Source organism: Pholis gunnellus (genome assembly GCF_910591455.1).
Source record: "Pholis gunnellus genome assembly, chromosome: 23".
Lineage (NCBI taxonomy): Eukaryota > Metazoa > Chordata > Actinopteri > Perciformes > Pholidae > Pholis > Pholis gunnellus.
The window spans coordinates 7,027,230-7,099,318 of record NC_136550.1 but is presented as its reverse complement, the minus strand read 5'-3'; the positions used below and the strand labels follow the sequence as shown (position 1 = coordinate 7,099,318).

The following is a 72,089-nucleotide window of genomic DNA, read 5'->3' as shown; positions in this document are numbered from 1 at the left end:
GTTAAAAATAGTGATTTAAGACTGGAACATAAAAAATTGACACTTTCTTGAAAGAATATGAGGATTATATTCGTTGCATATTATATATGTGTAACATGTCCCTGTTACCATGGGGTTCTTAAGGCACAATGACGCCACACAGTCAGGAAGCGGATCGTAATCTCTTTTATTTATTTCACCGCTCACGCTGGTCTCGGCCAGGCGCTCTGCCGCCGTGGGTTCCAGCGCCCAGCTCTGAGCGATCCTCCTTGTCAGCTTTCTCGCTCTCAGCGTCGCTCGGCCCGCCTGTGTGTCAGTCTCTCGCCTCCGTCCCTACTGATCGTTTAAAAGGGGACAGATACCATTACTAATTGTCCCCAGCTGAGGCTGATTAGTCCTCTCCCCAGCCCCGTTCCCTGAACCACTCCCTCCCCACACTCAGTCCCCTCTGCAGGTGAGCCCAACCACGCCCACGCCACCACAATAGGCAAATTCTTTTCTTGCATTTTGAAATGTCACTAGAAATATTTTTGTTGTTTGTAATAACGTATACTGTCACTGGTGAAATGCTTTTTCACACGACAAAAGAAGGGAGTGTGCCATGATACTGTGCCAGGAAACATAACAGATTAACAGCTGACAGCTCCTACGACAGCAGCACCTATGTTACGCCCAGCTCATGGGCCGCAACAAAAGAAAACGCACACTAGGTTTATCAATAACAATCTTCAATTTATTAAAGTAGGTCAAAGTAACAAAGAAACAACAGGTTGGTGAAAATGGACTGAAACTGTCGTCTGGGCAGGCGGGGTTAAATACAGCAGGATCACTGGCCATGAGATCCGAATTAGGGTGATGACCCCTCAGCTCCACCCAGCCAAGGACTTACAAACACAAAAGCACATACACACAGTACCAGGGAAGCAGGTCCAAGGCAACAGGCCTCTGAGGCCATCACGCCAAGAAAAAGCAACCAAACACCCTCAGTGACTACAGACAAGAGGCTTTGACTTCACATGTCATTAAGCAACTGGAGAGGCAGGTCCTGAAGCACCTCCATTCATTAGTCGAGCCAAAGCTGGACCCTCTGCTGTTTGCATACCAGCCCTGTCTTGCCATTCATTTTCATAAAATTGCCAATATTTGAAATCTACATAGTCGAATCCTCAACTCAAAAGATCTATAAAAAGGAATTCAGTGATGAAAAAACAGCATAAAACGTACTATTGGTGGCCTGCCTCCCGCTACTTAATTGCATGCTGAAATGAATGCTGTGATACTTTTGTTGTCAAATTCACACAAGTAACCAACCAATGCATCCTCTGTTCAATGGGCGTGTGACAAACACTTCAGAGAATTTTAACTGTTCTTGGCAGAGAGCGAACTTGAGTATCGGGACATTACTTTGGTTACAAAAGATGACGTTTAAAAAAGGACACAAGAACACCAGTACAGAAAAGAATGCAGATAGATAGAGTATGCCTTCCAAACTTTTCATTTTTACTTTTAGTGCAGCTGCTCTTACAAAGTACGTACGGTTGCGCAGTATGCATTCAATTTGGACATCTAACTTCCTGATAACATTCCACCTCTTTCTCAAATATCCACTGTGCAGAGGATTGTAGTTCAAAATAACTAGAAAAGCATCCCGATTTGCAGACTAAATTCAGTTGCAAAATGCCAAAAATATCACAACATCCTACGTACTGCATTTGAAATACTAATTATTGGGACATACTGAATCTTTTTCTGGCATAGTAACTGGAACGCACAGTGAGACATTTGAATTGCAATGTCTGTCATCAAAAGCAACATATTATATTTGTGTGTGTATGAAGACTGACATCTAAGACTACTGTCTAATTTATATATTCTACATATATATATATTTTTATATATAATAAATGAATCAAGAAAAGCTAATAAGATAACAAATAATAATAATTAATGATAATCGGTAGATGCAGCCCTATCGATCAATATTCTGAATAGCAATGAAATGTCAACATCTTATAAATGAGCCACTGTTCGACCTTACCTGAGACTCCACGGCTCCAACTGCTCTTCCTTCAGCCTGCTGTCCTGATAAACTATTTGATGATGTTTCCTGCAGGTAATACGAAGATAAGTTGATGTATGATAGAGACACAGTAAACCTACTGACACTTTCATGGTATCTTAATAGCTCTACAAATTACAGTATACATTACTGCAGCTGTTACTAACTTAACCATGAAAATGCTCAGCAACATTATTATTTATTTTTCAACTAATTTTCCCTGTGACATCAGAGCTCCACTGAGACCCTTCAGCTTCACCTGGCTGTGTTGGCGTCAACAGCTGCTGCAACCAGGAAATGTATATTTTGTTACACTTTGGTTCCTCTTTAAAATGTCTACAATATCAACTGAAGATGGTTGATGTTAAAATGTCACGTTTGAGCAACGAACACAAACTAGCTAGCACATTAGCCTACACCTGAAATGTAAACATAATATCAAATGAGTGATGCTGGTTATATCCAGCAAACATATATTTTTAGGCTCATGAATTAAAAAATACCAACCGGTTCTTCTAATTTCATCTGACAGATGCTAAGGTTACCTTGATTTGGTGTTTCAGCTAATCAAAAATGTGTAGTAGGCTACCAGCCACAGCTTGGGGTTGCCAGATCCTCGGGTCTGATATCCCCCACATGTCTCTCCTTCACTCTTTATCAAAATAGCCTACTTTTGCACAAAACACTCAAAGCTGGCAATTTGGCATAATGCTATTTTACTGCTTAATGACATTTCTTTTTAAATATTGGTTAAATATTTAGTCTCACAATTGACTAAGGGACCTTATGGCCTGTACCCAAATCTACACCACTGTTTTGCAGAGTTTTTCTCTATTTAAAGGGTATTGATCAAATCAAAGTACTGATCTTTTAAACTTAATGCTATTAAGTAAAATTATTGATAAAAAATGAATTGGACATTTTCTGTCACGGCTCTGCTGTGACTCCAGCCCTTTTCTTGTGTTTCCCTGTGTTCGTTGTGTCTCCCCTCTGTTCTCTCTCTCTGTGTGTGTGTGTGTGTGTGTGTGTGTGTGTGTGTGTACGTGGCGGGGGCGCACCTCTCCGCACCTTCCTGCAATCAGATCATCAAGCTCATGTAGTTCAAGTACCCCGACTTTCTTCCCACTCATCGGCAGATTGTTTCGTCATCTCAGTGATATCTAGAACCTTGGCCGCTCTGTGTCTTTTTCCGCTTCGAGTTTTTGTTCTGCTTGCTATTTTTGAATTTAACATTAACATCTTTTTCCTGTGTCTAAAGATCTCCATACCTACGTCGCAGGCCAGCCACCACTCACGCCGCCTCTCCTCCCTACCTGCAATCTTCTCCTGCTCTACAAGTCACCAGCCCGTTCCTCAGCCAGCCTGTCCTCCAGCTATCACCTGCCTCCCTTTTCCCCGCCAACCATTACCTATTAAAACCCATTCCTTCACCTACTCTGCCGTCTCTGTGTCAACTCTTGGGTCCAGTATAACCAACCGTGTCCTAAATCATTTATTCAATTCAATGAAATTTAAATGTAACTGAGGGGTGACCTGTGAAATCATCAAATAAACAGCTGAGGTAAACTCACAAAACATTACAAAAATCCACAGCCGAATGCAACACTTTATCTATTTCCAGTGTTTCACTCTGCTCTTAGTGCTCTCTCTAACAAACTAAGTATTTTCACATTACTGACAGATTTTACCTCAGATGTCAGAAGGTAAGAAAAAAAGTGGGAAAAAAGAGTGATTTAACACAAAGTATATTTAACAACAGGCCAAAGTATTATTTAAAAAAATAGGTCTATATCTTATTAGCAGATTGAACTCCCAACACAACATACCTAATGCATCAGGTATAACTTGTCTTGTGACTATAATAAGTACTGTTTGCTGTATCATTGCTGTTGTTAGGCGTCTGCCTATTAGGTGTATGATTATTGTCTTTAGTCTGAATTAGGAATAACTTCACTGACAGTAAATTTTATGTGACTGAGGAGCAAACCTGCATTATATAACAGTTTTGACTCTATTCTATTCAAATGGATTTGCATTAATTAAAAAACATATCAACAGGTGATAGAGTGACACAGGCTACACAAGCAGTAGCTCTCCCATCACGTGTGAGGCCATGTTGCATGATGAGTTAAATACCCTTTATGCTAACTTTGACCTCCTCAACATAAGTCGTCTGTGAAGCCTGCCTCCAGACGGCCTGCTATTTTCAGTATCCACAGCAGTTGTGAGAGAAACCCCGATGAGAGTAATTATGAGTAAAGCTGCTGGGCATGACAACATTCCTGGTTTTGTACTTAGAACATGTGCCAACCAGCTAACTGATGTATTGACACATCACTGTCACAGGAGAGTGTTCCCAAATGACTATTACCTGTGTCACTTAACCTCATTGTGATGAAGTGCTTTGAGAAACCGGTTGAACCGCATATCAAAAACAATATCCTTGCCAGCCTGATTCCTCAGTAGTTTGTCCTCAACCCTTCCAAGTAATCTGAAAGATTTATACAAATCCTCCCAGAATAGACGCCTAGTGCGTAAGAGGAGAATTATCCCAACGTCTTTGAATTGTTAACTCAATGGCCTGTGAATAACAAATTAATTTAACATTTACGGCATGTCAAGTTCAATATCGCCAGACATCTTAGGCTAGTTTGTTTTTTCTAGATTTCTCTTTTAACTGGCTCGACGGCACTCTTAAAACACTGGCACAAAAGCTGTTGTCATGGCAACACATATCTGTCAACTTAAAATTACGTTGCATTTAGGCAGATACATTGATCTCTAGTGATAGGTGAGCGAAAATTGAACCTCAACCCACAACCCAAATTAGTGTGGAGAGGAGGCAATGTCAGACTGAAGATGGAAACAGAGGGCAACGAGTTGACAATTCTGTTTGACATCAGGCGTGGAAGAACGAGCAACATTTCATCGTTTTATGATGCCTCTCAAGAGAATTAATAGTTGACAAAACACACTTTGTAGACTTAGTCGGAGCCTAGCAATAGCCTCCAGTGCAGACAAATGAAGCCAACAAGGAAGAGCCAAAAACTGCAGTTCCTCGAATGACCATTTCAGGCTGGCTTTAAAAAAGGGAGTCAATCTCCATAGACCCCCATGTTAAAATGTCCAACTTTACGGCAGAAATAAACATGTTCACAGCCTGGTACTTAAAAATATTTTGTTTTCTATAACTAATTTCCCTGTTCATGACAACTGTACATGATGTTAATTATATTAACTCCCCTGTTTTAAATATATTAAACCTTGAAGTTAGACATAATTGAGGCCGTGGTTGCTTTGAGTGACAGGTGGGTACAGTCTCAGGTCGCTCACCACCAGCTGTCTGCTCTGCTGCGTCACCTGGGCCAAACACCCATTTTTACCCATTTTTGACCTAGCCAATAGCCGTAGCCTCCCACTTTGGGCTATTAAAAAAAACTATGGGCGACGTCACAAAGACTTGCCGCTTTATTAATGTTCAGAATGTTAAATACAGCTCATTTAAAAAAAAAATACAGAAATTACTATGAAGAAAGAACAGACCCACACAATGTTACTATTTTCTATCCTTTATTTATGCAGTGGTCCTCATGATTTATGATTACCTAATTTAAAATGTGTGTCCTCAAAACTACGGTCAAATTATAAATAAGAGTAATTGGTTGAAATAAACCTCTTCCATTAATTAGTGGATCGTGTTCAGGAGGAAGTTTAATCTTTTTTGAGGAGTTTTAGTCAGCACCATCAGAGTTGGAGCAAACACTGTAAGCTACTTACTGCTGGCAACAGCTAGTAAGCTCACTGACTCATAATGTGCAAGTTTCAATTAGCAAATATAATCAACTTCAGTTTACTTGTTTTTACCAAAAGCATATGCTGAAATAGTTCAATTATATTGATATTTAAGGTGGAAAAAAGAACAAGTACATATTTATAATTTGTTAAAAATAGTGATTTAAGACTGGAACATATAAAAAATTGACACTTTCTTGAAAGAATATGAGGAAATAAACATGAAATGCTTTCCTTATGATTTGTCAATATATATATATATATATATTACTGCTTTGTACTTTAACTGTATTGTATCATGTATTCACATATTTACTCTGATAATTTCAAACATAATATACAATATTCATTAAGTATGTTTTAATGTGCTTTTCGTCCCTTGTACTTCTTCCTGCTCCATTACTGTGTCACTAGTATCTATATTTATATTTTTGTTCTACTGTCACGCTGGAAAAACTTCTTTCAACAATGTCATAGGTGGAATGCACCAGTAATTCACAGGACAAAAGAAGGGAGTGTACCATGATACTGAGCCAAAACACTGACAGATTGACAGCTGCAATTCAGAATACAGTTTGTTTTCTTTTGATGGCAGGGACTAATGAAAGACTTCTATGAGTTACGTCATTAGCCTTTATTCCGTTTCAATATAAAGGCCTTAATAGATGTGGACAGTCACAGAAGGAGAAAGGTTTTCAATATCACAGATGTGAACTGGACTGAATTATAAGACACTGAAATAGTTAAAACATTGAAAGCAGAAAGAGAGGGGGAATTGATTACTTTTCATCTTATTTCTCATCCTTTTGGGTAAGTACATTCTTAAATCTGTTGATAATACTGTCCGGACATTGGTCCATACAAACTAAAAGAGAGTTTGTTGCTAGAGTGGATCGTGCGTTCAGGAGGCAATTCAATCTTTTTTTGTGACCTTGTGGTCAGCACCATGAGACCTTGAGCAAACATTGTACTAGTGCTACCTACAGTAGTTAGGAAGCTGATTGATCCATATTGAGCAAGTGCCAATTTAAGCAAAAGCTTCAATAAACTTAAATAAATATATTTTACTTTGGTTCATCCACCAATCCATTTCATGCCGCTTATCCAGGTCGAGGTTGCATTAATTTAATTAATTATATCGCTAAGAATCAATTTTCTATCGTGCTGAGAAGTACAGAAAAATGTGATACAATAAATTATTTTACGCTGCACTCTCCCAACTGGTTTTCTATCATACTTTAGCCAGTAAATCAAGAAGCAGGTATTAACAACAATATGCCACAATTAGTCATTTCAAAAACTCTACAGTAATGTACAGTCGACTTTTGTCTACTTATTGACATTGAGGTTGGAAGAAATATAAATATATATATATATATATATATATATTCACAATTTATTTCATACTTCATGACACTTTTAGTATCTAAAGTAAATATTAGAAAATAAAAATGAGATGCTTTTCTTTTTATGTGTCCTAATAATATCATTGTTTTGTACTTTTGTATATTTACTCAGATAACATACATACATATATACAACATTTATTCAACATGTTTGTTTGTGCAAAAACATTTTCTTGCATTTCTTCCCGCTCCACATCACTAGAAATGTATATTCAAGTGTTTGTCCTCACGTAAATTCACACTGGTGGAACTCCTTTCAACGTTTAGGTGGAATGTTCCCCAACAAAAGAATGGAGGATGCCATTATACTGAAATTATTTATCCTGAAATTAGGATTTGTACCTTGCTATGGTGCAAGATCTACGATTTATATTTTTAGTTTTTATTCTGTTAAAAAATAAAGACCTTAATAAATGTAGACCGTCACATAACATTTAATGTTTGCGATATTACAGATACCAATATGTTAATTCCAATTTTAAGAAATGTTCAGGAAACATTTCTGTTTCAGGAGGGAGTTCAATCTTTTTTTGTGGTGTTTCAGTCAGCACCATCAGACCAGGAGCAAACATGGTTGCTACTGATACATTATATAGGAAGCTCATAATCACTTTTGTTTCAATCTGAATGATGCATCATTTTCACATATTAAAAGTTATAACATGTAATATTTTTAAGCTAACAACATTTTTGTAATACTTTGTGATATCCAGCTTCAACGGTTTGTCTTTGGCTGATATCCTAGTTTTTACCCCAATTAAAAGTGTTATTTCAAAGATGTTTCCTCCATCTCCATTATCATGGTTGGTGTAACCTTTCTTTTGGCAGTGTGTTAAAATGCACTGTTTTAGGTACGAACACATCAGCATCCTGCACTTTAAATCCGAAGAGTACTACTAACTCATAAGACTTATTGGTAGAGCTGATAAAAAATAAGTATAGATCTTTATCAAACATGTGATACAGTATTGGTTCGTGTAGCAATCTCTTTTAGTACTTCTCAATCATGGAATCAGAGGTCAGGTTCAGATAGTAGCACACCTGGTCTAATAGAGCTTCAGTGCATTGCTCTAAGACATTTCAGCCTGATTGATGCTTATAAACAGTAGCACAGATTGGTGCACCTGCCTGTTCAAGTACTCTGCCTTTTGAGGTACTGCAAGTAGACATGTATATTCCATTAGCTCTAACCTGGATAAGATCTTTTGAAGAATAGACACAAGAAATTGAGTATGGAATATGAGAAGCAATTTGTCGGTGACGTGTGAAGAAACAGGTGGAATTTTTCAGGCAGGGTTCAATTTTAGCAATAAATTCTGAAAACCTGACATGTTTTATTTTTGCCTTTGTATTGCTTTGACTTTGGGAGACTGAAATTATGTCTTGTAAAGGGAACTTGGCCATTTGCCAAAAAAATTGTCAGCCACTATTCTGAGTGACTTGAATTCGTAAAATGTTTGGTAACCTAGTTAAATATCATCTGTTCAAATACAAACACGAGGGGGAGGATGTATACAGATACATTTGTATTGCTGCTGATATTGCTTGATCTATTTAGAAAGTAATGATTGTAATAAGTAATACTGTAATGAGTCATAACTGTAGAGCAAAACCTTTTGACGTGCTTTGTCTGAAAAAACTGTATTGTTTGATTTTATAGATTCAGAGGAAAACAAGATGGGTGTCGTACGGATAGTATCGATTTTCGTGATTCTGATAGGTAAGTTGTTTGACGTTAAATCCATTGCTTTTAAAGGTTAATGATTAATTAAAGTAAAACATTTGTAGTAAACCAAAAACAAATAATTTAAGGTGGAGTTCTTGCTGACATCTCATCAAATGTTTCTATTTTACATTTTTTTAAATTTTGTCACGGCACCTGCAACAGCCATACCTACGAAAGCACAAAATACGATTGCAACCCCGACACCAACCGCACCTACAACAGCTGAACCTACAACAGTAGCACCTACGACTGCAGCAAGTACAACGGCCGCAGCTACGACTGCATCACCTACAACAACAGCTGCACCTACGACTGCAGCAACTACAACGGCCGCACCTACGACTGCAGTAACTACAACAGCCGCACCTACGACTGCAGCAACTACAACAGCCGCACCTACAACTGCAGCAACGACAACAGCCGCACCGACGACTGCAGAAACTACAACAGTCGCAGCTACGACTACAGCAACAACAACAACCGCACCTACGACTGCAGCAACTACAACAACAGCTGCACCTACAACAGCCGCACCTACGACTGCAGCAACTACAACAGTCGCAGCTACGACTACAGCAACTACAACAGCCGCACCTACGACTGCAGCAACTACAACAGCCGCAGCTACGACTGCAGCAACTACAACAGCCGCACCTACGACTGCAGTAACTACAACAGCAGCACCTACTACTGCAGCAACTACAACAGCCGCACTTACGACTGCAGTAACTACACCAGCCGCACCTACGACAGCAGCAACTACAACAGCTGCACCTACGACTGCAGCAACTACAACGGTCGCAACTACGACTGCAGCAACTACAACAGCCGCACCTACGACAGCAGCAACTACAACAGCCGCAGCTACGACTGCATCACCTACAACAACAGCCGCACCTACGACTGCAGCACCTACAACAGCCGCACCTATGACTGCAGCAACTACAACAGCCGCAGCTACGACAGCAGCAACTACAACAGTCACAGCTACGACTGCAGCAACTACAACAGCCGTACCTACGACTGCAGCAACTACAACAGCCGCACCTACGACTGCAGCAACTACAACAGCCGCACCTACGTCTGCAGAAACTACAACAGTCGCAACTACGACTGCAGCAACTACAACAGCCGCACCTACGACAGCAGCAACTACAACAGTCGCAGTTACGACTGCAGCAACTACAACAGCCGCACCTACGTCTGCAGAAACTACTACAGTCGCAACTACAACTGCAACCACTACAACAACATCTGCACCTACGACTGCAGCAACGACAACAGCCTCACCTACGACTGCAGCAACTACAACAGCCGCACCAACGACTGCAGCAACTACAACAGCCGCACCTACGACTGCAGCAACTACAACAGCCGCACCTACGACTGCAGCAACAACAACGGCCGCACCTACGACTGCAGCAACTACAACGGCCGCACCTACGACTGCAGCAACTACAACAGCCGCACCTACGACTGCAGCAACTACAACAGCCGCACTTACGTCTGCAGCAATTACAACAGTCGCACCTACGACTGCAGCAACTACAACAGCCGCATCTACGACTGCAGCAACTACAACAGCCGCACCTACAACTGCAGCAACAACAACAGCCTCACCTACGACTGCAGCAACTACAACATCTGCACCTACGACTGCAGCAACTACAACAGCCGCACATACAACTGCAGCAACAACAACAGCCTCACCGACGACTGCAGCAACTACAACATCTGCACCTACGACTGCAGCAACTACAACTGCCGCACCTACAACTGCAGCAACAACAACAGCCTCACCTACGACTGCAGCAACTACAACATCTGCACCAACGACTGCAGCAACTACAACAGCCGCACCTACGACTGCAGCAACTACAACAGCCGCACCTACGACTGCAGCAACGACAACAGCCTCACCAACGACTGCAGCAACTACAACAGCCGCACCTATGACTGCAGCAACTACAACAACATCTGCAACTACGACTGCAGCAACTACAACAGCCGCACCTACAACTGCAGCAACTACAACAGCCGCACCTACGACTGCAGTAACTACAACAGCAGCACCTACTACTGCAGCAACTACAACAGCCGCACCTACGACTGCAGTAACTACAACAGCCGCACCTACGACAGCAGAAACTACAACAGCTGCACCTACGACTGCAGCAACTACAACGGTCGCAACTACGACTGCAGCAACTACAACAGCCGCAGCTACGACTGCATCACCTACAACAACAGCTGCACCTACGACTGCAGCAACTACAACAGCCGCACCTACGACTGCAGCAACTACAACAGCCGCAGCTACGACAGCAGCAACTACAACAGTCACAGCTACGACTGCAGCAACTACAACAGCCGTACCTACGACAGCAGCAACTACAACAGTCGCAGTTACGACTGCAGCAACTACAACAGCCGCACCTACGTTTGCAGAAACTACAACAGTCGCAACTACGACTGCAACCACTACAACAACATCTGCACCTACGACTGCAGCAACGACAACAGCCTCACCTACGACTGCAGCAACTACAACAGCCGCACCAACGACTGCAGCAACTACAACAGCCGCACCTACGACTGCAGCAACTACAACAGCCGCACCTACGACTGCAGCAACTACAACAGCCGCACCTACGACTGCAGCCACTACAACAGCCGCACCTACGACTGCAGCAACTACAACAGCCGCACCTACGACTGCAGCAACTACAACAGCCGCACCTACGTCTGCAGCAACTACAACAGCCGCACCTACGACTGCAGCAACTACAACAGCCGCATCTACGACTGCAGCAACTACAACAGCCGCACCTACAACTGCAGCAACAACAACAGCCTCACCTACGACTGCAGCAACTACAACATCTGCACCTACGACTGCAGCAACTACAACAGCCGCACTTACAACTGCAGCAACAACAACAGCCTCACCTACGACTGCAGCAACTACAACATCTGCACCAACGACTGCAGCAACTACAACAGCCGCACCTACGACTGCAGCAACTACAACAGCCGCACCTACGACTGCAGCAACGACAACAGCCTCACCTACGACTGCAGCAACTACAACAGCCGCACCTACGACTGCAGCAACTACAACAACATCTGCAACTACGACTGCAGCAACTACAACAGCCGCACCTACAACTGCAGCAACTACAACAGCCGCATCTACGACTGCAGCAACTACAACATCTGCACCTACGACTGCAGCAACTACAACAGCCGCACATACAACTGCAGAAACAACAACAGCCTCACCTACGACTGCAGCAACTACAACATCTGCACCAACAACTGCAGCAACTACAACAGCCGCACCTACGACTGCAGCAACTACAACAGCCGCACCTACGACTGCAGCAACGACAACAGCCTCACCTACGACTGCAGCAACTACAACAGCCGCACCTATGACTGCAGCAACTACAACAACATCTGCAACTACGACTGCAGCAACTACAACAGCCGCACCTACAACTGCAGCAACAACATCAGCCTCACCTACGACTGCAGCAACTACAACAGCCGCACCTACGACTGCAGTAACTACAACAGCAGCACCTACTACTGCAGCAACTACAACAGCCACACCTACGACTGCAGTAACTACAACAGCCGCACCTACGACAGCAGCAACTACAACAGCTGCACCTACGACTGCAGCAACTACAACGGTCGCAACTACGACTGCAGCAACTACAACAGCCGCACCTACGATTGCAGCAACTACAACAGCCGCACCTACGACTGCATTAACTACAACAGCCGCACCTACGACTGCAGCAACAACAACAGCCTCACCTACGACTGCAGCAACTACAACATCTGCACCAACGACTGCAGCAACTACAACAGCCGCACCTACGACTGCAGCAACTACAACAGCCGTACCTACGACAGCAGCAACTACAACAGTCGCAGTTACGACTGCAGCAACTACAACAGCCGCACCTACGTCTGCAGAAACTACAACAGTCGCAACTACGACTGCAACCACTACAACAACATCTGCACCTACGACTGCAGCAACGACAACAGCCTCACCTACGACTGCAGCAACTACAACAGCCGCACCAACGACTGCAGCAACTACAACAGCCGCACCTACGACTGCAGCAACTACAACAGCCGCACCTACGACTGCAGCAACAACAACAGCCGCACCTACGACTGCAGCAACTACAACAGCCGCACCTACGACTGCAGCAACTACAACAGCCGCACCTACGACTGCAGCAACTACAACAGCCGCACCTACGACTGCAGCAACTACAACAGCCGCACCTACGACTGCAGCAACTACAACAGCCGCACCTACGTCTGCAGCAGCTACAACAGCCGCACCTACGACTGCAGCAACTACAACAGCCGCACCTACGTCTGCAGCAACTACAACAGCCGCACCTACGACTGCAGCAACTACAACAGCCGCATCTACGACTGCAGCAACTACAACAGCCGCACCTACAACTGCAGCAACAACAACAGCCTCACCTACGACTGCAGCAACTACAACATCTGCACCTACGACTGCAGCAACTACAACAGCCGCACTTACAACTGCAGCAACTACAACAGCCGCACCAACGACTGCAGCAACTACAACAGCCGCACCTACGACTGCAGCAACTACAACAGCCGCACCTACGACTGCAGCAACTACAACAGCCGCACCTACGACTGCAGCAACTACAACAGCCGCACCTACGACTACAGCAACTACAACAGCCGCACTTACGACTGCAGCAACAACAACAGCCGCACCTACGACTGCAGCAACTACAACAGCCGCACCTACAACTGCAGCATCTACAACAGCCGCAGCTACGACTGCAGCAACTACAACAACATCTGCACCTACGACTGCAGCAACAACAACAGCCTCACCTACGACTGCAGCAACTACAACATCTGCACCAACGACTGCAGCAACTACAACAGCCGCACCTACGACTGCAGCAACTACAACAGCCGCACCTACGACTGCAGCAATGACAACAGCCTCACCTACGACTGCAGCAACTACAACAGCCGCACCTATGACTGCAGCAACTACAACAACATCTGCAACTACGACTGCAGCAACTACAACAGCCGCACCTACGACTGCAGCAACAACAACAGCCTCACCTACGACTGCAGTAACTACAACAGCCGCACCTACGACTGCAGCAACTACAACAGCCGCACCTACAACTGCAGCATCTACAACAGCCGCAGCTACGACTGCAGCAACTACAACAGCCGCACCTACGACTGCAGCAACTACAACAGCCGCACCCACGACTGCAGAAACTACAACAGTCGCAACTACGACTGCAACCACTACAACAACATCTGCACCTACGACTGCAGCAACTACAACAGCCGCAGCTACGACTGCAGCAACTACAACAGCCACACCTACAACAGTAGCATCTATGACTGCAGCAACTACAACAACAGCCGCAACTACAACAGCCGCACCGACAACAGCCGCACCTACAACAGCCGCACCTACAACAGCCGCACCTACAACAGCCACACCTACAACAGCCACACCTACAACAGTTGCACCTACAACAGCAGCCGCACCTACAACAGCTGCACCGACAACAGCTGCACCTACAACAGTAGCATCTATGACTGCAGCAACTACAACAACAGCCGCACCTACAACAGCTGCACCGACAACAGCCGCACCTACAACAGCCGCACCTACAACACCTACAACAGCCGCACCTACAACAGCCACACCTACAACAGCCACACCTACAACAGCAGTACAAACAACAGCGGCACCTACGACTCCTGCACCTACAACAACAGACGCACCAACAACAGCTACACCGACAACAACAGCAGCTACAACAGCCGCACCTACAACAGCCGCACCTACAACAGCCGCACCTACAACAGCCACACCTACAACAGTTGCACCTACAACAGCAGTACCAACAACAGTGGCACCTACGACTCCTGCACCTACAACTATAGCACCTACAACTATAGCACCTACAACTATAGCACCTACAACAGCCGCACCTACAACAGTTGCACCTACAACAGCAGTACCTACAACAACAGCCGCACCTACAACAGCTGCACCGACAACAGCCGCACCTACAACAGCCGCACCTACAACAGTTGCACCTACAACAGCAGTACAAACAACAGCGGCACCTACGACTCCTGCACCTACAACAACAGACGCACCAACAACAGCTACACCGACAACAACAGCAGCTACAACAGCCGCACCTACAACAGCCGCACCTACAACAGCCGCACCTACAACAGCCACACCTACAACAGTTGCACCTACAACAGCAGTACCAACAACAGTGGCACCTACGACTCCTGCACCTACAACTATAGCACCTACAACTATAGCACCTACAACAGCCGCACCTACAACAGTTGCACCTACAACAGCAGTACCAACAACAGTGGCACCAACGACTCCTGCACCTACAACAGCCGCACTTACAACAGCCGAACCTACAACAGTTGCACCTACAACAGTAGCACCTACAACAGTAGCATCTATGACTGCAGCAACTACAACAGCCGCAGCTACGACTGCAGCACCTACAACAGCAGTACCTACTACTCTAGCACCGACAACAACAGCCGCACCTACAACAGCCGCACCGACAACAGCCGCACCTACAACAGCCGCACCTACAACAGCCGCACCTACAACAGCTGCACCTACAACAGCAGTACCAACAACAGCAGCACCTACGACTGCAGCACCTACAACAGCAGCACCTACAACAACAGCCGCACCTACAACAGTTGCACCTACAACAGTTGCACCTACAACAGTAGCACCTACAACAGTAGCACCTACGACTGCAGCAACTACAACAGCCGCAGCTACGACTGCAGCACCTACAACAGCAGCACCTACAACAAAAGCCGCACCTACAACAGCTGCACCTACAACAGCCGCACCTACAACAGCCGCACCTACAACAGCCGCACCTACAACAGTTGCACCTACAACAGCAATACCAACAACAGCGGCACCTACGACTCCTGCACCTACAACAATAGCACCTACAACAGCCGCACCTACAACAGTTGAACCTACAACAGTTGCACCTACAACAGCAGTACCTACGACTGCAGCACCTACAACAGCAGCACCTACAACAACAGCCGCACCTACAACAGCTGCACCGACAACAGCCGCACCTACAACAGCCGCACCTACAAAAGCAGTACCAACAACAGCAGCACCTACGACTGCAGCACCTACAACAGCAGCACCTACAACAACAGCCGCACCTACAACAGCTGCACCGACAACAGCCGCACCTACAACAGCCACACCTACAACAGCTGCACCTACCACAGTAGCACCTACCGCTGCATCAACTACAACAGTTGGACCTACAACAGCCGCACCTACAACAGCCGCACCTACAACAGCTGCACCGACAACAGCAGCACCTACAACAACAGCCGCACCTACAACAGCTGCACCGACAACAGCCGCACTTACAACAGCCGCACCTACAACAGCCGCACCTACAACAGCAGTACCAACAACAGCAGCACCTACGACTGCAGCACCTACAACAGCAGCACCTACAACAGCCGCACCTACAACAGCTGCACCGACAACAGCCGCACCTACAACATCCACACCTACAACAGCTGCACCTACCACAGTAGCACCTACCGCTGCATCAACTACAACAGTTGCACCTACAACAGCAGTACCAACAACAGCGGCACCTACGACTCCTGCACCTACAACTATAGCACCTACAACAGCCGCACCTACAACAGCCGCACCTACAACAGCCGCACCTACAACAGCTGCACCGACAACAGCCGCACTTACAACAGCCGCACCTACAACAGCCGCACCTACAACAGCCGCACATACAACAGCAGCACCTACAACTGCAGCACTTACAACAGCAGCACCTACAACAACAGCCGCACCTACAACAGCTGCACCGACAACAGCCACACCTACAACAGCCGCACCTACAACAGCAGTACCAACAACAGCAGCACCTACGACTGCAGCACCTACAACAGCAGCACCTACAACAACAGCCGCACCTACAACAGCTGCACCGACAACAGCCGCACCTACAACAGCCGCACCTACAACAGCTGCACCTACCACAGTAGCACCTACCGCTGCATCAACTACAACATTTGCACCTACAACAGCAGTACCAACAACAGCGGCACCTACGACTCCTGCACCTACAACTATAGCACCTACAACAGCCGCACCTACAACAGCCGCACCTACAACAGCTGCACCGACAACAGCAGCACCTACAACAACAGCCGCACCTACAACAGCTGCACCGACAACAGCCGCACTTACAACAGCCGCACCTACAACAGCCGCACCTACAACAGCAGCACCTACGACTGTAGCACCTACAACAGCAGCACCTACAACTGTAGCACTCTCAATAACTCGTGTGACTTTCAGATCTGTGACTTCCACATTTACACCTGATTTGGAGAATAAATCATCTGAACTTTTCAAAGAACGAGAAAAAAAGATAAAGACAAAGGTGAGTCACACACTTTAAATAAAACCTGCTGGTTCAACTACTGAATTATTTCATCACAGAGCTCAAGCACCCAATCAATGGACTGAAAACTTACTAGAGATATCCTTGACATAACAAAATCACGTATTGAAATTTCCAGAAGGAATTAATGAAGGAGACATTAAACCTCTTGGACCCGAGCGAGCCCAAAAGTTCTCTGTTCGGTTCCGAGGCTTGGTTCTGAATGTCGTAGAATGGACTTTTCATGGAGAAATAAATAAAAGAAATAATATTTTTTTCTTTTATTCTTTCGAAAAAAGTCTCCTTAACTTCATAGTGTAAACCATTTTACACACTGCAAACACCATTATAAACTATTCTACTAACTAACTAAAAAGATCCGCCACAATATCATGTATTTGACGCCACAGACGGCGAGCCAACAACTCAGAGAATGATTCGAAAACCGGGGCCATAGCGTCTCCCCGAGCATATCATGCAGCTCAGAGCACTAGCACTTCACACAGATTTCAGCCATACCATCCAAACTTCTCTCCGTGAAAGCGTTCAGGAGTTACAGCCAACAAGCCACAGAAAGAACAACTCCCACACTGCCAAATATTTGAACTGTATCATACCGTGAGTCGGTTTTCAGGGTGAAACGGTGAAATCCCAAATTATTCCGTATGAGTAATGTGTTCGTCTGCTAAGTGAGTACGTCTAGAACTTAAAATGGCAATTCTCCATTCATCTGAGCCAAAATGGTGATCAAAATGGTGGTCAAAATGGTGGTCAAAATACTGGCGGCGAATCATACGGGGGCTTGGGGCTTGGGGGCTGACTGCGGCATGGTTTTGGAGTTTTATTGGCTGAAAATTCTGTCAATCACTTCATGGAACACATGGGTGTGTTCCAAATAAGCACCCGGTTCTAACGAGTGGTCACATGACAAGATCCGCCTGGCACAACCTGATCAAGGGCTCCAGACAAACAGACAGAGACGAGGAAAATGCATGGAGGAGAGATATGAGAGGTCAAAATGGGTCAAAATGATGCCAAAATGATGCCAAACAGCTCTTTTATGATAGATTGTACAATATGGGTGACAAACAAAGTGAAATATAGTGAAATATATAGTTTCATATATACAGTATATAAAAGTACAATGGAACAGCTGCAAATCCTGGTTCGAAAATGAGAATTTGGCATGTTTTTGTTTAGATAAACACCTATAACTGGGGTTTGCTTCACTTTATTTACACCAAATCTTTTTGTGAGGCACCTGCACCCTTTGTGCTATGAATTGGGAATGTTTTTAGGCTAGCCAGGGCCTCATTTAATAAATTGCAGTGCTCTTTCTTCAGGCAAACCTGGCAATTTCCCCTGTTTGCTGTGTTCAGTCTCCAGCTACTATTAACCAGTAACATGTACACAATATTTACTTATCTCATCAAATCTTCCAATCCCTAGTGTTATTCAAGCATCAACATTTTTAAAATAGACCTTGTAGTTACAGAATGGTAGTCTCTTTTGTATTGGTTACAATTTTCGAGAAGAGGCCTAAAAAAAGCCTTAGGGTTCAAGAGGTTTTAAGGGGAACAACAAACTGAATGGCCCTCCGCTCACTCCTCCCGGAAAGTGCGAGCCGGTGATTGCAAAACCACACCTCATATTACTGCAGACTCATTAGCGTGTCGGAAAACTACATGACCTCAACCAAACATAAAAACAGTCTCTGTAGAGCCAGTATTTGATTTGTCCTTTCTGGGCTACTGTATAAACACTGTTGCAACACGGCAAACTCCGTGGGGAGAGGATTTATTCCCTATATAGGCATGAAGGGCTCATTCTAAGCCAACAAAAACAAATTCTTAGTTAGATTATTAGTGTCAGCTAATTTTAGACGAAACTCATTAAACATAGTTCCTCACGTTTTACTTCATTTCTACTGATAGATCCCCCGAAAACCTACACACTGGTCGTTTAAATACAACTTTATTTCTGTTTCTGCAGCTTGATCCTGTGTTCAAAAGAAGGTTCCCTTCCTCCTTTCACTCCTGGAAAGTGTTGGGATTCAGGTATTATGTTGAGAGATACAGTTTTACAATTGTTACATTTCAGGGTAAGTGGCTAACACATCAAACTCAATTTTTTGTTTCTCCTTCTGCAGACAAGGATCAGTCATCAACGATTGTGAAGTTTCCTTTAACATGACATCTACTCCAAATGACACTGAGATTGAACAAGCAATGCTCGAAGCGGCTCAAAACACCACCGATTTTGACATTGAAACCAACTCAATCAATGTGAATGACTCATGTAAGCAATAATGAGTGCTACTTGATCAAAAATGTCAAAAGTTGCACAAATGTTTGGCAAAATAATGATTTGTTTCACTGCCTCACCGACAACAGCAACATCTACGACTGCCGCACCTACAACAGTTGCACCTACAGCAGCAGCACCTACAACTGCAGCAACTCCAACAGCCGCAGCTACGACTGCAGCACCTACGACTGTAGCACCTACAATAGCATCACCTACTACAACAGCCGCACCTACGACTGCAGCAACGACAACAGCCGCACCTACGACTGCAGCAACTACAACAGCCGCACCTACGACTGCAGCAACAACAACAGCCGCACCTACGCCTGCAGCAACTACAACATCCGCACCTACGACTGCAGCAACTACAACAGCCGCACCTACGATTGCAGCAACTACAACAGCCGCACCTACGACTGCAGCAACGACAACAGCCGCACCTACGACTGCAGCAACTACAACAGCCGCACCTACAACTGCAGCAACAACAGCCTCACCTACGACTGCAGCAACTACAACATCTGCACCTACGACTGCAGCAACTACAACTGCCGCACCTACGATTGCAGCAACAACAACAGCCGCACCTACGACTGCAGCAACTACAACAGCCGCACCTACGACTGCAGCAACAACAACAGCCGCACCTACGACTGCATCAACTACAACAGCCGCAGCTACGACTGCAGCAACTACAACAACATCTGCACCTACGACTGCAGCAACTACAACAGCCGCACCTACGACTGCAGCAACTACAACAGCCGCACCTACGACTGCAGCAACTACAACAGCCGCACCTACGACTGCAGCAACTACAACAGCCGCACCTACAACTGCAGCAACTACAACAGCCGCACCTACAACTGCAGCAACAACAACAACATCTGCACCTACGACTGCAGTAACTACAACAGCCGCACCTACGACTGCAGCAACTACAACAGCCGCACCTACGACTGCAGCAACTACAACAGCCGCACCTACGACTGCAGCAACGACAACAGCCTCACCTACGACTGCAGCAACGACAACAGCCGCACCTACGACTGCAGCAACTACAACATCCGCACCTACGACTGCAGCAACTACAACAGCCGCACCTACGACTGCAGCAACTACAACAGCCGCACCTACGACTGCAGCCACTACAACAGCCGCACCTACGACTGAAGCAACTACAACAGCCGCACCTACGACTGCAGCAACTACAACAGCTGCACCTACGACTGCAGCAACTACAACAGCCGCACCTACGACTGCAGCAACTACAACAGCCGCACCTACGACTGCAGCAACTACAACAGCCGCACCTACGACTGCAGCAACTACAACAGCCGCACCTACGACTGCAGCAATGACAACAGCCTCACCTACGACTGCAGCAACTACAACAGCCGCACCTACGACTGCAGCCACTACAACAGCCGCACCTACGACTGAAGCAACTACAACAGCCACACCTACGACTGCAGCAACTACAACAGCCGCACCTACGACTGCAGCAACTACAACAGCCGCACCTACGACTGCAGCAACTACAACAGCCGCATCTACGACTGCAGCAACTACAACAGCCGCACCTACAACTGTAGCAACAACAACAGCCTCACCTACGACTGCAGCAACTACAACATCTGCACCTACGACTGCAGCAACTACAACAGCCGCACCTACAACTGCAGCAACAACAGCCTCACCTACGACTGCAGCAACGACAACAGCCGCACCTACGACTGCAGCAACAACAACAGCCGCACCTACGCCTGCAGCAACTACAACATCCGCACCTACGACTGCAGCAACTACAACAGCCGCACCTACGATTGCAGCAACTACAACAGCCGCACCTACGACTGCAGCAACGACAACAGCCGCACCTACGACTGCAGCAACTACAACAGCCGCATCTACGACTGCAGCAACTACAACAGCCGCACCTACAACTGTAGCAACAACAACAGCCTCACCTACGACTGCAGCAACTACAACAGCCGCACCTACAACTGCAGCAACAACAGCCTCACCTACGACTGCAGCAACTACAACATCCGCACCTACGACTGCAGCAACTACAACTGCCGCACCTACGACTGCAGCAACAACAACAGCCGCACCTACGACTGCAGCAACTACAACAGCCGCACCTACGACTGCAGCAACAACAACAGCCGCACCTACGACTGCATCAACTACAACAGCCGCAGCTACGACTGCAGCAACTACAACAACATCTGCACCTACGACTGCAGCAACTACAACAGCCGCACCTACGACTGCAGCAACTACAACAGCCGCACCTACGACTGCAGCAACTACAACAGCCGCACCTACGACTGCAGCAACTACAACAGCCGCACCTACAACTGCAGCAACTACAACAGCCGCACCAACAACTGCAGCAACAACAACAACATCTGCACCTACGACTGCAGCAACTACAACAGCCGCACCTACGACTGCAGCAACTACAACAGCCGCACCTACGACTGCAGCAACTACAACAGCCGCACCTACGACTGCAGCAACGACAACAGCCTCACCTACGACTGCAGCAACAACAACAGCCGCACCTACGACTGCAGCAACTACAACATCCGCACCTACGACTGCAGCAACTACAACAGCCGCACCTACGACTGCATCAACTCCAACAGCCGCAGCTACGACTGCAGCACCTACGACTGTAGCACCTACAATAGCATCACCTACTACAACAGCCGCACCAACGACTGCAGCAACGACAACAGCCGCACCTACGACTGCAGCAACTACAACAGCCGCACCAACGACTGCAGCAACAACAACAGCCGCACCTACGCCTGCAGCAACTACAACATCCGCACCTACGACTGCAGCAACTACAACAGCCGCACCTACGATTGCAGCAACTACAACAGCCGCACCTACGACTGCAGCAACGACAACAGCCGCACCTACGACTGCAGCAACTACAACAGCCGCATCTACGACTGCAGCAACTACAACAGCCGCACCTACAACTGTAGCAACAACAACAGCCTCACCTACGACTGCAGCAACTACAACAGCCGCACCTACAACTGCAGCAACAACAGCCTCACCTACGACTGCAGCAACTACAACATCTGCACCTACGACTGCAGCAACTACAACTGCCGCACCTACGATTGCAGCAACAACAACAGCCGCACCTACGACTGCAGCAACTACAACAGCCGCACCTACGACTGCAGCAACAACAACAGCCGCACCTACGACTGCATCAACTACAACAGCCGCAGCTACGACTGCAGCAACTACAACAACATCTGCACCTACGACTGCAGCAACTACAACAGCCGCACCTACGACTGCAGCAACTACAACAGCCGCACCTACGACTGCAGCAACTACAACAGCCGCACCTACGACTGCAGCAACTACAACAGCCGCACCTACAACTGCAGCAACTACAACAGCCGCACCTACAACTGCAGCAACAACAACAACATCTGCACCTACGACTGCAGCAACTACAACAGCCGCACCTACGACTGCAGCAACTACAACAGCCGCACCTACGACTGCAGCAACTACAACAGCCGCACCTACGACTGCAGCAACGACAACAGCCTCACCTACGACTGCAGCAACGACAACAGCCGCACCTACGACTGCAGCAACTACTACATCCGCACCTACGACTGCAGCAACTACAACAGCCGCACCTACGACTGCAGCAACTACAACAGCCGCACCTACGACTGCAGCCACTACAACAGCCGCACCTACGACTGAAGCAACTACAACAGCCGCACCTACGACTGCAGCAACTACAACAGCCGCACCTACGACTGCAGCAACTACAACAGCCGCACCTACGACTGCAGCAACTACAACAGCCGCACCTACGACTGCAGCAACTACAACAGCCGCACCTACGACTGCAGCAACTACAACAGCCGCACCTACAACTGCAGCAATGACAACAGCCTCACCTACGACTGCAGCAACTACAACAGCCGCACCTACGACTGCAGCCACTACAACAGCCGCACCTATGACTGAAGCAACTACAACAGCCGCACCTACGACTGCAGCAACTACAACAGCCGCACCTACGACTGAAGCAACTACAACAGCTGCACCTACGACTGCAGCAACTACAACAGCCGCATCTACGACTGCAGCAACTACAACAGCCGCACCTACGACTGTAGCAACAACAACAGCCTCACCTACGACTGCAGCAACTACAACATCTGCACCTACGACTGCAGCAACTACAACAGCCGCACCTACAACTGCAGCAACAACAGCCTCACCTACGACTGCAGCAATGACAACAGCCGCACCTACGACTGCAGCAACTACAACAGCCGCACCTACGACTGCAGCAACAACAACAGCCGCACCTACGCCTGCAGCAACTACAACATCCGCACCTACGACTGCAGCAACTACAACAGCCGCACCTACGATTGCAGCAACTACAACAGCCGCACCTACGACTGCAGCAACGACAACAGCCGCACCTACGACTGCAGCAACTACAACAGCCGCATCTACGACTGCAGCAACTACAACAGCCGCACCTACAACTGTAGCAACAACAACAGCCTCACCTACGACTGCAGCAACTACAACAGCCGCACCTACAACTGCAGCAACAACAGCCTCACCTACCACTGCGGCAACTACAACATCCGCACCTACGACTGCAGCAACTACAACTGCCGCACCTACGACTGCAGCAACAACAACAGCCGCACCTACGACTGCAGCAACTACAACAGCCGCACCTACGACTGCAGCAACAACAACAGCCGCACCTACGACTGCATCAACTACAACAGCCGCAGCTACGACTGCAGCAACTACAACAACATCTGCACCTACGACTGCAGCAACTACAACAGCCGCACCTACGACTGCAGCAACTACAACAGCCGCACCAACAACTGCAGCAACTACAACAGCCGCACCTACGACTGCAGCAACTACAACAGCCGCACCTACAACTGCAGCAACTACAACAGCCGCACCTACAACTGCAGCAACAACATCTGCACCTACGACTGCAGTAACTACAACAGCCGCACCTATGACTGCAGCAACTACAACAGCCGCACCTACGACTGCAGCAACTACAACAGCCGCACCTACAACTGCAGCAACAACAGCCTCACCTACGACTGCAGCAACGACAACAGCCGCACCTACGACTGCAGCAACTACAACAGCCGCACCTACGACTGCAGCAACAACAACAGCCGCACCTACGCCTGCAGCAACTACAACATCCGCACCTACGACTGCAGCAACTACAACAGCCGCACCTACGATTGCAGCAACTACAACAGCCGCACCTACGACTGCAGCAACGACAACAGCCGCACCTACGACTGCAGCAACTACAACAGCCGCATCTACGACTGCAGCAACTACAACAGCCGCACCTACAACTGTAGCAACAACAACAGCCTCACCTACGACTGCAGCAACTACAACAGCCGCACCTACAACTGCAGCAACTACAACAGCCGCACCAACAACTGCAGCAACAACAACAACATCTGCACCTACGACTGCAGCAACTACAACAGCCGCACCTACGACTGCAGCAACTACAACAGCCGCACCTACGACTGCAGCAACTACAACAGCCGCACCTACGACTGCAGCAACGACAACAGCCTCACCTACGACTGCAGCAACAACAACAGCCGCACCTACGACTGCAGCAACTACAACAACATCTGCACCTACGACTGCAGCAACTACAACAGCCGCACCTACGACTGCAGCAACTACAACAGCCGCACCTACAACTGCAGCAACAACAGCCTCACCTACGACTGCAGCAACTACAACATCTGCACCTACGACTGCAGCAACTACAACTGCCGCACCTACGATTGCAGCAACAACAACAGCCGCACCTACGACTGCAGCAACTACAACAGCCGCACCTACGACTGCAGCAACAACAACAGCCGCACCTACGACTGCATCAACTACAACAGCCGCAGCTACGACTGCAGCAACTACAACAACATCTGCACCTACGACTGCAGCAACTACAACAGCCGCACCTACGACTGCAGCAACTACAACAGCCGCACCTACGACTGCAGCAACTACAACAGCCGCACCTACGACTGCAGCAACTACAACAGCCGCACCTACAACTGCAGCAACTACAACAGCCGCACCTACAACTGCAGCAACAACAACAACATCTGCACCTACGACTGCAGTAACTACAACAGCCGCACCTACGACTGCAGCAACTACAACAGCCGCACCTACGACTGCAGCAACTACAACAGCCGCACCTACGACTGCAGCAACGACAACAGCCTCACCTACGACTGCAGCAACGACAACAGCCGCACCTACGACTGCAGCAACTACTACATCCGCACCTACGACTGCAGCAACTACAACAGCCGCACCTACGACTGCAGCAACTACAACAGCCGCACCTACGACTGCAGCCACTACAACAGCCGCACCTACGACTGAAGCAACTACAACAGCCGCACCTACGACTGCAGCAACTACAACAGCCGCACCTACGACTGCAGCAACTACAACAGCCGCACCTACGACTGCAGCAACTACAACAGCCGCACCTACGACTGCAGCAACTACAACAGCCGCACCTACGACTGCAGCAACTACAACAGCCGCACCTACAACTGCAGCAATGACAACAGCCTCACCTACGACTGCAGCAACTACAACAGCCGCACCTACGACTGCAGCCACTACAACAGCCGCACCTATGACTGAAGCAACTACAACAGCCGCACCTACGACTGCAGCAACTACAACAGCCGCACCTACGACTGCAGCAACTACAACAGCCGCACCTACGACTGCAGCAACTACAACAGCCGCATCTACGACTGCAGCAACTACAACAGCCGCACCTACGACTGTAGCAACAACAACAGCCTCACCTACGACTGCAGCAACTACAACATCTGCACCTACGACTGCAGCAACTACAACAGCCGCACCTACAACTGCAGCAACAACAGCCTCACCTACGACTGCAGCAATGACAACAGCCGCACCTACGACTGCAGCAACTACAACAGCCGCACCTACGACTGCAGCAACAACAACAGCCGCACCTACGCCTGCAGCAACTACAACATCCGCACCTACGACTGCAGCAACTACAACAGCCGCACCTACGACTGCAGCAACTACAACAGCCGCACCTACGACTGCAGCAACGACAACAGCCGCACCTACGACTGCAGCAACTACAACAGCCGCATCTACGACTGCAGCAACTACAACAGCCGCACCTACAACTGTAGCAACAACAACAGCCTCACCTACGACTGCAGCAACTACAACAGCCGCACCTACAACTGCAGCAACAACAGCCTCACCTACGACTGCAGCAACTACAACATCCGCACCTACGACTGCAGCAACTACAACTGCCGCACCTACGACTGCAGCAACAACAACAGCCGCACCTACGACTGCAGCAACTACAACAGCCGCACCTACGACTGCAGCAACAACAACAGCCGCACCTACGACTGCATCAACTACAACAGCCGCAGCTACGACTGCAGCAACTACAACAACAGCCGCACCTACGACTGCAGCAACGACAACAGCCTCACCTACGACTGCAGAAACTACAACAGCCGCACCTACAACTGCAGCAACAACAACAGCCTCACCTACGACTGCAGTAACTACAACAGCAGCACCTACGACTGCAGCAACTACAACAGCCGCACCTACGACTGCATCAACTACAACAGCCGCACCTACGACTGCAGCAACTACAACAGCTGCACCTACGACTGCAGCAACGACAACAGCCTCACCTACGACTGCAGCAACTACAACAGCCACACCAACGACTGCAGCAACTACAACAGCCGCAGCTACGACTGCAGCAACTACAACAGCCGCACCTACGACTGCAGCAACAACAACAGCCGCATCTACGACTGCAGCAACTACAACAGCCGCACCTACAACTGTAGCAACAACAACAGCCTCACCTACGACTGCAGCAACTACAACATCTGCACCTACGACTGCAGCAACTACAACAGCCGCACCTACAACTGCAGCAACTACAACAGCCGCACCTACAACTGTAGCAACAACAACAGCCTCACCTACGACTGCAGCAACTACAACATCTGCACCTACGACTGCAGTAACTACAATAGCCGCACCTACAACTGCAGCAACAACAGCCTCACCTACGACTGCAGCAACTACAACATCTGCACCTACGACTGCAGCAACTACAACAGCCGCACCTACGACTGCAGCAACTACAATAGCCGCACCTACAACTGCAGCAACAACAGCCTCACCTACGACTGCAGCAACTACAACATCTGCACCTACGACTGCAGCAACTACAACAGCCGCACCTACGACTGCAGCAACGACAACAGCATCACTTACGACTGCAGCAACTACAACAGCCGCACCAACGACAGCAGCAACTACAACATCTGCACCTACGACTGCAGCAACGACAACAGTATCACTTACGACTGCAGCAACAACAACAGCCGCACCTACGACTGCAGCAACTACAACAGCCGCACCTACGACTGCAGCAACAACAACAGCCGCACCTACGACTGCATCAACTACAACAGCCGCAGCTACGACTGCAGCAACTACAACAACATCTGCACATACGACTGCAGCAACTACAACAGCCGCACCTACGACTGCAGCAACTACAACAGCCGCACCTACGACTGCAGCAACTACAACAGCCTCACCTACGACTGCAGCAACTACAACAGCCGCACCTACAACTGCAGCAACTACAACAGCCGCACCAACAACTGCAGCAACAACAACAACATCTGCACCTACGACTGCAGCAACTACAACAGCCACACCTACGACTGCAGCAACTACAACAGCCGCACCTACGACTGCAGCAACTACAACAGCCGCACCTACGACTGCAGCAACGACAACAGCCTCACCTACGACTGCAGCAACAACAACAGCCGCACCTACGACTGCAGCAACTACAACATCCGCACCTACGACTGCAGCAACTACAACAGCCGCACCTACGACTGCATCAACTCCAACAGCCGCAGCTACGACTGCAGCACCTACGACTGTAGCACCTACAATAGCATCACCTACTACAACAGCCGCACCTACGACTGCAGCAACTACAACAGCCGCACCTACGACTGCAGCAACTACAACAGCCGCACCTACGACTGCAGCAACAACAACAGCCGCACCTACGACTGCAGCAACGACAACAGCCTCACCTACGACTGCAGAAACTACAACAGCCGCACCTACAACTGCAGCAACAACAACAGCCTCACCTACGACTGCAGTAACTACAACAGCAGCACCTACGACTGCAGCAACTACAACAGCCGCACCTACGACTGCATCAACTACAACAGCCGCACCTACGACTGCAGCAACTACAACAGCTGCACCTACGACTGCAGCAACGACAACAGCCTCACCTACGACTGCAGCAACTACAACAGCCACACCAACGACTGCAGCAACTACAACAGCCGCAGCTACGACTGCAGCAACTACAACAGCCGCACCTACGACTGCAGCAACAACAACAGCCGCATCTACGACTGCAGCAACTACAACAGCCGCACCTACAACTGTAGCAACAACAACAGCCTCACCTACGACTGCAGCAACTACAACATCTGCACCTACGACTGCAGCAACTACAACAGCCGCACCTACAACTGCAGCAACTACAACAGCCGCACCTACAACTGTAGCAACAACAACAGCCTCACCTACGACTGCAGCAACTACAACATCTGCACCTACGACTGCAGTAACTACAATAGCCGCACCTACAACTGCAGCAACAACAGCCTCACCTACGACTGCAGCAACTACAACATCTGCACCTACGACTGCAGCAACTACAACAGCCGCACCTACGACTGCAGCAACTACAATAGCCGCACCTACAACTGCAGCAACAACAGCCTCACCTACGACTGCAGCAACTACAACATCTGCACCTACGACTGCAGCAACTACAACAGCCGCACCTACGACTGCAGCAACGACAACAGCATCACTTACGACTGCAGCAACTACAACAGCCGCACCAACGACAGCAGCAACTACAACATCTGCACCTACGACTGCAGCAACGACAACAGTATCACTTACGACTGCAGCAACTATAACAGCCGCACCAACGACAGCAGCAACTACAACAGCCGCACCTACGACTGCAGCAACTACAACAGCCGCACCTACGACTGCAGCAACTACAACAGCCGCACCTACGACTGCAGCAACTACAACAGCCGCACCTACAACTGTAGCAACAACAACAGCCTCACCTACGACTGCAGCAACTACAACATCTGCACCTACGACTGCAGCAACTACAACAGCCGCACCTACGACTGCAGCAACTACAACAGCCGCACCTACGACTGCAGCAACTACAACAGCCGCACCTACGACTGCAGCAACGACAACAGCCTCACCTACGACTGCAGCAACAACAACAGCCGCACCTACGACTGCAGCAACTACAACAGCCTCACCTACGACTGCAGTAACTACAACAGCAGCACCTACGACTGCAGCAACTACAACAGCCGCACCTACGACTGCAGCAACAACAACAGCCTCACCTACGACTGCAGTAACTACAACAGCAGCACCTACGACTGCAGCAACTACAACAGCCGCACCTACGACTGCAGCAACTACAACAACCGCACCTATGACTGCAGCAACTACAACAGCCGCACCTACAACTGCAGCAACAACAGCCTCACCTACGACTGCAGCAACTACAACATCTGCACCTACGACTGCAGCAACTACAACAGCCGCACTTACGACTGCAGCAACAACAACAGCCGCACCTACGACTGCAGCAACTACAACAGCCACACCTACGACTGCAGCAACTACAACAGCCGCACCTACGACTGCAGCAACTACAACAGCCGCACCTACGACTATAGCAACTACAACAGCCGCACCTACGACTGCAGCAACTACAACAGCCGCACCAACGACTGCAGCAACTACAACAGCCGCACCTACGACTGCAGCAACTACAACAGCCGCACCTACGACTGCAGCAACGACAACAGCCTCACCTACGACTGCAGCAACTACAACAGCCGCACCTACGACTGCAGCAACTACAACAACATCTGCACCAACGACTGCAGCAACTACAACAGCCGCAGCTACGACTGCAGCAACTACAACGGCCGCACCTACGACTGCAGCAACAACAACAGCCGCATCTACGACTGCAGCAACTACAACAGCCGCACCTACAACTGTAGCAACAACAAAAGCCTCACCTACGACTGCAGCAACTACAACATCTGCACCTACGACTGCAGCAACTACAACAGCCGCACCTACAACTGCAGCAACAACAGCCTCACCTACGACTGCAGCAACTACAACATCTGCACCTACGACTGCAGCAACTACAACAGCCGCACCTACGACTGCAGCAACGACAACAGCATCACTTACGACTGCAGCAACTACAACAGCCGCACCAACGACAGCAGCAACTACAACATCTGCACCTACGACTGCAGCAACTACAACAGCCGCAGCTACGACTGCAGCAACGACAACAGCATCACTTACGTCTGCAGCAACTATAACAGCCGCACCAACGACAGCAGCAACTACAACAACAGCCGCACCTACGACTGCAGCAACTACAACAGCCGCACCTACGACTTCAGCAACTACAACAGCCGCACCTACGACTGCAGCAACTACAACAGCCGCACCTACAACTGTAGCAACAACAACAGCCTCACCTACGACTGCAGCAACTACAACATCTGCACCTACGACTGCAGCAACTACAACAGCCGCACCTACGACTGCAGCAACTACAACAGCCGCACCTACGACTGCAGCAACTACAACAGCCGCACCTACGACTGCAGCAACGACAACAGCCTCACCTACGACTGCAGCAACGACAACAGTCGCACCTACGACTGCAGCAACTACAACAGCCTCACCTACAACTGCAGTAACTACAACAGCAGCACCTACGACTGCAGCAACTACAACAGCCGCACCTACGACTGCAGCAACTACAACAACCGCACCTACGACTGCAGCAACTACAACAGCCGCACCTACAACTGCAGCAACAACAGCCTCACCTACGACTGCAGCAACTACAACATCTGCACCTACGACTGAAGCAACTACAACAGCCGCACCTACGACTGCAGCAACAACAACAGCCGCACCTACGACTGCAGCAACTACAACAGCCGCACCTACGACTGCAGCAACTACAACAGCCGCACCTACGACTGCAGCAACTACAACAGCTGCACCTACGACTGCAGCAACTACAACAGCCGCACCTACGACTGCAGCAACAACAACAGCCGCACCAACGACTGCAGCAACTACAACAGCCGCACCTACGACTGCAGCAACTACAACATCCGCACCTACGACTGCAGCAACGACAACAGCCTCACCTACGACTGCAGCAACTACAACAGCCGCACCTACGACTGCAGCAACTACAACAACATCTGCACCTACGACTGCAGAAACTACAACAGCCTCACCTACGACTGCAGCAACTACAACATCTGCACCTACGACTGCAGCAACTACAACAGCCGCACCTACGACTGCAGCAACTACAACAGCCGCACCTACGACTGCAGCAACTACAACAGCCGCACCTACGACTGCAGCAACGACAACAGCCTCACCTACGACTGCAGCAACGACAACAGCCGCACCTACGACTGCAGCAACTACAACAGCCTCACCTACGACTGCAGTAACTACAACAGCAGCACCTACGACTGCAGCAACTACAACATCCGCACCTACGACTGCAGCAACAACAACAGCCTCACCTACGACTGCAGTAACTACAACAGCAGCACCTACGACTGCAGCAACTACAACAGCCGCACCTACGACTGCAGCAACTACAACAACCGCACCTACGACTGCAGCAACTACAACAGCCGCACCTACAACTGCAGCAACAACAGCCTCACCTACGACTGCAGCAACTACAACATCTGCACCTACGACTGAAGCAACTACAACAGCCGCACCTACGACTGCAGCAACAACAACAGCCGCACCTACGACTGCAGCAACTACAACAGCCGCACCTACGACTGCAGCAACTACAACAGCCGCACCTACGACTGCAGCAACTACAACAGCTGCACCTACGACTGCAGCAACTACAACAGCCGCACCTACGACTGCAGCAACAACAACAGCCGCACCAACAACTGCAGCAACTACAACAGCCGCACCTACGACTGCAGCAACTACAACAGCCGCACCTACGACTGCAGCAACGACAACAGCCTCACCTACGACTGCAGCAACTACAACAGCCGCACCTACGACTGCAGCAACTACAACAACATCTGCACCTACGACTGCAGAAACTACAACAGCCGCACCTACAACTGCAGCAACAACAACAGCCTCACCTACGACTGCAGTAACTACAACAGCAGCACCTACGACTGCAGCAACTACAACAGCCGCACCTACGACTGCAGCAACTACAACAGCTGCACCTACGACTGCAGCAACGACAACAGCCTCACCTACGACTGCAGCAACTACAACAGCCGCACCTACGACTGCAGCAACTACAACAGCCGCACCTACAACTGCAGCAACTACAACAACCGCACCAACAACTGCAGCAACTACAACAGCCGCACCTACGACTGCAGCAACTACAACAGCCGCACCTACAACTGCAGCAACTACAACAGCCGCACCTACGACTGCAGCAACTACAACAGCTGCACCTACGACTGCAGCAACGACAACAGCCTCACCTACGACTGCAGCAACTACAACAGCCGCACCTACGACTGCAGCAACTACAACAGCCGCACCTACGACTGCAGCAACTACAACAACCGCACCTACGACTGCAGCAACTACAACAACATCTGCACCTACGACTGCAGAAACTACAACAGCCGCACCTACAACTGCAGCAACAACAACAGCCTCACCTAAGACTGCAGTAACTACAACAGCAGCACCTACGACTGCAGCAACTACAACAGCCGCACCTACGACTGCAGCAACTACAACAACCGCACCTACGACTGCAGCAACTACAACAGCTGCACCTACGACTGCAGCAACTACAACAGCCGCACCTACAACTGCAGCAACAACAACAGCGTCACCTACGACTGCAGCAACTACAACATCTGCACCTACGACTGCAGCAACTACAACAGCCGCACCTACGACTGCAGCAACTACAACAGCCGCACCTACGACTGCAGCAACTACAACAGCCGCACCTACCACTGCAGCAACTACAACAGCTGCACCTACGACTGAAGCAACGACAACAGCCTCACCTACGACTGCAGCAACTACAACAACATCTGCACCTACGACTGCAGAAACTACAACAGCCTCACCTACGACTGCAGCAACTACAACATCTGCACCTACGACTGCAGCAACTACAACAGCCGCACCTACGACTGCAGCAACTACAACAGCTGCACCTACGACTGAAGCAACGACAACAGCCTCACCTACGACTGCAGCAACTACAACAGCCGCACCCACGACTGCAGCAACTACAACAGCCGCACCTACGACTGCAGCAACTACAACAGCCGCACCTACGACTGCAGCAACTACAACAGCCGCACCTACGACTGCAGCAACTACAACAGCCGCACCTACGACTGCAGCAACTACAACAACCGCACCTACGACTGCAGCAACTACAACAGCCGCACCTACAACTGCAGCAACAACAGCCTCACCTACGACTGCAGCAACTACAACATCTGCACCTACGACTGAAGCAACTACAACAGCCGCACCTACGACTGCAGCAACAACAACAGCCGCACCTACGACTGCAGCAACTACAACAGCCGCACCTACGACTGCAGCAACTACAACAGCCGCACCTACGACTGCAGCAACTACAACAGCTGCACCTACGACTGCAGCAACTACAACAGCCGCACCTACGACTGCAGCAACAACAACAGCCGCACCAACAACTGCAGCAACTACAACAGCCGCACCTACGACTGCAGCAACTACAACAGCCGCACCTACGACTGCAGCAACGACAACAGCCTCACCTACGACTGCAGCAACTACAACAGCCGCACCTACGACTGCAGCAACTACAACAACATCTGCACCTACGACTGCAGAAACTACAACAGCCGCACCTACAACTGCAGCAACAACAACAGCCTCACCTACGACTGCAGTAACTACAACAGCAGCACCTACGACTGCAGCAACTACAACAGCCGCACCTACGACTGCAGCAACTACAACAGCTGCACCTACGACTGCAGCAACGACAACAGCCTCACCTACGACTGCAGCAACTACAACAGCCGCACCTACGACTGCAGCAACTACAACAGCCGCACCTACAACTGCAGCAACTACAACAACCGCACCAACAACTGCAGCAACTACAACAGCCGCACCTACGACTGCAGCAACTACAACAGCCGCACCTACAACTGCAGCAACTACAACAGCCGCACCTACGACTGCAGCAACTACAACAGCTGCACCTACGACTGCAGCAACGACAACAGCCTCACCTACGACTGCAGCAACTACAACAGCCGCACCTATGACTGCAGCAACTACAACAGCCGCACCTACGACTGCAGCAACTACAACAACCGCACCTACGACTGCAGCAACTACAACAACATCTGCACCTACGACTGCAGAAACTACAACAGCCGCACCTACAACTGCAGCAACAACAACAGCCTCACCTAAGACTGCAGTAACTACAACAGCAGCACCTACGACTGCAGCAACTACAACAGCCGCACCTACAACTGCAGCAACTACAACAACCGCACCTACGACTGCAGCAACTACAACAGCTGCACCTACGACTGCAGCAACTACAACAGCCGCACCTACAACTGCAGCAACAACAACAGCGTCACCTACGACTGCAGCAACTACAACATCTGCACCTACGACTGCAGCAACTACAACAGCCGCACCTACGACTGCAGCAACTACAACAACCGCACCTACGACTGCAGCAACGACAACAGCCGCACCTACGACTGCATCAACTACAACAGCCGCAGCTACGACTGCAGCAACTACAACAACATCTGCACCTATGACTGCAGCAACTACAACAGCCGCACCTACGACTGCAGCAACTACAACAGCCGCACCTACGACTGCAGCAACTACAACAGCCGCACCTACAACTGCAGCATCTACAACAGCCGCAGCTACGACTGCAGCAACTACAACAACATCTGCACCTACGACTGCAGCAACTACAACAGCTGCACCTACGACTGCAGCAACGACAACAGCCTCACCTACGACTGCAGCAACAACAACAGCCGCACCAACGACTGCAGCAACTACAACAGCCGCACCTACGACTGCAGCAACTACAACAGCCGCACCTACAACTGCAGCAACACCAACAGCCGCACCTACGACTGCAGAAACTACAACAGCCGCACCTACGACTGCAGCAACTACAACAGCCGCACCTACCACTGCAGCAACTACAACAGCTGCACCTACGACTGAAGCAACGACAACAGCCTCACCTACGACTGCAGCAACTACAACAGCCGCACCTACGACTGCAGCAACTACAACAGCCGCACCAACGACTGCAGCAACTACAACAGCCGCACCCACGACTGCAGCAACTACAACAGCTGCACCTACGACTGCAGCAACTACAACAGCCGCACCTACGACTGCAGCAACTACAACAGCCGCATCTACGACTGCAGCAACTACAACAGCCGCACCTACGACTGCAGCAACTACAACAGCCGCACCTACGACTGCAGCAACTACAACAGCCGCACCTACAACTGCAGCATCTACAACAGCCGCAGCTACGACTGCAGCAACTACAACAGCCGCACCTACGCCTGCAGCAACTACAACAGCCGCACCTGCGACTGCAGCAACAACAACAGCCGCACCTACGACTGCAGCAACTACAACAGCCGCACCTACAACTGCAGCATCTACAACAGCCGCAGCTATGACTGCAGCAACTACAACAACATCTGCACCTACGACTGCAGCAACTACAACAGCTGCACCTACGACTGCAGCAACGACAACAGCCTCACCTACGACTGCAACAACTACAACAGCTGCACCTACGACTGCAGCAACTACAACAGCCGCACCTACGACTGCAGAAACACCAACAGCCGCACCTACGACTGCAGAAACTACAACAGCCGCACCTACGACTGCAGCAACTACAACAGCCGCACCTACGACTGCAGCAACTACAACAGCCGCACCTACGACTGCAGCATCTGCAACAGCCGCAGCTACGACTGCAGCAACTACAACAGCCGCACCTACACCTGCAGCAACTACAACAGCCCCACCTACGTCTGCAGCAACAACAACAGCCGCACCTACGACTGCAGCAACTACAACAGCCGCACCTACAACTGCAGCATCTACAACAGCCGCAGCTACGACTGCAGCAACTACAACAACATCTGCACCTACAACTGCAGCAACTACAACAGCTGCACCTACAACTGCAGCAACAACAACAGCCTCACCTACGACTGCAGCAACTACAACATCTGCACCTACGACTGCAGCAACTACAACAGCCGCACTTGCGACTGCAGCAACTACAACAGCCGCACTTGCGACTGCAGGAACTACAACAGCCGCACCTACAACTGCAGCAACAACAGCCTCACCTACGACTGCAGTAACTACAACAGCCGCAGCTACGACTCTAGCGCCGACAACAACAGCTGCACCTACGACTGCAGCACCTACAACAGAAGCACCAACAACAGCGGCACCTATAACTGCAGAAAGTACAACAGTCACACCTATAAGTGTACTACACTCAACAAGTCGCGTGACTTTCAGATCTCTGACATCCACATTTACATCTGATTTGAAGAATAAATCATCTCGAGCTTTCAAAAACCGAGCTACAATGATAACGAAACAGGTAAGTCTCACACTTTGAATAAAACCTGCTGGTTCAACTATTGAATTAATAAATCCGAGAGCTCAAGCACCCAATCAAAGGACTGAAAAATTACGAGAGATATCCCTGATATAACAAAATCACGTATTGAAATTTCCAGAAGGAATTAATAAAGGAGACATTAAGGGCAACAACAAACTGAATGGCCCTCCGCTCACTCCTCCCGGAAAGCGCGAGCCGGTGATTGCAAAACCGCAGCTCACATTACTGCAGACTCACTAGCATGTTGGAAAACTACATGACCTCAACCAAACATAAAAGCAGTCTCTGTAGAGCCAGTATTTGATTTGTCCTTTCTGGGCTACTGTATAAACACTGGGTTGCAACACGGCAAACTCCGTGGGGAGGATCCATTCCCTATATAGACATGACGGGCTCATTCTAAGCCAACAAAAACAAACTCTTAGTTGGATTCTTAGTGTCATCTAATTTTAGATGAAACTCATTAAACATAGTTCTGCACGTTTTACTTAATTTCTACTGATAGATCCCCCGAAAAACCTACACACTGGTCATTTAAATCCAACTTTATTTCTGTTTCCACAGCTTTCGCCTTTGTTCAAAAACAGATTCCCTTCCACCTTTGACTCCATGAAAGTGGTGGGATTCAGGTATTATGTTGAGAGATACAGTTTTACAATTGTTACATTTCAGGGTCAGTGGCTAACACATCAAACTAATTTTTTTGTTTCTCCTTCTGCAGACAAGGATCAGTCATCAACGATGTGGATGTTGCCTTTAACATGACATCTACTCCTAGTCAACCTGAGATTACCAAATTATTGATGGATTCAGCTGGAAGCGTCGACGGTTTTGACATTGAAGCCGCCTCAATCACTGTGAATGGCTCATGTAAGCAATAATGAGTGATACTTGATAAAAAATGTCAAAAGTTGCTCAAATGTTTGTCAAACTAATGGTTTGTTGTTTTACTGCAGTAACTACGACTGCAGCACCTACAACAGCCGCAGCTACGACTGCAGCTACGACTGCAGCAACTACAACAGCCGCAGCTACGACTGCATCACTTACAACAGTTGCACCTACAACAGTAGCACCTACGACTAAAGCAACTACAACAGCCGCATCTACGACGGCAGCACCTACAACAGCAGCAGCTACTACTCTAGCCCCTACAACAACAGCTGCACCTACAACAGTAGCACCTACGACTGTATCAACTACAACAGTCGCAGCTACGACTGCAGCAACTACAACGGCCGCACCTACGACTGCAGCAACTACAACAGCCGCAGCTATGACTGCAGCACCTACAAATGCAGCAATTACAACACCTGCGCCTACGACAGCTTCAAGTGGAAGTCATGAGATCAGTCTCATCACCGCATCCTGCCTTGTAGTGTTGTCATGGCTACTTTCAAGCCAACAATAGCATTAGTGCTGATATCCATTTGACTTTACATCAATACATGAAAGCCATCACTGGTATGAAAAATTACTTTGTTGTCAGTCAAAATCTAAAATTCTTGTCGTACAAGTTTTGTACAGCTTTGGATAAACTTACTATCAAATTATTAATTTGGAATAACTCGACACATTAATGAAAGAGGATTAAGTATGTCTGTCTAACGAAACATGTTTCTGTGTGGGAATGTCCAAGATCATGGACCGGATGAAATGACATAGCCAACTTTAAGCACCAGGTCTATTTGAGACATCACTAGAATAATAAGCTAATCAACATAATCGGAAACCTTGGGATGTCATGATTGCACAATTAATAATAAAATTACTTTTGCTTCCGTGCGCACTGAGCTTTAGCAATATTTAACATAATAACAGTTACTAATGCTGTCTTCTTTAGGCTTGTTTGCGGAAAAAATGAAACTAGCCACTCTGGATAACACTTTCACCCTTGTTTGAATGAAATTATATCAAAGGTAATGGTATACATATATGTCAAAATAATGCACTGTCAATTTTCATATTTATAGAAAGTGTATTTATGTAATCATGCTGTATTCTGGGAAATTTATTTTATTTTGTACAATTTCTGTCAAAACATTTACAATGATCACAATACACAATCTTTGAGGAATTGAAATCATCTCTTGTATGATGTTTTGCAATTTTGGTGGGTCAATACAAAATATATCAATGTCATGTTTAATGTAAAAGAACATTGAAGGCAGGATTGGTAATCTTGAGAAACTAGTAAGAGTACGATAGTTTTAAATAATCATCCAGCCGATCAACCCAGCACAATGTCGCCATCCCTTTTCCAATGAAATTAGCAAGCAACACTAGCTCTAAAAGTTGCTACATCTCGCAAGAAAGTCGTCAAGTCGCCACCACTGACAGCCCGTCCCTTCAGGCCTTCCTCAAAAGTCACATCACCAAAATTAGCATTATGAACGCGAACATATAATGAACATAAACAACAAACATGGTGATTGTTAGGACTCTCAGCTGTCAAGCTAGTAGCTTGTGGAAGACTCGGTGACGAGCCATTTATGTAATGGCGCTCACCAAAAAGAAGCATTTTAAAATACAGTTATGTTGAAAAAGACGTAAGGCTACCACAGCAAGCATAAACTTTACAATAAATGTTTTTAGAAACTTGCCATTTACTCATTAAATGCAACATTCTCCTTTTGTTTAAGCTGACAAGGAAAGTGATCAATAATAAGTAATAGACATATATATTATTTACTCCCCGCAAAAACATCACTCAATATTCAATATTTAATTTGATGAAAATAAGTTGGTGAAAGTATAATTTTAATAAGGTACTCTGAGAAAATTCACAAATAAATATATCAGAAACATGGGGAGACATTTTTGAGCATTGTGATGGCCTAAATGAACTGGCGTAATAAACTAACAGTGAATTTTGCAACAAATATATATCGAGTAAACATGTGTTAGAGAGGTTTATACTGTATATTGAATAATCTTGTGACTTCCAAGGAATTACAAAAAGGCATTTGTCATCTGTTCTTCTATTATATTTATCCAAAAGTATTTTGGATGGATACTAAAGATTTTAAAAAAAATCCTACTACACGAGTACATTTACGTAGCTTTAAATCCAACAGGATGGACAAAGAGCTTGGTTTTATTGGTGGAGAAATCCCACAAACGTAAAAATAAATCAACTCTAAGCCTCAAACTTTTGTAATATGGCACCATAATTACATATGCTTTTTGTCATACCCTTTGGACATATCCCTGCTACACTGTTCTGTTAATAAAGAGGGGATGAAATTGTACCCTAGTGTAGCCATATTCATCAACAGAGGGAGCCATCACACCAAATGTGTTTCTCCATGATCTCAATCACCCATGCGTTTTAATGACTATCTTGTCAAGAATTAAAGTTGCCGTGTTTTTTGACATAATGTGAAATGGACCACTCCTTTTCATCATTCATGTTAACCTTTTCAAATAAGTGCATAGAATCCATCCTATAGGATGTGTAAATGCATCTGCTAAATGACTGTAACGTAATGTAATGTAAATGCCTTTAACTCAGCATACCTATGTTCACATGTAGTGGTAAAGCAGGTAAAATACAAAAAAAGCAGTTATTTCAACATGAGGAAAGACGTGTATTCCAGAGTATTTTGTGAAAAGCCCTCCCTTTTGACAGGGGAGTCTAAATAGATGCCAATTTTCTGGCTTTGAAACCTCTCTTCTCTGTTTTTCTCAAATAAATTTTAAATGTTCATCAGAACTCAAGCATTTCCTTTAAAAAAAATATCTGTCACTAACATTTATTTTTGTCTGAGACCCTTTCTGTTTCGGCCCTTTAAATTGTCATCTATTTGTTAAGAGGACTTAACAACTTATAAGCATGAAAGACCATTCAAGAAGAATAATCCACTCAGCCATCTGACTGTACCACGTGAAGCTCTTGTGGCAGGCAGTTACAAACTTTTGAATGGTTGTGTTTACTGCTTGACAGTACGGAAAAAGTGTGATATAATAAAAAATAATTTTAAGGCTGTATCTTCCATATTGTTTTCTCATCACACTTGAAACAGGTAATAAAGTACATTAAAATACATTGTGTGTGTTATTTAAAAGGTCTTAAAAAGTCTTACATTTGATGTGAACACTGAAGAAACCCTGACTGGTTGGACAAAAATTACAGGTTGATAGTGACCATTTATCAAATTTAGTGAATTCATACTGGAACATAGCGATATCATGAACTGACACAGAAGAAAATAAAAAAGTATCATCAAGAGTATTATCCATCATCATTAATTTATAAATATCCCCCGGTTACTCTAAACATCATGTACAATATTTGTTTAATATATTCTTTGTGTACAATTATTTTCTTGCATTTTGATATGTCACTAGAAATATTTTTGTTGTTTGTAATAACATATACTGTCACTGGTGAAATGCTTTTTCACACGACAAAAGAAGGGAGTGTGCCATGATACTGTGCCAGGAAAAATAACAAATTGACAGCTGACAGCTCCTACGACAGCAGCACCTATGTTACGCCCAGCTCGTGGGCCGCAACAAAAGAAGACGCACACTAGGCTTATCAGTAACAATCTTCAATTTATTAAAATAAGTCAAAGTAACAAAGAAACAACAGGTTGGTGAAAATGGACTGAAACTCTGTCGTCTGGGCAGGCGGGGTTAAATACAGCAGGAACACTGGCCATGAGATCCGAATTAGGGTGATGACCCCTCAGCTCCACCCAGCCAAGGACTTACAAACACAAAAGCACATACACACAGTACCAGGGCAGCAGGTCCAAGGCAACAAGCTTCTGAGGCCGTCACACCAAGAAAGAGCAACCAAACACCCTCAGTGACTACAGACAAGAGGCTTTGACTTCACATGTCATTAAGCAACTGGAGAGGCAGGTCCTGAAGCACCTCCACTCATTAGTCGAGCCATAGCTGGACCCTCTGCTGTTTGCACACCAGTCCTGTCTTGCCATTCATTTTCATAAAATTGCCAATATTTGAAATCTACATAGTCGAATCCTCAACTCAAAAGCTCTATAAAAAGGAATTCAGTGATGAAAAAACAGCATAAAACGTACTATTGGTGGCCTGCCTCCCGCTACTTAATTGCATGCTGAAATGAATGCTGTGATACTTTTGTTGTCAAATTCACACAAGTAACCAACCAATGCATCCTCTGTTCAATGGGCATGTGACAAACACCTCAGAGAATTTTAACTGTTCTTGGCAGAGAGCGAACTTGAGTATCGGGACATTACTTTGGTTACAAAAGATGACGTTTAAAAAAGGACACAAGAACACCAGTACAGAAAAGAATGCAGATAGATAGAGTATGCCTTCCAAACTTTTTATTTTTACTTTTAGTGCAGCTGCTCTTACAAAGTACGTACGGTTGCGCAGTATGCATTCAATTTGGACATCTAACTTCCTGATAACATTCCACCTCTTTCTCAAATATCCACTGTGCAGAGGATTGTAGTTCAAAATAACTAGAAAAGCATCCCGATTTGCAGACTAAATTCAGTTGCAAAATGCCAAAAATATCACAACATCCTATGTACTGCATTTGAAATACTAATTATTGGGACATACTGAATCTTTTTCTGGCATAGTAACTGGAACGCACAGTGAGACATTTGAATTGCAATGTCTGTCATCAAAAGCAACATATTATATTTGTGTGTGTATGAAGACTGACATCTAAGACTACTGTCTAATTTATATATACTATATATATATATATATATACATATATTTTTTTTTAATATATAATAAATGAATCAAGAAAAGCTAATAAGATAATAAATAATAATAATTAATGATAATCGGTAGATGCAGCCCTATCGATCAATATTCTGAATAGCAATGAAATGTCAACATCTTATAAATGAGCCACTGTTCGACCTTACCTGAGACTCCACGGCTCCAACTGCTCTTCCTTCAGCCTGCTGTCCTGATAAACTATTTGATGATGTTTCCTGCAGGTAATACGAAGATAAGTTGATGTATGATAGAGACACAGTAAACCTACTGACACTTTCATGGTATCTTAATAGCTCTACAAATTACAGTATACATTACTGCAGCTATTACTAACTTAACCATGAAAATGCTCAGCAACATTATTATTTATTTTTCAACTAATTTTCCCTGTGACATCAGAGCTCCACTGAGACCCTTCAGCTTCACCTGGCTGTGTTGGCGTCAACAGCTGCTGCAACCAGGAAATGTATATTTTGTTACACTTTGGTTCCTCTTTAAAATGTCTACAATATCAACTGAAGATGGTTGATGTTAAAATGTCACGTTTGAGCAACGAACACAAACTAGCTAGCACATTAGCCTACACCTGAAATGTAAACATAATATCAAATGAGTGATGCTAGTTATATCCAGCAAACATATATTTTTAGGCTCATGAATTAAAAAATACCAACCAGTTCTTCTAATTTCATCTGACAGATGCTAAGGTTACCTTGATTTGGTGTTTCAGCTAATCGAAAATGTGTAGTAGGCTACCAGCCACAGCTTGGGGTTGCCAGATCCTCGGGTCTGATATCCCCCACATGTCTCTCCTTCACTCTTTATCAAAATACCCTAGTTTCGCACAAAACACTCAAAGCTGGCAATTTGGCATAACGCTATTTTACTGCTTAATGACATTTCTTTTTAAATATTGGTTAAATATTTAGTCTCACAATTGACTAAGGGACCTTATGGCCTGTACCCAAATGATCTACACCACTGTTTTGAAGAGTTTTTCTCTATTTAAAGGGTATTGATCAAATCAAAGTACTGATCTTTTAAACTTAATGCTATTAAGTAAAATTATTGATAAAAAATGAATTGGACATTTTCTGTCACGGCTCTGCTGTGACTCCAGCCCTTTTCTTGTGTTTCCCTGTGTTCGTTGTGTCTCCCCTCTGTTCTCTGTGTGTGTGTGTGTGTGTGTGTGTGTGTGTGTGTGTGTGTGTGTGTGTGTGTGTGTGTGTGTGTGTGTGCGTGGCGGGGGCGCACCTCTCCGCACCTTCCTGCAATCAGATCATCAAGCTCATGTAGTTCAAGTACCCCGACTTTCTTCCCACTCATCGGCAGATTGTTTCGTCATCTCAGTGATATCTAGAACCTTGGCCGCTCTGTGTCTTTTTCTGCTTCGAGTTTTTGTTCTGCTTGCTATTTTTGAATTTAACATTAACATCTTTTTCCTGTGTCTAAAGATCTCCGTACCTACGTCGCAGGCCAGCCACCACTCACGCCGCCTCTCCTCCCTACCTGCATTCTTCTCCTGCTCTACAAGTCACCAGCCCGTTCCTCAGCCAGCCTGTCCTCCAGCTATCACCTGCCTCCCTTTTCCCCGCCAACCATTACCTATTAAAACCCATTCCTTCACCTACTCTGCCGTCTCTGTGTCAACTCTTGGGTCCAGTATAACCAACCGTGTCCTAAATCATTTATTCAATTCAATGAAATTTAAATGTAACTGAGGGGTGACCTGTGAAATCATCAAATAAACAGCTGAGGCAAACTCACAAAACATTAAAAAAATCCACAGCCAAATGCAACACTTTATCTATTTCCAGTGTTTCACTCTGCTCTTAGTGCTCTCTCTAACAAACTAAGTATTTTCACATTACTGACAGATTTTACCTCAGATGTCAGAAGGTAAGAAAAAAAGTGAGAAAAAAGAGTGATTTAACACAAATTATATTTAACAACAGGCCAAAGTATTATTTAAAAAAATAGGTCTATATCTTATTAGCAGATTGAACTCCCAACACAACATACCTAATGCATCGGGTATAACTTGTCTTGTGACTATAATAAGTACTGTTTGCTGCATCATTGCTGTTGTTAAATGTCTGCCTATTAGGTGTATGATTATTGTCTTTAGTCTGAATTAGGAATAACTTCACTGATAGTAAACTTTATGTGACTGAGGAGCAAACCTACATTATATAACAGTTTTGACTGTTTTCTGAATTCTTATTGTGATGTTTCGGAAAAACGAGACAGAGTTCTGCCATGAATCAACATGTAAGTCACAGGATTGTCAACACTGTTTGTTTTGATCACCAGGAAGTGCAATTCAAAAACAACACAGGGATAAACTATGTAGCCAAAGACGTCACTGAAACTAAAAGGAATGCCTCTTGATAATACATTTTAAAAAATAATAGCAGGACAGATGGTCTCTGCCTATTAATTAAGCTACAGGATATTGTAAGCTCACATTGAAAGAAAAATATAATTTATATGGTTCTAGACACTTGATAATAAACATAAACCAGACAAACCTGGACTTTAACCTAACATCAATGTTCAGCTTTAACCTCCATTGCCAATGTTGAATTCTATTCAAATGGATTTGCATTAATTAAAAAACAAATCAACAGGTGACAGAGTGACACAGGCTACACAAGCAGTAGCTCTCCCGTCACGTGTGAGGCCATGTTGCATGATGAGTTAAATACCCTTCATGCTAACTTTAACCTCCTCAACAAAAAGTCGTCTGTCAACATTCCTGGTTTTGAACTTAGAACATGTGCCAACCAGCTAACTGATGTATTGACACATCACTGTCACAGGAGAGTGTTCACAAATGATTATTACCTGTGTCACTTAACCTCATTGTGATAAAGTGCTTTGAGAAACCGGTTGTACGGCATATCAAAAACAATATCCTTGCCAGCCTGATTCCTCAGTAGTTTGTCCTCAACCCTTCCAAGTAATCTGAAACATTTATACAAATCCTCCCAGAATAGACGCCTGGTGCGTAAGGGGAGAATTATCCCAACGTCTTTGAATTGTTAACTCAATGGCCTGTGAATAACAAATTAATTTAACATTTACGGCATGTCAAGTTCAATATCGCCAGACATCTTAGGCTAGTTTGTTTTTTCTAGATTTCTCTTTTAACTGGCTCGACGGCACTCTTAAAACACTGGCACAAAATCTGTTGTCATGGCAACACATATCTGTCAACTTAAAATTACGTTGCATTTAGGCAGATACATTGATCTCTAGTGATTGGTGAGCGACAATTGAACCTCAACCCACAACCCAAATTAGTGTGGAGAGGAGGCAATGTCAGACTGAAGATGGAAACAGAGGGCAACGAGTTGAGAATTCTGTTTGACATCAGGCGAGGAAGAACGAGCAACATTTCATCGTTTTATGATGCCTCTCAAGAGAATTAATAGTTGACAAAATACACTTTGTAGACTTAGTCGGAGCCAAGCAGTAGCCTCCAGTGCAGACAAATGAAGCCAACAAGGAAGAGCCAAAAACTGCAGTTCCTCGAATGACCATTTCAGGCTGGCTTTAAAAAAGGGAGTCAATCTCCATAGACCCCCATGTTAAAATGTCCAACTATACGGCAGAAATAAACATGTTCACAGCCTGGTACTTAAAATAAAAAAATATTTTGTTTTCTATAACTAATTTCCCTGTTCATGAAAACTGTACATGATGTTAATTATATTAACTCCCCTGTTTTAAATATATTAAACCTTGAAGTTAGACATAATTGAGGCCGTGGTTGCTTTGAGTGACAGGTGGGTACAGTCTCAGGTCGCTCACCACCAGCTGTCTGCTCTGCTGGTCACCCGGGCCAAACCCACTTTTGACCTAGCCAATAGCCGTAGCCTCCCACTTTGGGCTATTAAAAAAAACTATGGGCGACGTCACAAAGACTTGCCGCTTTATTAATGTTCAGAATGTTAAATACAGCTCATTTTAAAAAAAAATACAGAAATTACTATGAAGAAAGAACAGACCCACACAATGTTACTATTTTCTATCCTTTATTTATGCAGTGGTCCTCATGATTTATGATTACCTAATTTAAAATGTGTGTCCTCAAAACTACGGTCAAATTATAAATAAGAGTAATTGGTTGAAATAAACCTCTTCTATTAATTAGTGGATCGTGTTCAGGAGGAAGTTTAATCTTTTTTGAGGAGTTTTAGTCAGCACCATCAGAGTTGGAGCCAACACTGTAAGCTACTTACTGCTGGCAACAGCTAGTAAGCTCACTGACTCATAATGTGCAAGTTTCAATTAGCAAATATAATCAACTTCAGTTTACTTGTTTTTACCAAAAGCATATGCTGAAATAGTTCAATTATATTGATATTTAAGGTGGAAAAAAGAACAAGTACATATTTATAATTTGTTAAAAATAGTGATTTAAGACTGGAACATATAAAAAATTGACACTTTCTTGAAAGAATATGAGGAAATAAACATGAAATGCTTTCCTTATGATTTGTCAATATATATATATATATATTACTGCTTTGTACTTTAACTGTATTGTATCATGTATTCACATATTTACTCTGATAATTTCAAACATAATATACAATATTCATTAAGTATGTTTTAATGTGCTTTTTGTCCCTTGTACTTCTTCCTGCTCCATTACTGTGTCACTAGTATCTATATTTATATTTTTGTTCTACTGTCACGCTGGGAAAACTTCTTTCAACATTGTCATAGGTGGAATGCACCAGTAATTCACAGGACAAAAGAAGGGAGTGTACCATGATACTGAGCCAAAACACTGACAGATTGACAGCTGCAATTGAGAATACAGTTTGTTTTGTTTTGATGGCAGGGACTAATGAAAGACATCTATGAGTTACGTCATTAGCCTTCATTCCGTTTCAATATAAAGGCCTTAATAGATGTGGACTGTCACAGAAGGAGAAAGGTTTTCAATATCACAGATGTGAACTGGACTGAATTATAAGACACTGAAATAGTTTAAAACATTGAAAGCAGAAAGAGAGGGGGAATTGATTACTTTTCATCTTATTTCTCATCCTTTTGGGTAAGTACATTCTTAAATCTGTTGATAATACTGTCCGGACATTGGTCCATACAAACTAAAAGAGAGTTTGTTGCTAGAGTGGATCGTGCGTTCAGGAGGCAATTTAATCTTTTTTTGTGACCTTGTGGTCAGCACCATGAGACCTTGAGCAAACATTGTACTAGTGCTACCTACAGTAGTTAGGAAGCTGATTGATCCATATTGAGCAAGTGCCAATTTAAGCAAAAGCTTAAATAAACTTAAATAAATACATTTTACTTTGGTTCATACACCAATCCATTTTATGCCGCTTATCCAGGTTGAGGTTGCATTAATTTAGTTAATTATATCGCTAAGAATCAATTTTCTATAGTGCTGAGAAGTACAGAAAAATGTGATACAATAAATTATTTTACGCTGCACTCTCCCAACTGGTTTTCTATCATACTTTAAACAGTAAATCAAGAAGCAGGTATTAACAACAATATGCCACAATTAGTCATTTCAAAAACTCTACAGTATTGTACAGTCGACTTATGTCTACTTAGTGACATTGAGGTTGGAAGAAATATATATATATATATATATATATATATATATATATATACGTATATATATATATATATATATATATATATTCACAATTTATTTCATACTTCATATTTCTTACTGGAGCATAATGATGTCACCAAGTGACACTTTTAGTATCTAAAGTAAATATTAGAAAATAAAAATTAGATGCTTTTCTTTTTATGTGTCCTAATAATATCATTGTTTTGTACTTTGATTGTACTATCATCCATTTAGATATTTACTCAGATAACATATACATACATATATACAATATTTATTCAACATGTTTGTGCAAAAACATTTTCTTGCATTTCTTCCCGCTCCACATCACTAGAAATATATATTCAAGTGTTTGTCCTCACGTAAATTCACACTGGTGGAACTCCTTTCAACGTTTAGGTGGAATGTTCCCCAACAAAAGAATGGAGGATGCCATTATACTGAAATTATTTATCCTGAAATTAGGATTTGTACCTTGCTATGGTGCAAGATCTACAATTTATATTTTTAGTTTTTATTCTGTTCCAAAATAAAGACCTTAATAAATGTAGACCGTCACATAACATTTAATGTTTGCGATATTACAGATACCAATATGTTAATTCCAATTTTAAGAAATGTTCAGGAAACATTTCTGTTTCAGGAGGGAGTTTAATCTTTTTTAGTGGTGTTTCAGTCAGCACCATCAGACCAGGAGAAAACATGGTTGCTACTGATACATTATATAGGAAGCTCATAATCACTTTTGTTTCAATCTGAATGATGCATCATTTTCACATATTAAAAGTTATAACATGTAATATTTTTAAACTAACAACATTTTTGTAATACTTTGTGATATCCTGCTTCAACGGTTTGTCTTTGGCTGATATCCTAGTTTTTACCCCAATTAAAAGTGTTATTTCAAAGATGTTTCCTCCATCTCCATTATCATGGTTGGTGTAACCTTTCTTTTGGCAGTGTGTTAAAATGCACTGTTTTAGGTACGAACACATCAGCATCCTGCACTTTAAATCCGAAGAGTACTACTAACTCATAAGACTTATTGGTAGAGCTGATAAAAAATAAGTATAGATCTTTATCAAAAATGTGATACAGTATTGGTTCGTGTAGCAATCTCTTTTAGTACTTCTCAATCGTGGAATCAGAGGTCAGGTTCAGATAGTAGCACACCTGGTCTAATAGAGCTTCAGTGCATTGCTCTAAGACATTTCAGCCTGATTGATGCTTATAAACAGTAGCACAGATTGGTGCACCTGCCTGTTCAAGTACTCTGCCTTTTGAGGTACTGCAAGTAGACATGTATATTCCATTAGCTCTAACCTGGATAAGATCTTTTGAAGAATAGACACAAGAAATTGAGTATGGAATATGAGAAGCAATTTGTCGGTGACGTGTGAAGAAACAGGTGGAATTTTTCAGGCAGGGTTCAGTTTTAGCAATAAATTCTGAAAACCTGACATGTTTTATTTTTGCCTTTGTATTGCTTTGACTTTGGGAGACTGAAATTATGTCTTGTAAAGGGAACTTGGCCATTTGCCAAAAAAATTGTCAGCCACTATTCTGAGTGACTTGAATTCGTAAAATGTTTGGTAACCTAGTTAAATATCATCTGTTCAAATACAAACACGAGGGGGAGGATATATACAGACACATTTGTATTGCTGCTGATATTGCTTGATCTATTTAGAAAGTAATGATTGTAATAAGTAATACTGTAATGAGTCATAACTGTAGAGCAAAACCTTTTGACGTGCTTTGTCTGAAAAAACTGTATTGTTTGATTTTATAGATTCAGAGGAAAACAAGATGGGTGTCGTACGGATAGTATCGATTTTCGTGATTCTGATAGGTAAGTTGTTTGACGTTAAATCCATTGCTTTTAAAGGTTAATGATTAATTAAAGTAAAACATTTGTAGTAAACAAAAAACAAATAATTTAAGGTGGAGTTCTTGCTGACATCTCATCAAATGTTTCTATTTTACTTTTTTTTATTTTGTCACGGCACCTGCAACAGCCATACCTACGAAAGCACAAACTACGATTGCAACACCGACACCAACCGCACCTACAACAGCTGAACCTACAACAGTAGCACCTACGACTGCAGCAAGTACAACGGCCGCAGGTACGACTGCATCACCTACAACAACAGCTGCACCTACGACTGCAGCAACTTCCACGGCCACACCTACGACTGCAGCAACTACAACAACCGCACCTACGACTGCAGCAACTACAACAACAGCTGCACCTACAACAGCCGCACCTACGACTGCAGCAACTACAACAGTCGCAGCTACGACTACAGCAACTACAACAGCCGCACCTACGACTGCAGCAACTACAACAGTCGCACCTACGACTGCAGTAACTACAACAGCCGCACCTACTACTGCAGCAACTACAACAGCCGCACCTACAACTGCAGCAACTACAACAGCCGCACCTACGACTGCAGTAACTATAACAGCCGCACCTACTACTGCAGCAACTACAACAGCCGCACCTACGACTGCAGTAACTACAACAGCCGCACCTACGACTGCAGCAACTACAACGGTCGCACCTACGACTGCAGCAACTACAACAGCCGCACCTACGACAGCAGCAACTACAACAGCCGCAGCTACGACTGCATCACCTACAACAACAGCTGCACCTACGACTGCAGCAACTACAACAGCCGCACCTACGACTGCAGCAACTACAACAGTCGCAGTTACGACTGCAGCAACTACAACAGCCGCACCTACGTCTGAGGAAACTACAACAGTCACAACTACGACTGCAGCAACTACAACAGTCGCAGCTACGACTGCAGCAACTACAACAGCCGTACCTACGACTGCAGCAACTACAACAGCCGCACCTACGACAGCAGCAACTACAACAGTCGCAGTTACGACTGCAGCAACTACAACAGCCGCACCTACGTCTGCAGAAACTACAACAGTCGCAACTACGACTGCAACCACTAAAACAACATCTGCACCTACGACTGCAGCAACGACAACAGCCTCACCTACGACTGCAGCAACTACAACAGCCGCACCAACGACTGCAGCAACTACAACAGCCGCACCTACGACTGCAGCAACTACAACAGCCGCACCTACGACTGCAGCAACAACAACAGCCGCACCTACGACTGCAGCAACTACAACAGCCGCACCTACGACTGCAGCAACTACAACAGCCGCACCTACATCTGCAGCAACTACAACAGCCGCACTTACGACTGCAGCAACTACAACAGCCGCATCTACGACTGCAGCAACTACAACAGCCTCACCTACGACTGCAGCAACTACAACATCTGCACCTACGACTGCAGCAACTACAACAGCCGCACCTACAACTGCAGCAACAACAACAGCCTCACCGACGACTGCAGCAACTACAACATCTGCACCTACGACTGCAGCAACTACAACAGCCGCACCTACAACTGCAGCAACAACAACAGCCTCACCTACGACTGCAGCAACTACAACATCTGCACCAACGACTGCAGCAACTACAACAGCTGCACCTACGACTGCAGCAACGACAACAGCCTCACCTACGACTGCAGCAACTACAACAGCCGCACCTGCGACTGCAGCAACTACAACAACATCTGCAACTACGACTGCAGCAACTACAACAGCCGCACCTACAACTGCAGCAACAACAACAGCCTCACCTACGACTGCAGTAACTACAACAGCCGCACCTACGACTGCAGCAACTACAACAGCCGCACCCACGACTGCAGAAACTACAACAGTCGCAACTACGACTGCAACCACTACAACAACATCTGCACCTACGACTGCAGCAACTACAACAGCCGCACCTACGACTGCAGCAACTACAACAGCCGCACCTACGACTGCATCAACTACAACAGCCGCAGCTACGACTGCAGCAACTACAACAACATCTGCACCTACGATTGCAGCAACTACAACAGCCGCACCTACGACTGCAGCAACTACAACAGCTGCACCTTTGACTACAGCAACTACAACAGCCGCACCTACGACTGCAGCAACTACAACAGTCGCACCTACGACTGCAGTAACTACAACAGCCGCACCTACTACTGCAGCAACTACAACAGCCGCACCTACAACTGCAGCAACTACAACAGCCGCACCTACGACTGCAGTAACTACAACAGCCGCACCTACTACTGCAGCAACTACAACAGCCGCACCTACGACTGCAGTAACTACAACAGCCGCACCTACGACTGCAGCAACTACAACGGTCGCAACTACGACTGCAGCAACTACAACAGCCGCACCTACGACAGCAGCAACTACAACAGTCGCAGTTACGACTGCAGCAACTACAACAGCCGCACCTACGTCTGCAGAAACTACAACAGTCGCAACTACGACTGCAGCAACTACAACAGTCGCAGCTACGACTGCAGCAACTACAACAGCCGTACCTACGACTGCAGCAACTACAACAGCCGCACCTACGACTGCAGCAACAACAACAGCCGCACCTACGACTGCAGCAACTACAACAGCCGCACCTACGACTGCAGCAACTACAACAGCCGCACCTACATCTGCAGCAACTACAACAACCGCACTTACGACTGCAGCAACTACAACAGCCGCATCTACGACTGCAGCAACTACAACAGCCGCACCTACAACTGCAGCAACAACAACAGCCTCACCTACGACTGCAGCAACTACAACATCTGCACCTACGACTGCAGCAACTACAACAGCCGCACCCACGACTGCAGAAACTACAACAGTCGCAACTACGACTGCAACCACTACAACAACATCTGCACCTACAACTGCAGCAACTACATCAGCCGCACCTACGACTGCAGCAACTACAACAGCCGCACCTACGACTGCATCAACTACAACAGCCGCAGCTACGACTGCAGCAACTACAACAACATCTGCACCTACGACTGCAGCAACTACAACAGCCGCACCTACGACTGCAGCAACTACAACAGCCGCACCTACGACTGCAGCGACTACAACAGCCGCACCTATGACTGCAGCAACGACAACAGCCTCACCTACGACTGCAGCAATTACAACAACAGCCGCACCTACAACTGCAGCAACTACAACAGCCGCACCTACGACTGCAGCAACTACAACAGCCGCACCTACGACTGCAGCAACGACAACAGCCTCACCTACGACTGCAGCAACTACAACAGCCGCACCTACGACTGCAGCAGTTACAACAACATCTGCAACTACGACTGCAGAAACTACAACAGCCGCACCTACAACTGCAGCAACAACAACAGCCTCACCTACGACTGAAGTAACTACAACAGCCGCACCTACGACTGCAGCAACTACAACAGCCGCACCCACGACTGCAGAAACTACAACAGTCGCAACTACGACTGCAACCACTACAACATCTGCACCTACGACTGCAGCAACTACAACAGCCACACTTACGCCTGCAGCAACTACAACAGCCGCACCTACGACTGCAGCAACGACAACAGCCGCACCTACGACTGCATCAACTACAACAGCCGCAGCTACGACTGCAGCAACTACAACAGCCGCAGCTACGACTGCAGCAACTACAACAACACCTGCACCTACGACTTCAGCAACTACAACAGCCGCACCTACGACTGCAGCAACTACAACGGACACACCTACGACTGCAGTAACTACAACAGTCGCAGCTACGACTGCAGCAACTACAACAGTCGCAGCTACGACTGCAGCAACTACAACAGTCGCGGCTACGACTGCAGCAACTACAACAGTCGCACCTACGACTGCAGCAACTACAACAGTCGCAGCTACGACTGCAGCAACTACAACAGCCGCATCTACAACTGCAGAAAGTACAACAGTCACACCTACAAGTGTACCACTCTCAACAAGTCGTGTGACTTTCAGATCTCTGAATTCCATATTTACACCTGATTTGATGGATAAATCATCTCCAGCTTTCAAAAACCGAGCTACAATGATAACAAGAGAGGTAAGTCTCACACTTTGAATAAACCTGCTGGTTCAACTACTGAATTAATAAATCAGAGAGCTCAAGCACCCAATCAAAGGACTGAAAAATTACTAGAGATATCCCTGATATAACAAAATCACGTATTGAAATTTCCAGAAGGAATTAATACAGGAGACATTAAGCGGAACAACAAACTGAATGGCCCTCCGCTCACTCCTCCCGGAAAGCGCGAGCCGGTGATTGCAAAACCGCAGCTCACATTACTGCAGACTCACTAGCGTGTTGGAAAACTACATGACCTCAACCAAACATAAAAGCAGTCTCTGTAGAGCCAGTATTTGATTTCTCCTTTCTGGGCTACTGTATAAACACTGGTTTGCAACACGGTAAACTCTGTGGGGAGGATCCATTCCCTATATAGGCATGAATGGCTCATTCTAAGCCAACAAAAACAAATTCTTAGTTGGATTCTTAGTGTCAGCTAATTTTAGATGAAACTCACTAAACATAGTTGTGCACGTTTTACTTCATTTCTACTGATAGATCCCCCGAAAACCTACACACTGGTCGTTTAAATACAACTTTATTTCTGTTTCTGCAGCTTGATCCTGTGTTCAAAAGAAGGTTCCCTTCCTCCTTTCACTCCTTGAAAGTGGTGGAATTCAGGTATTATGTTGAGAGATACAGTTTTACAATTGTTACATTTCAGGGTAAGTGGCTAACACATCAAACTCAATTTTTTGTTTCTCCTTCTGCAGACAAGGATCAGTCATCAACGATGTGGATGTTGCCTTTAACATGACATCTACTCCAATTGACACTGAGATTGAACAAGCAATGATCGAAGCAGCTCAAAACACCACCGGTTTTGACATTGAAACCAACTCAATCAATGTGAATGACTCACGTAAGCAATAATGAGTGCTACTTGATCAAAAATGTCAAAAGTTGCACAAATGTTTGGCAAAATAATGATTTGTTTCACTGCCTCACCGACAACAGCAACATCTACGACTGCCGCAACTACAACAGCCGCCCCTACGACTGCAGCAACTACAACAGCTGCACCGACCACAGTAGCACCTACAACAACAGCCGCACCTACAACAGCTGCACCGACAACAACATCTGCACCTACGACTGCAGCAACTACAACAGCCGCACCTACGACTGCAGCAACAACAACAGCCTCACCTACGACTGCAGTAACTACAACAGCAGCACCTACGACTGCAGCAACTACAACAGCCGCACCCACGACTGCAGAAATTACAACAGTCGCAACTACGACTGCAACCACTACAACAACATCTGCACCTACGACTGCAGAAACTACAACAGCCGCACCTACAACTGCAGCAACAACAACAGCCTCACCTACGACTGCAGCAACTACAACAGCCGCACCTACGACTGCAGCAACTACAACAGCCGCACCTACGACTGCAGCAACAACAACAACCGCACCTACGACTGCAGCAACAACAGCCGCACCTACGACTGCATCAACTACAACAGCCGCAGCTACGACTGCAGCAACTACAACAACATCTGCACCTACGACTGCAGCAACTACAACAGCCGCACCTACAACTGCAGCAACAACAGCCTCACCTACGACTGCAGCAACTACAACTTCTGCACCTACGACTGCAGCAACGACAACTGCCGCACGTACGACTGAAGCAACTACAACAGCCGCACCTACGACTGCAGCAACAACAACAGCCGCACCTACGACTGCAGCAACTACAACAGCCACACCTACGACTGCAGCAACGACAACAGCCGCAGCTACGACTGCAGCAACTACAATAGCCGCAGCTACGACTGCAGCAACTACAACAACATCTGCACCTACGACTGCAGCGACTTCAACAGCCGCAGCTACGACTGCAGCAACAACAGCTGCACCTACGACTGCAGCAACTACAACAGCTGCACCTACGACTGCAGCAACGACAACAGCCTCACCTACGACTGCAGCAACTACAACAGCCGCACCTACGACTGCAGGAACTACAACAGCTGCACCTACGACTGCAGCAACGACAACAGCCTCACCTACGACTGCAGCAACTACAACAGCCGCACCAACGACTGCAGCAACTACAACAGCCGCACCTACGACTGCAGCAACGACAACAACATCTGCACCTACGACTGCAGAAACTACAACAGCCGCACCTACAACTGCAGCAACAACAACAGCCTCACCTACAACTGCAGTAACTACAACAGCCGCACCTACGACTGCAGCAACTACAACAGCCGCACCCACGACTGCAGATACTACAACAGTCGCAACTACGACTGCAACCACCACAACAACATCTGCACCTACAACTGCAGAAACTACAACAGCCGCACCTACCACTGCAGCAACGTCAACAGCCTCACCTACGACTGCAGCAACTACAACAGCCGCACCTACAACTGCAGCATCTACAACAGCCGCAGCTACGACTGCAGCAACTACAACAGCCGCACCTACGACTGCAGCATCTACAACAGCCGCAGCTACGACTGCAGCAACTACAACAGCCGCACCTACGACTGCAGCAACTACAACAGCCGCACCCACGACTGTAGAAACTACAACAGTCGCAACTATGACTGCAACCACTACAACAACATCTGCACCTACGACTGCAGCAACTACAACAGCCGCAGCTACGACTGCAGCAACTACAACAGTCGCAGCTACGACTGCAGCAACGACAACAGCCGCAGCTACGACTGCAGCAACTACAACAGCCGCACCTACGACTGCAGCAACTACAACAGCCACACCTACGACTGCAGCAACGACAACAGCCGCAGCTACGACTGCATCAACTACAACAGCCGCAGCTACGACTGCAGCAACTACAACAACATCTGCACCTACGACTGCAGCGACTACAACAGCCGCACCTACGACTGCAGCAACAACAGCTGCACCTACGACTGCAGCAACTACAACAGCTGCACCTACGACTACAGCAACGACAACAGCCGCACCTACGACTGCAGCAACGACAACAGCCGCACCTACGACTGCATCAACTACAACAGCCGCACCTACGACTGCAGCAACTACAACAGCCGCACCTACGACTGCAGCAACTACAACAGCCGCACCTACGACTGCAACAACTACAACAGCCGCACCTACGACTGCAGCAACTACAACAGCCGCACCTACGACTGCAGCAACTACAACAGCCGCACCTACGACTGCAGCAACAACAACCGCCGCACCTACGACTGCAGCAACTACAACAGCCGCACCCACGACTGCAGCAACTACAACAGCCGCACCTACGACTGCAGCAACTACAACAGCCGCACCCACGACTGCAGCAACTACAACAGCCGCACCTACGACTGCAGCAACAACAACAGCCGCATCTATGACTGCATCAACTACAACAGCCGCAGCTACGACTGCAGCAACTACAACAGCTGCACCTATGACTGCAGCATCTACAACAGCCGCAGCTACGACTGTAGCAACTACAACAGCCGCACCTACGACTGCAGCAACTACAACAGCCGCACCTACGACTGCAGCAACTACAACAGCCGCACCCACGACTGCAGCAACTACAACAGCCGCACCTACGACTGCAGCAACAACAACAGCCGCATCTATGACTGCATCAACTACAACAGCCGCAGCTACGACTGCAGCAACTACAACAGCTGCACCTATGACTGCAGCATCTACAACAGCCGCAGCTACGACTGCAGCAACTACAACAGCCGCAGCTACGACTGCATCAACTACAACAGCCGCACCCACGACTGCAGAAACTACAACAGTCGCAACTACGACTGCAACCACTACAACATCTGCACCTACGACTGCAGCAACTACAACAGCCACACTTACGCCTGCAGCAACTACAACAGCCGCACCTACGACTGCAGCAACTACAACAGCCGCACCCACGATTGCAGAAACTACAACAGCCGCTCCTACGACTGCAGCAACAACAACAGCCGCACCTACGACTGCAGCAACTACAACAGCCACACCTACGAGTGCAGCTACGACTGCAGCAACGACAACAGCCGCACCTACGACTGCATCAACTACAACAGCCGCAGCTACGACTGCAGCAACTACAACAGCCGCAGCTACGACTGCAGCAACTACAACAACATCTGCACCTACGACTTCAGCAACTACAACAGCCGCACCTACGACTGCAGCAACTACAACGGACACACCTACGACTGCAGCAACTACAACAGTCGCAGCTACGACTGCAGCAACTACAACAGTCGCGGCTACGACTGCAGCAACTACAACAGTCGCACCTACGACTGCAGCAACTACAACAGTCGCAGCTACGACTGCAGCAACTACAACAGCCGCATCTACAACTGCAGAAAGTACAACAGTCACACCTACAAGTGTACCACTCTCAACAAGTCGCGTGACTTTCAGATCTCTGAATTCCATATTTACACCTGATTTGATGGATAAATCATCTCCAGCTTTCAAAAACCGAGCTACAATGATAACAAGAGAGGTAAGTCTCACACTTTGAATAAACCTGCTGGTTCAACTACTGAATTAATAAATCAGAGAGCTCAAGCACCCAATCAAAGGACTGAAAAATTACTAGAGATATCCCTGATATAACAAAATCACGTATTGAAATTTCCAGAAGGAATTAATACAGGAGACATTAAGCGGAACAACAAACTGAATGGCCCTCCGCTCACTCCTCCCGGAAAGCGCGAGCCGGTGATTGCAAAACCGCAGCTCACATTACTGCAGACTCACTAGCGTGTTGGAAAACTACATGACCTCAACCAAACATAAAAGCAGTCTCTGTAGAGCCAGTATTTGATTTCTCCTTTCTGGACTACTGTATAAACACTGGTTTGCAACACGGTAAACTCTGTGGGGAGGATCCATTCCCTATATAGGCATGAATGGCTCATTCTAAGCCAACAAAAACAAATTCTTCGTTGGATTCTTAGTGTCAGCTAATTTTAGATGAAACTCACTAAACATAGTTGTGCACGTTTTACTTCATTTCTACTGATAGATCCCCCGAAAACCTACACACTGGTCGTTTAAATACAACTTTATTTCTGTTTCTGCAGCTTGTTCCTTTGTTCAAAACCAGATTCCCTTCCTCCTTTGACTCCATGAACGTGGTGGGATTCAGGTATTATGTTGAGAGATACAGTTTTACAATTGTTACATTTCAGTGTAAGTGGTTAATACATCAAACTCAATTTTTTGTTTCTCCTTCTGCAGACAAGGATCAGTCATCAACGATGTGGATGTTTCCTTTAACATGACATCTACTCCTAATCAACCTGAGATTACCAAATTATTGATGGATTCAGCTGGAAGCGTCGACGGTTTTGACATTGAAGCCGCCTCAATCACTGTGAATGGCTCATGTAAGCAATAATGAGTGCTACTTGATCAAAAATGTCAAAAGTTGCTCAAATGTTTGTCAAACTAATGGTTTGTTGTTTCACTGCAGTAACTACAACAGCCGCATCTACGACTGCAGCAACTACAACAGCCGCACCTACGACTGCAGCAACTACAACAGTCGCAGCTACGACTGCAGCAACTACAACGGCCGCACCTACGACTGCAGCAACTACAACAGTCGCAGCTACGACTGCAGCAACAACAGCCTCACCTACGACTGCAGCAACTACAACTTCTGCACCTACGACTGCAGCAACTACAACTGCCGCACGTACGACTGAAGCAACTACAACAGCCGCACCTACGACTGCAGCAACAACAACAGCCGCACCTACGACTGCAGCAACTACAACAGCCACACCTACGACTGCAGCAACGACAACAGCCGCAGCTACGACTGCAGCAACTACAATAGCCGCAGCTACGACTGCAGCAACTACAACAACATCTGCACCTACGACTGCAGCGACTTCAACAGCCGCAGCTACGACTGCAGCAACAACAGCTGCACCTACGACTGCAGCAACTACAACAGCTGCACCTACGACTGCAGCAACGACAACAGCCTCACCTACGACTGCAGCAACTACAACAGCCGCACCTACGACTGCAGGAACTACAACAGCTGCACCTACGACTGCAGCAACGACAACAGCCTCACCTACGACTGCAGCAACTACAACAGCCGCACCAACGACTGCAGCAACTACAACAGCCGCACCCACGACTGCAGAAACTACAACAGTCGCAACTACGACTGCAACCACTACAACATCTGCACCTACGACTGCAGCAACAACAACAGCCGCACCTACGACTGCAGCAACTACAACAGCCACACCTACGAGTGCAGCTACGACTGCAGCAACGACAACAGCCGCACCTACGACTGCATCAACTACAACAGCCGCACCTACGACTGCAGCAACTACAACAGCCGCACCTACGACTGCAGCAACAACAACAGCCGCATCTACGACTGCAACAACTACAACAGCCGCACCTACGACTGCAGCAACTACAACAGCCGCACCTACGACTGCAGCAACTACAACAGCCGCACCTACGACTGCAGCAACAACAACCGCCGCACCTACGACTGCAGCAACTACAACAGCCGCACCCACGACTGCAGCAACTACAACAGCCGCACCTACGACTGCAGCAACTACAACAGCCGCACCCACGACTGCAGCAACTACAACAGCCGCACCTACGACTGCAGCAACAACAACAGCCGCATCTATGACTGCATCAACTACAACAGCCGCAGCTACGACTGCAGCAACTACAACAGCTGCACCTATGACTGCAGCATCTACAACAGCCGCAGCTACGACTGTAGCAACTACAACAGCCGCACCTACGACTGCAGCAACAACAACAGCCGCACCTACGACTGCAGCAACTACAACAGCCGCACCCACGACTGCAGCAACTACAACAGCCGCACCTACGACTGCAGCAACAACAACAGCCGCATCTATGACTGCATCAACTACAACAGCCGCAGCTACGACTGCAGCAACTACAACAGCTGCACCTATGACTGCAGCATCTACAACAGCCGCAGCTACGACTGCAGCAACTACAACAGCCGCAGCTACGACTGCAGCAACTACAACAGCCGCACCCACGACTGCAGAAACTACAACAGTCGCAACTACGACTGCAACCACTACAACATCTGCACCTACGACTGCAGCAACTACAACAGCCACACTTACGCCTGCAGCAACTACAACAGCCGCACCTACGACTGCAGCAACTACAACAGCCGCAGCCACGATTGCAGAAACTACAACAGCCGCTCCTACGACTGCAGCAACAACAACAGCCGCACCTACGACTGCAGCAACTACAACAGCCACACCTACGAGTGCAGCTACGACTGCAGCAACGACAACAGCCGCACCTACGACTGCATCAACTACAACAGCCGCAGCTACGACTGCAGCAACTACAACAGCCGCAGCTACGACTGCAGCAACTACAACAACATCTGCACCTACGACTTCAGCAACTACAACAGCCGCACCTACGACTGCAGCAACTACAACGGACACACCTACGACTGCAGCAACTACAACAGTCGCAGCTACGACTGCAGCAACTACAACAGTCGCGGCTACGACTGCAGCAACTACAACAGTCGCACCTACGACTGCAGCAACTACAACAGTCGCAGCTACGACTGCAGCAACTACAACAGCCGCATCTACAACTGCAGAAAGTACAACAGTCACACCTACAAGTGTACCACTCTCAACAAGTCGCGTGACTTTCAGATCTCTGAATTCCATATTTACACCTGATTTGATGGATAAATCATCTCCAGCTTTCAAAAACCGAGCTACAATGATAACAAGAGAGGTAAGTCTCACACTTTGAATAAACCTGCTGGTTCAACTACTGAATTAATAAATCAGAGAGCTCAAGCACCCAATCAAAGGACTGAAAAATTACTAGAGATATCCCTGATATAACAAAATCACGTATTGAAATTTCCAGAAGGAATTAATACAGGAGACATTAAGCGGAACAACAAACTGAATGGCCCTCCGCTCACTCCTCCCGGAAAGCGCGAGCCGGTGATTGCAAAACCGCAGCTCACATTACTGCAGACTCACTAGCGTGTTGGAAAACTACATGACCTCAACCAAACATAAAAGCAGTCTCTGTAGAGCCAGTATTTGATTTCTCCTTTCTGGACTACTGTATAAACACTGGTTTGCAACACGGTAAACTCTGTGGGGAGGATCCATTCCCTATATAGGCATGAATGGCTCATTCTAAGCCAACAAAAACAAATTCTTAGTTGGATTCTTAGTGTCAGCTAATTTTAGATGAAACTCACTAAACATAGTTGTGCACGTTTTACTTCATTTCTACTGATAGATCCCCCGAAAACCTACACACTGGTCGTTTAAATACAACTTTATTTCTGTTTCTGCAGCTTGTTCCTTTGTTCAAAACCAGATTCCCTTCCTCCTTTGACTCCATGAACGTGGTGGGATTCAGGTATTATGTTGAGAGATACAGTTTTACAATTGTTACATTTCAGTGTAAGTGGTTAATACATCAAACTCAATTTTTTGTTTCTCCTTCTGCAGACAAGGATCAGTCATCAACGATATGAATGTTTCCTTTAACATGACATCTACTCCTAGTCAACCTGAGATTACCAAATTATTGATGGATTCAGCTGGAAGCGTCGACGGTTTTGACATTGAAGCCGCCTCAATCACTGTGAATGGCTCATGTAAGCAATAATGAGTGCTACTTGATCAAAAATGTCAAAAGTTGCTCAAATGTTTGTCAAACTAATGGTTTGTTGTTTCACTGCAGTAACTACAACAGCCGCACCTACGACTGCAGCAACTACAACAGCCGCACCTACGACTGCAGCAACAACAACAGCCGCATCTACGACTGCAACAACTACAACAGCCGCACCTACGACTGCAGCAACTACAACAGCCGCACCTACGACTGCAGCAACTACAACAGCCGCACCTACGACTGCAGCAACAACAACCGCCGCACCTACGACTGCAGCAACTACAACAGCCGCACCCACGACTGCAGCAACTACAACAGCCGCACCTACGACTGCAGCAACTACAACAGCCGCACCCACGACTGCAGCAACTACAACAGCCGCACCTACGACTGCAGCAACAACAACAGCCGCATCTATGACTGCATCAACTACAACAGCCGCAGCTACGACTGCAGCAACTACAACAGCTGCACCTATGACTGCAGCATCTACAACAGCCGCAGCTACGACTGTAGCAACTACAACAGCCGCACCTACGACTGCAGCAACAACAACAGCCGCACCTACGACTGCAGCAACTACAACAGCCGCACCCACGACTGCAGCAACTACAACAGCCGCACCTACGACTGCAGCAACAACAACAGCCGCATCTATGACTGCATCAACTACAACAGCCGCAGCTACGACTGCAGCAACTACAACAGCTGCACCTATGACTGCAGCATCTACAACAGCCGCAGCTACGACTGCAGCAACTACAACAGCCGCAGCTACGACTGCATCAACTACAACAGCCGCACCCACGACTGCAGAAACTACAACAGTCGCAACTACGACTGCAACCACTACAACATCTGCACCTACGACTGCAGCAACTACAACAGCCACACTTACGCCTGCAGCAACTACAACAGCCGCACCTACGACTGCAGCAACTACAACAGCCGCAGCCACGATTGCAGAAACTACAACAGCCGCTCCTACGACTGCAGCAACAACAACAGCCGCACCTACGACTGCAGCAACTACAACAGCCACACCTTCGAGTGCAGCTACGACTGCAGCAACGACAACAGCCGCACCTACGACTGCATCAACTACAACAGCCGCAGCTACGACTGCAGCAACTACAACAGCCGCAGCTACGACTGCAGCAACTACAACAACATCTGCACCTACGACTTCAGCAACTACAACAGCCGCACCTACGACTGCAGCAACTACAACGGACACACCTACGACTGCAGCAACTACAACAGTCGCAGCTACGACTGCAGCAACTACAACAGTCGCGGCTACGACTGCAGCAACTACAACAGTCGCACCTACGACTGCAGCAACTACAACAGTCGCAGCTACGACTGCAGCAACTACAACAGCCGCATCTACAACTGCAGAAAGTACAACAGTCACACCTACAAGTGTACCACTCTCAACAAGTCGCGTGACTTTCAGATCTCTGAATTCCATATTTACACCTGATTTGATGGATAAATCATCTCCAGCTTTCAAAAACCGAGCTACAATGATAACAAGAGAGGTAAGTCTCACACTTTGAATAAACCTGCTGGTTCAACTACTGAATTAATAAATCAGAGAGCTCAAGCACCCAATCAAAGGACTGAAAAATTACTAGAGATATCCCTGATATAACAAAATCACGTATTGAAATTTCCAGAAGGAATTAATACAGGAGACATTAAGCGGAACAACAAACTGAATGGCCCTCCGCTCACTCCTCCCGGAAAGCGCGAGCCGGTGATTGCAAAACCGCAGCTCACATTACTGCAGACTCACTAGCGTGTTGGAAAACTACATGACCTCAACCAAACATAAAAGCAGTCTCTGTAGAGCCAGTATTTGATTTCTCCTTTCTGGACTACTGTATAAACACTGGTTTGCAACACGGTAAACTCTGTGGGGAGGATCCATTCCCTATATAGGCATGAATGGCTCATTCTAAGCCAACAAAAACAAATTCTTAGTTGGATTCTTAGTGTCAGCTAATTTTAGATGAAACTCACTAAACATAGTTGTGCACGTTTTACTTCATTTCTACTGATAGATCCCCCGAAAACCTACACACTGGTCGTTTAAATACAACTTTATTTCTGTTTCTGCAGCTTGTTCCTTTGTTCAAAACCAGATTCCCTTCCTCCTTTGACTCCATGAACGTGGTGGGATTCAGGTATTATGTTGAGAGATACAGTTTTACAATTGTTACATTTCAGTGTAAGTGGTTAATACATCAAACTCAATTTTTTGTTTCTCCTTCTGCAGACAAGGATCAGTCATCAACGATATGAATGTTTCCTTTAACATGACATCTACTCCTAGTCAACCTGAGATTACCAAATTATTGATGGATTCAGCTGGAAGCGTCGACGGTTTTGACATTGAAGCCGCCTCAATCACTGTGAATGGCTCATGTAAGCAATAATGAGTGCTACTTGATCAAAAATGTCAAAAGTTGCTCAAATGTTTGTCAAACTAATGGTTTGTTGTTTCACTGCAGTAACTACAACAGCCGCACCTACGACTGCAGCAACTACAACAGCCGCACCTACGACTGCAGCAACTACAACAGTCGCAGCTACGACTGCAGCAACTACAACGGCCGCACCTACGACTGCAGCAACTACAACAGTCGCAGCTACGACTGCAGCAACTACAACGGCCGCACCTACGACTGCAGCAACTACAACAGCCGCAGCTACGACTGCAGCAACTACAACAACATCTGCACCTACGACTGCAGCAACTACAACAGCTGCACCTACGACTGCAGCAACGACAACAGCCTCACCTACGACTGCAACAACTACAACAGCTGCACCTACGACTGCAGCAACTACAACAGCCGCACCTACGACTGCAGAAACACCAACAGCCGCACCTACGACTGCAGAAACTACAACAGCCGCACCTACGACTGCAGCAACTACAACAGCCGCACCTACGACTGCAGCAACTACAACAGCCGCACCTACGACTGCAGCATCTGCAACAGCCGCAGCTACGACTGCAGCAACTACAACAGCCGCACCTACACCTGCAGCAACTACAACAGCCCCACCTACGTCTGCAGCAACAACAACAGCCGCACCTACGACTGCAGCAACTACAACAGCCGCACCTACAACTGCAGCATCTACAACAGCCGCAGCTACGACTGCAGCAACTACAACAACATCTGCACCTACAACTGCAGCAACTACAACAGCTGCACCTACAACTGCAGCAACAACAACAGCCTCACCTACGACTGCAGCAACTACAACATCTGCACCTACGACTGCAGCAACTACAACAGCCGCACTTGCGACTGCAGCAACTACAACAGCCGCACTTGCGACTGCAGGAACTACAACAGCCGCACCTACAACTGCAGCAACAACAGCCTCACCTACGACTGCAGTAACTACAACAGCCGCAGCTACGACTCTAGCGCCGACAACAACAGCTGCACCTACGACTGCAGCACCTACAACAGAAGCACCAACAACAGCGGCACCTATAACTGCAGAAAGTACAACAGTCACACCTATAAGTGTACTACACTCAACAAGTCGCGTGACTTTCAGATCTCTGACATCCACATTTACATCTGATTTGAAGAATAAATCATCTCGAGCTTTCAAAAACCGAGCTACAATGATAACGAAACAGGTAAGTCTCACACTTTGAATAAAACCTGCTGGTTCAACTATTGAATTAATAAATCCGAGAGCTCAAGCACCCAATCAAAGGACTGAAAAATTACGAGAGATATCCCTGATATAACAAAATCACGTATTGAAATTTCCAGAAGGAATTAATAAAGGAGACATTAAGGGCAACAACAAACTGAATGGCCCTCCGCTCACTCCTCCCGGAAAGCGCGAGCCGGTGATTGCAAAACCGCAGCTCACATTACTGCAGACTCACTAGCATGTTGGAAAACTACATGACCTCAACCAAACATAAAAGCAGTCTCTGTAGAGCCAGTATTTGATTTGTCCTTTCTGGGCTACTGTATAAACACTGGGTTGCAACACGGCAAACTCCGTGGGGAGGATCCATTCCCTATATAGACATGACGGGCTCATTCTAAGCCAACAAAAACAAACTCTTAGTTGGATTCTTAGTGTCATCTAATTTTAGATGAAACTCATTAAACATAGTTCTGCACGTTTTACTTAATTTCTACTGATAGATCCCCCGAAAAACCTACACACTGGTCATTTAAATCCAACTTTATTTCTGTTTCCACAGCTTTCGCCTTTGTTCAAAAACAGATTCCCTTCCACCTTTGACTCCATGAAAGTGGTGGGATTCAGGTATTATGTTGAGAGATACAGTTTTACAATTGTTACATTTCAGGGTCAGTGGCTAACACATCAAACTAATTTTTTTGTTTCTCCTTCTGCAGACAAGGATCAGTCATCAACGATGTGGATGTTGCCTTTAACATGACATCTACTCCTAGTCAACCTGAGATTACCAAATTATTGATGGATTCAGCTGGAAGCGTCGACGGTTTTGACATTGAAGCCGCCTCAATCACTGTGAATGGCTCATGTAAGCAATAATGAGTGATACTTGATAAAAAATGTCAAAAGTTGCTCAAATGTTTGTCAAACTAATGGTTTGTTGTTTTACTGCAGTAACTACGACTGCAGCACCTACAACAGCCGCAGCTACGACTGCAGCTACGACTGCAGCAACTACAACAGCCGCAGCTACGACTGCATCACTTACAACAGTTGCACCTACAACAGTAGCACCTACGACTAAAGCAACTACAACAGCCGCATCTACGACGGCAGCACCTACAACAGCAGCAGCTACTACTCTAGCCCCTACAACAACAGCTGCACCTACAACAGTAGCACCTACGACTGTATCAACTACAACAGTCGCAGCTACGACTGCAGCAACTACAACGGCCGCACCTACGACTGCAGCAACTACAACAGCCGCAGCTATGACTGCAGCACCTACAAATGCAGCAATTACAACACCTGCGCCTACGACAGCTTCAAGTGGAAGTCATGAGATCAGTCTCATCACCGCATCCTGCCTTGTAGTGTTGTCATGGCTACTTTCAAGCCAACAATAGCATTAGTGCTGATATCCATTTGACTTTACATCAATACATGAAAGCCATCACTGGTATGAAAAATTACTTTGTTGTCAGTCAAAATCTAAAATTCTTGTCGTACAAGTTTTGTACAGCTTTGGATAAACTTAAATTATTAATTTGGAATAACTCGACACATTAATGAAAGAGGATTAAGTATGTCTGTCTAACGAAACATGTTTCTGTGTGGGAATGTCCAAGATCATGGACCGGATGAAATGACATAGCCAACTTTAAGCACCAGGTCTATTTGAGACATCACTAGAATAATAAGCTAATCAACATAATCGGAAACCTTGGGATGTCATGATTGCACAATTAATAATAAAATGACTTTTGCTTCCGTGCGCACTGAGCTTTAGCAATATTTAACATAATGACAGTTACTAATGCTGTCTTGTTTAGGCTTGTTTGCGGAAAAAATGAAACTAGCCACTCTATAACACTTTCACCCTTGTTTGAAGGAAATTATATCAAAGGTAATGGTATACATATATGTAAAAATAATGCATTGTCAATTTTCATATTTATAGAAAGTGTATTTATGTAATCATGCTGTATTCTGGGAAATTTATTTTATTTTGTACAATTTCTGTCAAAACATTTACAATGATCACAATACACAATCTTTGAGGAATTGAAATCGTCTCTTGTGTGATGTTTTGCAATTTTGGTGGGTAAATACAAAATATATCAATGTCATGTTTAATGTAAAAGAACATTGAAGGCAGGATTGATAATCTCGAGAAACTAGTAAGAGTACGATAGTTTTAAATAATCATCCAGCCGATCAACCCAGCACAATGTCGCCATCCCTTTTCCAATGAAAGTAGTAAGCAGCTCTAGCTCTAAAAGTTGCTACATCTCGCAAGAAAGTCGTCAAGTCGCCACCACTGACAGCCCGTCCCTTCAGGCCTTCCTCAAAAGTCACATCACCAAAATTAGCATTATGAACGCGAACATATAATGAACATAAACAACAAACATGGTGAGTGTTAGAACTCTCAGCTGTCAAGCTAGAAGCTTGTGGAAGACTCGGTGACGAGCCATTTATGTAATGGCTCTCACCAAAAAGAAGCATTTTAAAATACAGTTATGTTGAAAAAGACGTAAGGCTACCACAGTAAGCATAATATTTACCATATATGTTCTTAGAAACTTGCCATTTACTCATTAAATGCAACATTCTCCATTCGTTTAAGTTGACAAAGAAAGTGATCAATAATAAGTAATAGACATATATATTATTTACTCCCCGCAAAAACATCACTCAATATTCAATATTTAATTAGATGAAAATAAGTTGGTGAAAGTATAATTTGAATAAGGTACTCTGAGAAAATTCACAAATAAATATATCGGAAACATGGGGAGACATTTTTGGGCATTGTGAAGGCCTAAATGAACTGGCAAATAAACTAACAGTGTGTTTTCTTTAAGAATTTTGTAACAAATATATATCGAGTAAACATGTGTTAGAGAGGTTTAAACTGTATATCGAATAATCTTGTGACTTCCAAGGAATTACAAAAAGGCATTTGTCGTCTGTTCTTCTATTGTATTCATACAAAAGTATTTTGGATGGATACTAAAGATTTTAGAAGGAAAAAAACAATCCTACTACATGAATACATTTACTTAGCTTTAAATGCAACAGGATGGACAAAGAGCTTGGTTTTATTGGTGGAGAAATCCCACAAACATAAAAATAAATCAACTCTAAGTCTCAAACCTTTGTAATATGGCACCATAATATTACATAAATTACATATGCTTTTTGTCATACCCTTTGGACATATCCCTGCTACACTGTTCTGTTAATAAAGAGGGGAAGAAATTGTACCCTAGTGTAGCCATATTCATCAACAGAAGGAGTCATCACACCAAATGTGTTTCTCCATGATCTCAATCACCCATGCGTTTTAATGACTATCTTGTCAAGAATCAAAGTTGCCGTGGTTTTTGACATAATGTGAAATGGACTACTCCTTTTCATCGTTCATGTTAACCTTTTCAAATAAGTCTTCAAAAACATCTGTCACTAACATTTATTTTTGTCTGAGATCTCTTTCGGCCCTTTAAATTGTCATCTATTTGTTAGTAGGACTTAACAACAACTTATAAGCATGAAAGACCATTTAAAATAGAATAATCCACTCAGCCATCTGATTATACCAGGTCAAGCTTTTGTGGCAGACAGTTACAAACTTTTGAATGGTTGTGTTTGATGCTTAGAAAATGTGTGATATAATAATAAATAATTTCAACACTGTCCTTCCATATTGGTTTTTCGTAACACTTGAAACATGTATTAAAGTACATTGAAATACATTGTGTGTGGTATTAAAAAGGTCTTAAAAAGTATTTTTAATGTGAACCCAGAAGAAACCCTGACATCAGGTTGGACAAAAAATACAGGTTGATAGTGACCATTTATCAAATTTAGTGAATTCATACTGGAACATAACGATATCATGAACTGACACGTACTCAGAAGAAAATAACGAAAAGTATACACTTCATAATAACTACACACTATGAAGCATTAGTTAAGTATGAGTAAACACTTAATTCATCATTTGTAAAGCATTGTTCCTACATTAACACTCAGTATGCAATTCATAAGTTATAAATGTTTTATTCTTGATTAATAAGTTTGTCTATTATGTGTTTCATGATTGTGTTTTCATACTTTATAAATGATGGATTCCCCATTTGTAAATGAAGTATTATATATATTACAAACCAATTATTATGGAGTTGTAGATGATTAATGTCATAGAATATTTCTATGTTAATCGGGAGAAGAGAGTGTTATTCGCAAATCAAAATAATCCAAGTCTCCAAATCATTCAAAGTTGTCCTGTTCCATTTATTCTCCTGCAAGAGGGAGAATCCCCAACACAGCTCTTCACACAGAGTCTGCTGGGAGCATTCTTCAACATCAGTTCAAATCTTCACATACTATATACTAAAGCAGAAACAGTCTCCTCCTTTAGACAGGT

The 72,089-nt window shown here is 46.2% G+C and overlaps 6 protein-coding genes and 1 long non-coding RNA gene across 7 annotated transcripts; all 7 read left to right on the top strand.

Annotated features, from left to right (window-relative positions):
• Positions 1 to 6,544: 6,544 nt before the first annotated feature.
• LOC306714956 lies at positions 6,545 to 9,254 on the top strand. Its single transcript, XR_013767649.1, has 3 exons — positions 6,545 to 6,640; positions 8,897 to 8,956; positions 9,125 to 9,254. It is a non-coding gene; the product is annotated as an uncharacterized lncRNA (long non-coding RNA).
• Positions 9,255 to 18,195: 8,941 nt separating this feature from the next.
• LOC306714566 (uncharacterized protein) lies at positions 18,196 to 41,931 on the top strand (the record flags this gene model as incomplete). The annotated part of the gene is made up of 5 exons (XM_079184613.1): positions 18,196 to 18,212; positions 36,441 to 37,864; positions 38,450 to 38,514; positions 38,607 to 38,755; positions 38,842 to 41,931. The coding sequence occupies 2 exons, from the start codon at positions 18,196 to 18,198 to the stop codon at positions 37,804 to 37,806; spliced, it is 1,383 nt and encodes a 460-aa protein (XP_079040739.1). The 3' UTR covers positions 37,807 to 37,864; positions 38,450 to 38,514; positions 38,607 to 38,755; positions 38,842 to 41,931.
• Positions 37,850 to 56,359, top strand: LOC306714564 (uncharacterized protein; the record flags this gene model as incomplete). Its single annotated transcript, XM_079184608.1, has 6 exons — positions 37,850 to 37,864; positions 38,450 to 38,514; positions 53,765 to 55,242; positions 55,826 to 55,890; positions 55,983 to 56,131; positions 56,227 to 56,359. The coding sequence occupies 3 exons, from the start codon at positions 37,850 to 37,852 to the stop codon at positions 54,552 to 54,554; spliced, it is 870 nt and encodes a 289-aa protein (XP_079040734.1). The 3' UTR covers positions 54,555 to 55,242; positions 55,826 to 55,890; positions 55,983 to 56,131; positions 56,227 to 56,359.
• LOC306714563 (uncharacterized protein) lies at positions 55,228 to 60,561 on the top strand (the record flags this gene model as incomplete). The annotated part of the gene is made up of 5 exons (XM_079184607.1): positions 55,228 to 55,242; positions 55,826 to 55,890; positions 56,911 to 59,747; positions 60,331 to 60,395; positions 60,488 to 60,561. The coding sequence occupies 3 exons, from the start codon at positions 55,228 to 55,230 to the stop codon at positions 59,687 to 59,689; spliced, it is 2,859 nt and encodes a 952-aa protein (XP_079040733.1). The 3' UTR covers positions 59,690 to 59,747; positions 60,331 to 60,395; positions 60,488 to 60,561.
• On the top strand, positions 60,376 to 63,864 carry LOC306714562 (uncharacterized protein; the record flags this gene model as incomplete). The annotated part of the gene is made up of 4 exons (XM_079184606.1): positions 60,376 to 60,395; positions 60,960 to 63,049; positions 63,633 to 63,697; positions 63,790 to 63,864. 2 exons carry the CDS (start codon positions 60,376 to 60,378, stop codon positions 62,989 to 62,991), a joined length of 2,052 nt encoding a protein of 683 aa, XP_079040732.1. The 3' UTR covers positions 62,992 to 63,049; positions 63,633 to 63,697; positions 63,790 to 63,864.
• On the top strand, positions 63,678 to 66,317 carry LOC306714561 (uncharacterized protein; the record flags this gene model as incomplete). Its single annotated transcript, XM_079184605.1, has 4 exons — positions 63,678 to 63,697; positions 64,025 to 65,502; positions 66,086 to 66,150; positions 66,243 to 66,317. 2 exons carry the CDS (start codon positions 63,678 to 63,680, stop codon positions 65,442 to 65,444), a joined length of 1,440 nt encoding a protein of 479 aa, XP_079040731.1. The 3' UTR covers positions 65,445 to 65,502; positions 66,086 to 66,150; positions 66,243 to 66,317.
• On the top strand, positions 66,131 to 68,447 carry LOC306714560 (uncharacterized protein; the record flags this gene model as incomplete). The annotated part of the gene is made up of 4 exons (XM_079184604.1): positions 66,131 to 66,150; positions 66,478 to 67,631; positions 68,217 to 68,281; positions 68,374 to 68,447. 2 exons carry the CDS (start codon positions 66,131 to 66,133, stop codon positions 67,571 to 67,573), a joined length of 1,116 nt encoding a protein of 371 aa, XP_079040730.1. The 3' UTR covers positions 67,574 to 67,631; positions 68,217 to 68,281; positions 68,374 to 68,447.
• Positions 68,448 to 72,089: the final 3,642 nt, after the last annotated feature.